This window comes from Phaseolus vulgaris, chromosome 3 (genome assembly GCF_000499845.2).
Source record: "Phaseolus vulgaris cultivar G19833 chromosome 3, P. vulgaris v2.0, whole genome shotgun sequence".
Taxonomy (NCBI): domain Eukaryota; kingdom Viridiplantae; phylum Streptophyta; class Magnoliopsida; order Fabales; family Fabaceae; genus Phaseolus; species Phaseolus vulgaris.
Genome location: NC_023757.2, coordinates 7,948,793 through 8,020,881, shown reverse-complemented (window position 1 = coordinate 8,020,881; position 72,089 = coordinate 7,948,793). Strand labels below are relative to the sequence as shown.

The 72,089-nt window shown below is 32.4% G+C and overlaps 6 protein-coding genes and 2 non-coding genes across 11 annotated transcripts; 4 read left to right on the top strand and 4 right to left on the bottom strand.

Annotated features, from left to right (window-relative positions):
* The first annotated feature begins 13,515 nt into the window (after nt 1-13,515).
* LOC137806532 (transcription factor bHLH30-like) lies at nt 13,516-17,432 on the top strand. Its single transcript, XM_068606721.1, has 2 exons — nt 13,516-14,630; nt 16,722-17,432. The coding sequence occupies exons 1-2, from the start codon at nt 14,304-14,306 to the stop codon at nt 17,205-17,207; spliced, it is 813 nt and encodes a 270-aa protein (XP_068462822.1). The 5' UTR covers nt 13,516-14,303; the 3' UTR covers nt 17,208-17,432.
* An 8,833-nt stretch (nt 17,433-26,265) lies between these two features.
* On the top strand, nt 26,266-29,788 carry LOC137806531 (U-box domain-containing protein 7-like). Its single transcript, XM_068606720.1, has 2 exons — nt 26,266-26,563; nt 27,118-29,788. The coding sequence occupies exons 1-2, from the start codon at nt 26,283-26,285 to the stop codon at nt 27,962-27,964; spliced, it is 1,128 nt and encodes a 375-aa protein (XP_068462821.1). The 5' UTR covers nt 26,266-26,282; the 3' UTR covers nt 27,965-29,788.
* A 1,723-nt stretch (nt 29,789-31,511) lies between these two features.
* Nucleotides 31,512-33,747, bottom strand: LOC137806530 (UBP1-associated protein 2C-like). 4 transcript variants are annotated; one of them, XM_068606716.1, is made up of 2 exons: nt 32,419-33,747; nt 31,512-31,849 (listed from the first exon to the last, which is right to left on the bottom strand). In XM_068606716.1, exon 1 carries the CDS (start codon nt 33,578-33,580, stop codon nt 32,420-32,422), a length of 1,161 nt encoding a protein of 386 aa, XP_068462817.1. In that variant the 5' UTR covers nt 33,581-33,747; the 3' UTR covers nt 31,512-31,849; nt 32,419. The 4 variants fall into 4 exon arrangements, with proteins under 4 accessions (XP_068462817.1, XP_068462819.1, XP_068462818.1 ...); XM_068606718.1 differs by having other exon boundaries at nt 31,512-31,775; nt 32,419-33,717; XM_068606717.1 differs by having other exon boundaries at nt 31,512-31,836; nt 32,419-33,690.
* Nucleotides 33,748-43,644: 9,897 nt separating this feature from the next.
* LOC137805797 (small ribosomal subunit protein eS30z/eS30y/eS30x-like) lies at nt 43,645-43,879 on the bottom strand. Its single transcript, XM_068605718.1, is given in 2 exon segments — nt 43,645-43,694; nt 43,697-43,879. Coding segments are annotated over 2 exon segments (177 nt in total). The 5' UTR covers nt 43,824-43,879.
* Nucleotides 43,880-44,569: 690 nt separating this feature from the next.
* Nucleotides 44,570-45,782, top strand: LOC137839048 (uncharacterized). Its single transcript, XM_068648176.1, has 5 exons — nt 44,570-44,672; nt 44,756-44,779; nt 45,047-45,182; nt 45,303-45,576; nt 45,666-45,782. Exons 1-5 carry the CDS (start codon nt 44,570-44,572, stop codon nt 45,780-45,782), a joined length of 654 nt encoding a protein of 217 aa, XP_068504277.1.
* Nucleotides 45,783-48,108: 2,326 nt separating this feature from the next.
* TRNAA-UGC (transfer RNA alanine (anticodon UGC)) lies at nt 48,109-48,181 on the bottom strand. Its single transcript has one exon. It is a non-coding gene; the product is annotated as a tRNA-Ala (tRNA).
* A 3,950-nt stretch (nt 48,182-52,131) lies between these two features.
* On the bottom strand, nt 52,132-52,204 carry TRNAA-UGC (transfer RNA alanine (anticodon UGC)). The gene has a single exon. It is a non-coding gene; the product is annotated as a tRNA-Ala (tRNA).
* Nucleotides 52,205-66,461: 14,257 nt separating this feature from the next.
* Nucleotides 66,462-69,715, top strand: LOC137839047 (uncharacterized). The gene is made up of 3 exons (XM_068648175.1): nt 66,462-67,052; nt 67,349-67,856; nt 68,997-69,715. Exons 1-3 carry the CDS (start codon nt 66,462-66,464, stop codon nt 69,713-69,715), a joined length of 1,818 nt encoding a protein of 605 aa, XP_068504276.1.
* Nucleotides 69,716-72,089: the final 2,374 nt, after the last annotated feature.

Below are 72,089 nucleotides of genomic sequence, written 5' to 3'. Positions count from 1 at the left end.
AATAGAGGCTTCAAGCTTCCTAAAGACCCCTAGCGATGCCTTGCTCGGTGGTGACGAAATTAGCTACATGCTTTCCAGAATCCTAAGGATAATGGATCTCTGTGGACAGAATCACTTTCCACCAGGGTGCCCACACATTCGTGTGTGATGGGGTGTAGGAACAACATGAGTATAACAACAGTGTGGGCAGAGAGGAGGTGCAAAAGAGAAAAAGAAGAAGAAGACATACATTAGAGGCGAAGACATGGTGGTGCAGTGAGAAAGAGTATTCAGTCTTTTTTGTTGTTGAGAAGAAGGTGCATGTAGTAAGCCTGGGGTGCAAGAGATAAAAGCTAGAAAACAAATACAAGGTTCAATAAAAAGCCCAATACGAATGATTACAAAACACATAGAATGCTCAATAAAGATCCAAAACCAAAAACTACAAAATGATACAAATTTTTTATCTTAGTTTCAAGTTTCTTCCATGATTTTTTTATGATGTTTCATCCATGATGTCATCACGTAGCATTTTCAACTCTTGTAAATCTTAAAAAAGCAAACCTTTGTCCTTTCGATATGAGTCTCCTTAATATAAACATTTCTTAAACACCTCTAAAATAAGATACATAAGTTTTTGAAGATATAAAGAACTTCAAATTCTTATTTTTTTTAATGGAATTTGAAATTTTCTATTTTTAAGTAACCTAATTAATTTCATAAAAAAAATTAATTTTAAAGTATTTCAAATTCTCCGTAAAGATAAATTACTTTCTAAATTCTCGGTCCAACTATGAAAATTAAATTAGAATTTCATTAAATAAACACTTCTTATCGATTTTATTTGTTTTTGAGGAACTCTCTTTGGAGATAAGATTCTTGCTTTGTTCTCTCTCCTCCAAAGGGTTTTGGTGTGGCTAGGGTTTGTGTGAGTGGTCGTTCAGTCTCCAGTTTGGTGTTGGACGGTGGCGGCGCAACAACTCTTGATGTCTACATCCAAGGTGTATTATTTCCTTCAATTTCTTCTTGGAAATTTGATTGCACACAAACAAAGTTGCCACCTTTTTCAAGTAGTCAGTTCTAATTTGTGGTAAAGTCAAGATTTTTATAAAGAAACGTGTGTGGGTCCTGCTGGCGGTGGTGTCAAGGCATTGCACACAACAAAAGTTGCCACCTATTTTGCCTGCTCTGGTGCGCAGCGGTGGTGCGACCAGTGGGATAGTGGATACTGGGGTGGGCTGGTCGGCGACTGAGTGGGCTGGTCGGCAGCTTGTTAGCCTTTGAGAATGGTGGAAGGCTCTACGGGTTTCATCATCCCATGGGCTTGTTTGATGGATCAAGAAGTGTTTCCTAATAAGAAAGTGTCTGCTATGTCAGGCCAAAGGAAGACTTTTGTTTAGGCTTTGAGAAATACATGTGACATTCCCTTATCCCAACTATCTACTCCTTGTATTAAGGGAGACATGGTAGTTGTACAGGTTGATGAGGAAGATTACTTGGCTTGTCTTAAGGATTTCAATACCCATCTACATGGTCAGATTATTCTATCTAAGGGGGATAAACCTCTCACACACCTTGATTTAACTAAAAAGTTGCAGCTTGTGTGGAAGGCTATTGGACCATGGAAAACAATCCCTCTTGCGAAGGGTTTTTATGAGTTTGAGTTCTCTTCTTTAGAATACATGCGGTGGGCTCTCGTGATGGGTTCATTGCAGTTATCTCTTGGTTTATTGAGATTGTTTGCTTGGACAAAAAACTTTGTTCCAACTATGAAGAGTACTAAAACCCAGCCCGGGTTAGAATCTACCATTTTCCTTTGGAATATTGGAAACTAAGGGCGATATTTTCCATGACCATATTTTTTTGTACTCTTTTGTCTTTAGATGATCATACCATGAGAAAGAATAGGAGTTTATTGGCTAGAGTGTTGGTGGATATTGAGTTGTTGTCCCCTCTTCCCGATCAACTCTTGGTTGAACATTCATACTTTGCTTTTGTAGTCGATGTGGAATATGAATGGCTCTATCCATTTTGCTCTTATTGTAAGATGATTGGGCATGAGCTTGCTCAGTGCCGCATGATTCATGATCTGGGTCGTGTTCTTGGACCTCACCATAAGCCTTCTTAGAAGACAACTCCTGATGAACGTGAACAGGGGAAGGTCGCGGTTTCTAAACAACATAAAGAGTATCGGAAGAAAGATCCACAACCGAAGGTCGTGGAAGGCCCTATTGGTAATTGATAACTGATGCTCCTGGCGGGGCTAATGCAGGGTCACTCTTGGTCACCTTGCTTTTGATAAAACAGATGAAGGGGAGGATGATTTTGTAGATATGCCTCCTCTCGAAGATGCCTATGATCACCCAAGCAAGGGTTGTTCACTCCCACTTCTGATACATTTAGGGTTTCAGAACCGAGTATAGTAAGTAATTCACCGGTTGTTATGCAAGTCATGGGCTTAAATTCACAACTTATTGTAGATTCATATTCTTATTAATGGTCATCACGTGGAGGTCACTGCTACTATGGTTGTACCATCTCTGTTGCGTCATACCTCTCCTCGGAAGACTAAATCACTTGGGGACGCTAAAACACTAGTTACGACTCCTATTGATGGTCATCATGTGAAGGTCCCTGCTATTGTGGTTGTACCATCTCCATCGTGTCATACCTCTTCTCATAAGGCTAAATTACTTAGGGATGCTAAATCACTACTCCTAGATAATGATACGTTAGTCCTGCAAAATCACTTTTCCTCTCTTGGTGGTTTGGAAACTACAGATGCGGGAGGTGATCCTCATGCTGGTACACCAATTATTCCAACTACTATTGTTGAATTTAATTATGAACATATAACTATTGAAAATCAGGTTGTCTTCAATTTTTGGACCGATCCTGATGAGATGGAGGAGCATGCTAGTGATACTGGGGAGGAAATTTTTGCAAAACCAGGGAGAACGCCTAAGGGGACTAGTAAATTAAAAAAAAAACTACTAAGGCAAGTCTCTCTAAAACGTCACAATGAAGGTCTCTTCATTTTTCTGGAATGTTAGAGGACTGGGAAACCATAAAACTGTGGAGATGTTGATTACTTTACTTAAACTACATAAACCCCTTCGTGTTTTTCTTACTGAACCTATGATGCCATACACTGATGCTTTTGATGTCCTTTTCAAATTTGTTAATATGGATTTCGTGGCTATGTTTCCTATTGTTAATAAAGTTGTTAAGCTTTGGTGTTTGTCGGTTCCAAATCTTGTCCAAAATTTCTTGGTCAATGATCAATTTATTTCTGTAACTTGCCTTATGCATGATAAATGCTTTAACTTTGCAGGTGTTTATGGTGCTAACACATACTTGGTTAGACGGTTTTTGTGGAGGGATCTTAGTTTCTTCATAGGGCCTTGGTGTATTCTGGGAGATTTTAATGTTGTGCTCGGTGGATGACTGCAAAGGGGTGATGACTCCTAATCAGGTTTTTTGTAATGAATTCCTTGATGAGATTAATACTAATGATCTTTCTTGTATGTCTTTTACTAGAATTTGTTATACGTGGTGTAATGGAAGGAGATGGTTGCATAGAATTCATATAAGACTAGATAGGGCTTTATGTAATGGAGTGTGTCTAGATGAATAGGATTCTTGTACTTATCAGGTTCTTGTTAAAAATTGTTCTGACCATTCCCTTATTCTCGTCTTGCTACTAATTCTTTAAAGAAGGTTAGCAATTTTCGTTTCTTTTCTACGTGGCTTCAAGACATTTCATGTATGAAACTTATTCATGATTCTTGGGCTAATAAGGTTATTGGTTGTCCTATGTTTATTTTGCAACATATGTTAAAAAGGTTGAAAATTTAGTTTTGAGACTGGAATAAAAATTCTTTTGGTAATGTTCACAATGCAGTTCTTCTTAAGCAGGGTCTCCTCCTTGATATTCAACAAACCATAGAGACTGCTAGTTTGTCTGATATTAATGGGCTTCTTTATGAAGAAAAGATTGCTAAGGAGGAGCTTGATCATGCTCTTCACTGTCAATATTTGTTTTGGAAAGAAAAGGCCAAGATGCTTTGGTTTAAAGATGGGATAGAAATACTGTTTTTTCCATACTATGGTCAAGAGGATAAATAATTCTAGTGAGATTCATCGTCTACGAATTGATAATGAGGTTATTCAGATCCTAAACTCATTGAGGATCATATTTTGGACTTTTATAAAAATCTTTATGCTGAGTCTATTTCTAATGTCTAGGATACAAACAATATGGAAGATTTAATTGGTACTTATTTTCCTGAGTTGGTTTCCTCTGAGGAGAATATGATGTTGATTAAATGTCCTGATTTTTTTGAATATAAAAAATGTTGTTTTTAATAATAATGGTAATAGTGCTCCTGGTGCTAATGGTTTTGGTGGTGTTTTCTATCATTCTTGCTGGGAAATTATTGGGGTAGATGTTTGCAAAGCTGTTCAACAGTTTTTTAAACAAGACTGGGTTCTCCCTGGAATGAACAGTAATGTGGTATCTCTTATTCCTAAGATTCAGGGTGTTGAATCTATTAAAGATTACAGGCCAATTGTTGTTGCTAATTCCAAATTTAAGATTATTTCCAAGATACTAACGAATAGACTTGCACTTGTGGCTGCTAGAATCGTTTCTCCTAATCAAATATGGGTTTGTGCAGGATAGACAAATTCATAATTGTATTGGTATTGCTTCTGAAGCTATTAACATGCTTTCTAAAAAGGTTAGAGGAGATAATGTGGCTTACAAAGTTGATATTCATAAAGCTTTTAACACTCTGAGTTGGAAGTTCTTATTATTAGTTTTGACATGCTTTGGTTTTCAACCCTCGTTTGTCAGTTGGATTAGTACAATTCTTCGTTGTCTTGTAGAGGAAGTTCTTAGTAGAGGTATCTCTAAGTTTGTGAATGATATGGTTAGTCCTCAAGGTTATCTCACTCAATCTCATATTTTATATGTTAATGGCATATTTGTTTTGTGTAGGGCGGATAATAAGTCTCTTAGAAATTTTAGTATTTTTCTTAAAACATTTGGTGATTTTTCGGGTTAATATGTTAATAACTAATAGTAGTTTTTTTACCATGGATAATTCTACAAGATTTTTCGCCAAAATTCAACGTATTCTTTTTTGTAGTCATGGTTGTTTGCCTTTTACTTATTTAGGAGTGTTTATCTTTGTTAGAGCTCCAAAGTGTCAATTTCGTCAATCTTTGGCTGATAAAGTCAAATTAAAGTTGGCATCTTGGAAAGTGATACAACCCAAATAGCCAAGCAGATGACCAAGGACACAAGAGACACTTTACACTTTGATCAGTCATCTCAACATCCAAGATAAGGCCCCACCAAATATCGGAAGGACCTCAGCAGAATAAGAACTGGCATAGACCAGAACATCAAATGTTCTTTCTTCTGGTCTTCTTACAAGAAAAAAAATGTTTGTAAATAAATTGGGCTCACTTTGGGGGTTCCAAATATAAGAATAAACTAGAGTAGAGTGTGCTTAGTAATTTGAATAGGGTGTGCTTAGTAATTTGAGTAGGGTGTGTTTAGTAATTTGTGTAGGATGCGCTTAGTAATTTAGCTTGTGCCAAGCCCACCTTTCATGACAAGTGCTTCTAGGTTTATGGTTTTTTTGACCTACCTTATAGAAGGTTTCACACAAATGACACCCCTACCCCTTTATCTTGTTCTCCAAGACACTCTCTCCTATAAATAGAGTGTCTTGCCTCATGTATTGGACACATTGAATTTGAATATAGTAAAGAAACTCTGCAGGAGTGTTTTTGTTAGACTTGAGAGTTCTCATAGTGGGTCCTTTCTTAACTGTGTGAGCACTTCAAGTGGCGACTCTTTCACCACTCATCTTGGAGTACATCCTTCTCCAAATGGCGTGACTTCCCTTTTTCTTCCATAACTTTCTTCATCCCTTCCTATTTTTATCTTTCTTTTTGTGCCATCCATTCCATTCCTCTTTATGATACCATGCATGTCTTTTAATTTTGGTTATCATTTGTCTTTCTTCATCTTATGTTCCTTCCATTTCCACAATTTACTTTCATCATCATAATCACCATATTGTGTTTTTCTCTTTGCCCTCTAGAAGTGAACCTTCACACTTACTTAACCACTTGGTTAAGTTCGTGTTCAATGGGGATCTTCTTTGGGTTCTCACCTTAAATTGTTAATCTAAAAAAACATAAATAAAAGAGGAACCTCTAAAATGTGCCTATCTAAAATCAACTCACATCAGAAAGATAAATCTCTTAGCATGATGGGTCAGATTTAGTTGGTTAATACGGTGATTACTGGATTTCTAGCTTATAGATTTAATATGTATAAATGGTTTGTTTCACTTCTCAAGCAAGTTGAGCAGTGGTTTCAAAATTTTATTTGGACTGGTGATATTCTGAAAAAAAACATAGCTACCGTTAATTAGGCGACGATTTGTTCACCTCTTGAGAATGGAGGTTTGAAGATTATTAACCTTCATCATGAAAATAATGTGTATCTTCTTAAGCTTGCTTGAAACTTTGCTTATAACAACAAACCTTGGTCTTTTCCCCTAAAAGCAGAGTTCTTAACTCAAAATATGAGTTTAGAATGGTTTACAGATCCTCATCTCTTTGGCCTGGAATTAAGCAATTTTATTCTACTATACTTGATAATACTTCTTGGACTGCTCATACATGTACTTTTATTAATTTATGGAATGATAAATGATGTTCTACTACTTCTTTAGCAAATATTGCAGTGTTATATGATTGTGCTAGCATTTCAGATACAGTCTCTCAATTTTGGACAGGTTGTGATTGAAATCTTCCCTTGTCTATACAACAGATGCCTCATTTTTTTAATCATATCATGGTTAGGGAGGAACAAGATATTCCTAATTGGATTCTAGATGAGTTTGGTTGTTTCACTCTTAATCGGCTAGGACTTTTTTCTTGGAACCAGGAGTTCCCTGTGGTTGGGTTAAATTCATTTGGTTTTCATATATTCTGTCTTCCAAAACTCTAGTACTCTGAAAAGTTTTTCATGGGTGGCTTCCTACAGATCAACATATTTAGAATAAAGGTTTGCCTATATGTTCTATGTGTATGCTTTGTGAAAAGCACGAGGAATCTATTCAACATTTAATTTTTGAATGTTATAATGCTTTGCATATTTGAAGTTAGGTTCGACAAATTTTTCTTACTTCTCATTTCTCTAATAAGGATGATCTTCTTTCTTTTATTAAGAGTGATGGTAGTCCTTTGGTTAAATTTATTAAGCTTATTGTTATAACTTTTTCTATTTAGATGATATGGCGTATGAGGAATTATGCTAGATTTCAGGATAAGATTGATGTTTTTAGGGCTATTTCGGTAATTAAAGATTTAACTTGTCTATTGGGAAATTCATCTAAAGCTTCAATGAAGTTTACTGTTATAACTTTTTCTATTTGGATGATATGGCGTATGAGGAATTATGCTAGATTTCGGGATAAGATTGATGTTTTTAGGGCTATTTTGGTAATTAAAGATTTAACTTGTCTACTGGGAAATTCGTCTAAAGCTTCAATGAAGCTTACTGTTATAACTTTATTTGGATGATATGGCGTATGAGGAATTATGTTAGATTTTGGGATAAGATTGATGTTTCTATGGCTATTTCGGTAATTAAAGATTTAACTTGTCTATTGGGAAATTCGTCTAAAGCTTCAATCAAGCTTATTCTTATAACCTTTTCTATTTGGATGATATGGCGTATGAGGAATTATGTTAGATTTCGAGATAAGATTGATGTTTCTAGAGCTATTTCGGTAATTAAAGATTTAACTTGTCTAGTGGGAAATTCGTCTAAAGCTTCAATGAAGAATGATATGTTCGATTTCAACATGATTAAGTTTTTTCGTATTAATACTCATTGATAAAGTTCTTCGTCCTCTTCATATTAGATGAGAGTTCCCTTCACCAGGCTGGGTTAAAATTAACATTGATGAGGCTGCTAGGGGATATCCTGATCTTGCTAGTTATGGAGGTATTTTTCGTGGGAGTATGAAGGGGTTTATTGGTGCTTTCTCTGCATTTTTTGAAGTTCAAATTGTTATGGTTGCTGAGTTTTATGGAGTTAAAAAAGGCTATGGAGGAAGCTCAAAAGATGGGGCTTACTAATGTATGGCTTGAATGCGGTTATGTCTTGGTTTGTGTTGCATTTATTGTTAGGACTAATATTCCGTTGATGCTTCGTAATCGATGAAATACTTTTCTTAATTACTGTGGAAAAATCAAGTTTATGGTTACTCATATTTTTCGTGAAGGAAATGCATGTGTTGATAAGTTGACTAATTTATGATTTATTCATAGAGAATCATTTCATTAGTATAATAATAATAAGTTTTCATCTAGTCTATTATTAGAATTATTTATGAATAGGTATAGTCTATCTATGTATTGTTTTTGTTAACATATGAGTTTTGGTCTAGTTCCCCCATTTTTTTGTATTTTTATTTTTTTAATAATATTTTTTTCATGTGATGGCAGATGATTGTTACTTGAGGTGTCAGTGTAGCTGAGATACCGAGTTGCAAGTTATGCCTATCATAAAAGCTTTTATAAAATTTATAAAAAAAAAATACTCCTTACCTTTTCCATCCTTATACTTACTTACTCCTCTTAATTGTTTAGAAAACATTACGCCAACATCCTTTATCCATTCCCCCTTGAGTTTTGTTTTTTAATATTAGAGAGTTTTCCTCTTATTGAGTGTCAAAAAAATCGGGGAATGTTTGTATCATATCATAAAAAAATCTTAAGAATGATTGTAATTTATTCTCATCTTAATATATAACAGTTAAAGAATGTCATAAACTTGGGGGAAATTACAAGTTATACTCAACAGCTACTCATTTTTTTTTAAAGTCACATCAAAATATTGTTGGCCTAAAATTAAAAATATAATCAAAGCCACTTTCTAAAATATGTATAAACATTGTTCTAAATTTATATTTCATATTAAACTGAGACAACGCATGCAAGAGCCTTATCCTCAAGAACTTTTCCACAATTCGAATTGCGTGAAAGCAACAAAATTGCTATGATCACACACATAGGGAAGGAGCAAAATTGTCAAGTTTGCACTGTAAGATGTCAATGGGGACCAAGTTTCATATGCATGAGTCTCAAATATATAATAACCACTTTGAAAGCCTTAGATACAGATGATTTATAAACAATGAAATCAAAGTATAATTAGGCAATGATGATAATCTTATTATTTTTTGGATTACTACTAAAAATATAAGATGAATATATTTCCATATGATAAACATATATACCTAAATAAGGTTCAGAATTCTCATATTTCTTTTCTTCTTTAAGAAAACATGTATCTTAAATGTGACACGAGTGCCGAGATGAATAAAAAATACTACCATATTGCAAAAACAAAATTTATGTGATCATTGCTAATAATGAATTCTACAATAGTTTTTATATTAAAATTCTAATTTTGTTTTGTTTACTCTTATATTTTCATTAAGAATTTTTGTTTCGGTATGTCCAATATAGTCTTACATTACTTAGAAGTCGAGGTCAAAAACAGTTTATATACTCCTTCATCCCTTAATTCATTGAGACACTTTTTAATGACAAAATCGTAATAGAGCTTCGACTCGGTTGTGTCTATTGACCATAGCAATGTCATCTCAAATCTGAACACTTTCTATTGTTATTCTCAATTAAAGTGAAATTGATGTAACTATAAAAATACAAAATTTATTCAATTCTTTTATACCTTCTTTTTACAAATTCACATATTTATTGGGTAACTCCCACTAAAAAAAAATCATTAAATAATTTTTTTTTATTTTTTATTTTTAAAATTGATTTTTATTTAATAATTTTCTATTTGAATTTATTTAGAAATACCCTTTCCTTAATTCAAAAGTTATATTTTGAAAATTTTATTCCAAAAATTATTATAGGTGATTAAAGAATGTGGGGGCTAAGAAGTTGATATTTTGAATTAATTAGTTGAAGTGAAGTAATGGGTTAGTTAGGTACACTTTAGCCCAATAATAATGTCAAATAGAAGGAATTTTGGTGGGGTGTCCATATCAATTTGTGGTGTAATGTAATGAGGTTTAAGTAAATTTTATGTGGAGAAAATGTTGTAATTCCCAACCCACACTACAATGACCTTATTATTAGTTAATAGAAGTTGTTTTCAAATACTTATGTTTTATTATTACTTTACACAACTTACTATCCACCTTACTTCAACATATTCAACATTAGATATATTACTTTATAGGTCACAGAAAACAACATATAAAAAAGTCAAAATGCCCCCAAAATTAATTTATTTAAACATCTCCCATTTAACGACCAACCTCTTCATTCAAATAAAGGACACTTTGCTACCTCAACAAATAAAAAACATCCTTTACTTTTGGGACGGCTCAAGAGTGCAAATTTGGAACGCTCAACTAATTATAACACATTAATAGTTAATTTAAGTTAGTAATTTTGTGTAAAAGAAAGTTAGTCAATAAATTAATAATATTATATTTATTTATAATTATACTTTCTTTTTTCAAAATTACTCTTAAATAGTTAATGTGTCGAGAAACAAAATATAATAATGATATTTTATTTTTCAAAACTAAAATATTCAATTCTCCAGTTTCCTTACGAAATATATGAATACAAATTCGTAACATTTATATTTATAAACCAAAATAATTTAGCAAAAACTATTTAAAATCAAGCACAATTAGAAATTGTTAATGGCAAATTCTCCCCCACCTCCGTACCTTTCTCTTCCATTTCCATATCAAGTGAAAAGTCAATTTTAAATAACCTTACATTTTTAAATAACCTCGGTTGCTCTTCCGCATCCCATATGTAAGAAGGTTGTCAAGAAGATTCGTTATAGTTGACGTTCCTCAATGTGAATATAATTTGTTTTTAGTTTTGTACTCCATTTTTGCATTTCGTTACTTTTTATATGGGTTTTGTGGTTTTCAAAACAATGAAAAAGAAAATAAGCGAACAAAAACATAACCATTATAAGTGAAATACTACAAAACTTACCTTAACCACCAACGTTCATCATCAGTCATCACTATAAATGAACTCTATTTTTCCACTTCGTTAATTTTTTATGGGTTTTGTGGTTTTCAAAACAAATAAAAAGAAAATAAGAGAACAAAAACACAACCACTATAAATGAAACACCACAAAACTTATCTTAATCACCAACGATCACCACCAGTCATCACTATAAATGTACTCCATTTTTCCACTTCGTTAGTTTTTTTTATGGATTTTGTGGTTTTCAAAACAATGAAAAAGAAAATAAGCGAACAAAAACGCAACAACTATAAATGAAACACCATAAAACTTACATTAACCACCAACGTTCACCACCAGTCATCACAAACAATGATCACCACTTGAAAATGAAAAAAAAATCATATTCTTCAACATATTCAAAAAGATATTCTACCACTAGGAAGGTATAGATGTGAGAGAGAATTTGTCTTTACAAGTTGTTGTTAAGTATAATTCTAAGAGATTAATTACTTAAGTATTTGATTAAGTTGCATGCATATTTCTAAGCTCATAACATGATACTTAAAAGGAAGATGAAAATCCACTAGCATATTAGAGAGATGATGACGAATAAAATTATGATTATTATGAAATAATGAATGTCAAATGCATAGCTATGAAATTGAATCTATAGAATAATAAAGGAAGTGAAGGATACATGCAATAATAAATTTTACAAAGTAAGAACATCATGGAATGTACATATAATTAAATCGAAACATTAATTACACTATGAACATGAGAAAGTCATCAAAGATAAGATTAGGTACTTGTCGGAACCCTTGTTCTCCTAGTTCTTTAATCTCTTTCCCTCCATTTTTAATTAAAGTATTATAAGAATCTCCATGTAATGTTAAGCATGATGATATGGGTTGCTTCGTCCTCATCACCCTCCTACTCCTTTTTTTTTTTTTTTAATTTTCAAATAACTACCATTGAAGGTATATATAACAACTGTACTATCACTACACCAAACCAGATGCATTGTATTGTATGTGAAAACAAAAAATATTCTACTATGTAACACTTTTAATTCTCATATATTTCACATTATTCACATGCTTTATTAAATCATTTTATCAAATTTTATATCAACATATTTTTTTAATATAATCAAGGTGGAAGAAATTTTTAATATAGCAGTTATTCTTTTTTAAAATGTAATAAACATGACTAAAAAATTATTAAATAAAAATTAATTTTAAAAATAAGAATAATTAATTATTATATTGGTTAAATTAAATGTTATTTTATAGATTAAAAAATATTTTTATTTAAAGTAATTTTTATCATTAATAAAAATTTATAAACTAATTTTTATATTAATTTATAATTAAATATTAATTACTTTAGATTTTAATATTAATAGATAAAATATTGGTGGCTAATTAAATATTAATTTAGAAACTAATTTTTTTTAAATTATTTTTTATTTAATGTTTTATTATAGATATTAGTTTGATTTGATTTCTTCCTACTATTGTTGATATTCATGATTATAAATGCATCTTAGTTATATATAGTTGACTATTTCTTTAATTTTATGATTTAACTATATATATCATGTAAAATTAATGTACTATAGAAAATGTTGGATTCACTGCATCTTATCTTCTACTGGTGGTTGGGTCTGGCTTTAAAAAATTGTTCCAATCAATATTTGAAGTTGGATAGTAACAAATAATCTCAATTCGTTTCACAAACACTCGTATTTTTCACCGGATTCAATTCTAGGTGGTGACCTTAATTCAACATTAAAAAATAATATTTACTTTTCAAACATTTCAACTTATGCGTGAAATAACATATTATGAATAGTCTGATAATGGTTTAATAGTGGATGACATAATAAATCCAACAAATATTTGTTAGGATAAACTTTGAAAGACTCTGATATCAATTACAAAATAAAATTTAAACATAACTCAAGCTCATAAAATCGATTTACACTCACTTATATACAATAAAATATTTTAATATCTAGTGAGATCTCAAACATCATTTTAAAAAATAAGGGATAAGTTGCAGATTTGATATTTTATTTTACTTTTATCACAGTTTAGTCTTTATTCTCTTCAAAAATTAATTAGTTTTTTATGTTTTTAAATTGGGGCGTTTTTGGTAATCCATTTACTTTTATTGAAATTGTTTTACTAAAAATAAGAGTAAAAAAATGTTATAGTATAGTGGACCTCTAATAATGGGTTTATGACGAAGCTGCGAGGAAGCTACACGACTTCAACCATCCAATCACAATGTTCTCTTATCTCTCTCCCGCCACCAAAAAAAGAAAATATAATTAATTATTTTGAATCAGCAACCAATAAGTTTACTTATTATTGTTCTTGTTATTATTATTATAAAATATCAATGTTTGAGAAGGATAATTTAAGCCTTGCACGCATCTAAATCCGAAAAAGAAAAGAAATAAATAAATAAATATTAAATCGAATGGGTTGGTTTCCACTACTCTGAATGAATAATTCAGTAGTAACAGTGTGAGCACAGGAGTATAGGTATTAAACATTGACCAAAATAATGAACATAATATAAATATTTAGTCAACATTACACATCACATCTTTGTTTTGGTTCAAACTATGCATATATGAATAAGCTCAAGAATCAAGATCATTGTTCAGTGGTGATCCTCTTGTCTTCTGAATTCTATCTGCACTTTTAAGACACCAAGCGTAGCATTACCTTTGTCCCTTGTCAGTACTCTCACTGAAATCCAAGTCAGAGTCAAGTCTCACTTCCCAAAGTTCTTCACCCTTTTGGCCCTTTCCCATTTGGAAATGGTTCAGCTCAACACCACCAAGATGAAAACCTGGATCTTTTCACACTGATCTTACCCCTTTAACCCTGCCAACCCTTTTCCTTTGCCTAATGGAAGTTATGTCCAACACCATCACCAGACAAACCAAAGTAGCACCTTCTCAAGGCACCATTCACTTCCAAAAGCTTTCTTTTTGGTTCGCCCCTCGAACTCGTCCACCTGGTTAACTTCCTTCTTTTCTTTCTCTTGTACCTCCTCTACACTCAAAAGGGTTTTAACAAAACGGCTCATGATCACAGTTTTGGTCCAAAAGTCAAGCTTTTTGGAGTTTTCCTGATCATAATTTTGCTAACTTCTGCAATTCTAGCTGCATAGGTTGTATTTCTCTTTAATTTCCTACACTGTGACTGCAATTTAAAACCTTTATTATTATGGTTTACTCCTTCTATGACAAAAGCTCTTCTTCTGGTTCTGGCTCTGATACTTCGGGCTTGTTCAATCCCACTTTGCGAAGCCTTGGAGCTTCCAATGGTGATGTTGTGAAGGGTGGCTTGTCATCATCGCATTCTTTGGTTTATGAGAGTGAGAAGGGAGAGCTGGTGAAGTATTCTTCGGCTGCAAGGGTGGGGAAGAATGAGATTTGTGAGGCCAAAGCTTTGGCTGCTTTGAAGAATCATAGTGAAGCAGAGAGGAGAAGGAGGGAGAGAATAAACGGTCATCTTACAACACTACGTGGCCTTGTACCATCCACTGAAAAGGTATGTTTTTCTTCCTTCCTTTTCCTTCTATTGGAGATTTGTTCTTTTATTGTGCATGGCTTATTACAGCACTCAATTATTTTTGCTCTTTAGTTTCATGATTTCACTTTGATTGTATAATTGGACACCAACGGATTCAGAAATTCATATATATATATATAAATTTGTGGGGACAATACTATACTCCATTTTTTGTGCTAAATGTGGGGCAATATTTCACTTCATTTCAAATTTAGGAGGAGATTTGTTATTACACATTTATATTATATTATGAGGAGAAAAAAAGTTTTCTGGGGTAGCTATCCCAACTCTGGGAACCTTAGTTCATCTAAATATGACTTTTTTTATAATTGCCTTACTTGAACGATTATGAACAAAATGGATTTACTCATATAGCACTTCTAAATTTTGCTATCTAGACAGTTCTTACATAAGAACAGTGAAAATGTTTCAGTAAAACGCATATTCTGTTGGTGATATGAATAAGGAATAATAGATTTGAGAGAAGGTTGAAAACTAGGTGAAAAGCCATATGTAGACTTCGTGTTACACTGAATCAGTTTAAGTTGAAGAAGAATGGAAATGCAAACTGTTCTACCAAGGAGAGATGAGATGAGAATAGAAAATTTAAGAAAAACATAAAACATATATTAAGTTATCAATAAGCTACTTGACAAAAAAAATACTGACTTTTGACACATTAGTACAGTTTTATACTCAAAGTTCCATTATGGTAGTTTTATTTTCAGTTATGTCATAAATTCATAATGCTTGTGGCTGTGCATATACGTTTCCCTTTCACATGTTAATTTTGAAAAAAAGAATAGAGCTCGGAGTCTGCTGTATATAAACACCACAAGTTGAGATTTGAAGAACATCATTGTAATTATTGTAATTAAATTAAGGGCTTTTGATTGCATCATTGTTGTCCGTATGTGGTCAACTAGGTACATATATAGGAGTTGTTCCTTGCTAGAGTCAACTACCAAGATGCATCACTTGATTATGTAATGTGGAGTTATTTATTATATATGATATGCATCCTAACTTATTATAATTAGTGTTATAATATGTATTTTTTTTTATGATTTCATATTCTATACTTTTAAACTGAAAACGCTTCACTTATTATTCAATAAGTTATGTATACATGCAAACCAGATGTTTCCTCTTGTGCATCATGTCATTAGGTGAGTATTAATGTCCGTGGATTGTGCTGGGTGCCCAAATATAGTTTCTGCTATTAATACTACTTTATTTGTTAAAAGTTACTGGTTTAGTTGGATTGCTCTAAGAAATATTTTTATAAGAAAGCAAAGGAAGGAGGCAATGTTTTTGTCTGGGATTTATCTTTAACAAGTCATATGAACCAAATTATAAAACATTAAGCACTGTAGAATGTCAATTTTGACTAGGTATTTTAATTTGATGGTCCTTATCAGAGGAAAAATAAATAAAGGAGCATAAATGTCATCTCTATAATCAGATTGATATGATATTCGAATCAAGTATTATCGTAGAAGTGCTAGCTGTTCTTATGGGAATCATACGACAGAGTCAGTATATTTAAATATTATGTGATAAGTTTGTGGTTTGCATGTTTTGTCTTGTTTTGTTGAACAGACATATTCTTTTTGTTGGCTAAGTGATAATGGTGATGTAGGACATGGAAGGAAAACCATCAATGTTTTTAGGCATTGGTTAACCGGAACTAGTGACTAGTTAGACACTTAGTTTAATCAATTACCATAATTAGTATAATTAGTGGATTTGGCCTCTTTTGTAATGAAGTTATCATACTTATTCAAGCCACCATCACCAAAGGATCAATCAACTTGAGTTATCACTTATCACTCTATAATTGGCTTATGCTGAAGTCATGTTGATAGGTACTGAGAGGTGATAATGGAAACAATAATGCAGTAATTAATCCATATAAGTGTCCTTGTCATAAAAAAATAGTACAGTTTTTCTTTTGGTGTGTGACTACAAAAATTATTCTTTTATTTCTGATTATCCTTTCTTCTGTTTAGTAAAACATTTGTTAAAATCTGCTGATTTTTATTTTGTGGGTCAATTGTTATTCCTTAGATGGATAAAGCCACTTTACTGGCTGAAGTGATCAGCCAAGTGAAGGAGTTGAAGAAAACTGCAGTAGAAGCAAGCAAGGGTTTTCTAATCCCAATGGATGCTGATGAAGTGAAAGTTGAACCATGTGACGGATCCAAGTCTTACAGTGCAACTATTTGCTGTGATTTCCGACCTGAAATAATATCTGACCTAAGACAAACACTTGATTCCCTTCCACTGCATCTAGAGAAGGCAGAAATTTCAACTTTGGCAGGAAGAATGAAGAATGTATTCGTCTTTACATGTTGCAAAGGGAACATTAATATTGATACTGAAGAATGCCAAGCTCTTGCAAGAACTGTTCACCAGGCACTATCTTCTGTACTGGATAAGGCTTCTGCTTCACTTGAGTTCTCACCCAGAACATCACATGCTAACAAGAGGAGAAGACTATGCTTTATTGAAACATCCACTTCCTCATGCAACCATGGATCTTGTTTGTGTTGATGTCAACAATTTGATGTGTTTATGTTTCTTCATTTCAAGTGTTACAAAGTGTGCCATTAGTATTTCTTATTTTTTTGAGAAATACTAGCATCACACTTGCTTGTATGTTGTTTAACATATTTTCTATTATTGGGTGAATCTCATTATAAACGAGATTCATTAAATAAGATGTGTGATATCATCATGAAAATCGCGTTTATCCAATAATAGAAATTGTGTTATAAAGTGTGCTAGAGAATGTATTATTAACATCTTTCTGTTGTTCAAAGCTGGATTTGTATTTTAGTATGCAGGCAAATTATACTATGTTTTGATTACCCCTTCCAAAAGTACAAAATCATTCTAAAAAACATGTTCAGAAGGATTATCCGAACATGACAATCATTCTACCAAATTTAAAAAAGGGCTTGTGTGGAAGCTGTTATTGTGAATGTATGAGGAACAATTGAAGATATGTCTTATTTATGGCAGACACGAAGTCAGCACTGAATCATTCAATATTAACGGTTGAGTGAGTAACTGTTGACTTTGAGTGTGGCGTTTCTCATGATATGCTCTTCTTCTTTTTAACCTCTTCTTGTTTACTTTTAGGTCTATATTCTCTTTGTTTTATCATTTTTTTTCAAATTTTCTCTTTAAATTTCTAATTTCATCTCTTAAATTTAATTCTTCATTGGGATTCCTAATGTTTCCATACACATTAGAATGTGTAGAATGAGAACAGTCACTCATTTTTTATAAAAAGATTGTCTCAAAGTTTTGAAAGGGTTTAATAAAAAATGAAGTGACAAAAACTTTCCACAAAAGATTTTCAAGTGTATGTATGCACATACGTTTATTGAACAAAGTGAAAATCAACTAGATGTGTTGAGACGAGTTTTAGTTTTTGTCACGGATCAAGACTTTTAATGGAAAGCTTTAAAGGAAAGAAAAATAAACTTAACAAGTAAATAATAGCTAGACGTATTCTAGTGTGAAAGTTCAATTAATACTTGTAAGCTCCTTGAATCACTTCAACAAATCTAAAATTGTTATATTATAATGTTTGCTTTGGGAGATGACATTGTAATCAAGATATTTTTCCAATACACCCAATAAAAGAAGGAAAAAACTCAAAATCAAGAAAATTACAAGAAAATTTCATGAAAAAACAATTACACAACAAGAACAAGTAGTCACGGATTTAGCTATAAATTTTAGCAGTTAGTGATGGAATATTCCATCACAAAATTTCCTTCAATTCTTTAATGGCTTTTCTATGTAAATTTCGATCCATCTCTCAATTTGCACTCTTTTATAATTCCTTCCTTTGTCTCTTAAGGTCACCATAAGAGTAGCTTAATTTATTCCCCAACAACATCTAAAATGTTATCTTGAAAAGAGGTGAGTTCTCAAGCAACAATGTTAATCATTTTCATTTCACACAAGAATAAGAAGAGAAAAAATAAGAAAAACTTAATTAGAGATGGACTAATTTTGAATGAAAATAAATAATGACAAAACATAAAGAATTTCAAAGAAAGAGATAAGCAGATATTGAGAAAAATTTTGTAGTAAACACACAAAAGGAGTCATATGAGTAGGTTTAGATTTTGAGTACAAAAGTAAAATAAAATGTAAGTTGAATCAAGAACATGTAAGAACATAAGTGGCAATTTCCACTGCAAGAAATTATTGATTTACGAATGAAAAATACCGACGGATTTGTGTTTTGTTAAATTACATGATTTACCCCAATGTCTAATAGAGATGTGAAGTTCTTAAGCCATTTTTGGAAAATTCTTTGGGTCATGCTTGGAACTACAATTCTATTTTCTACATGTCATCCTCAAATTGAAAGACAAACTCATATAGTAAATTGGTCTCTATCCATATTGTTGAGGCCACTTTTATGAGGCAACCAAAAGTCTTGAGATGAGTATCTTCTTTAAGTTGAATTTTCTTATAATCAAGTAGTCCACAAGAAAACTATTTTTTCTCCTTTTTAGGTTGTGTATTGGTTTAACCTTGTCACGCCTCTTGATTTACTACCACTTCCTAAAACTGTTTCTTTGATTCACAAATAAGGATTTTCTAGAACAGAATTTGTCAAAAAAGTTTCATAAGGTAAAATACCATATTGAAAAACGAACTTAGAAATATGTTGAACATAGCAACAAAGGGAGAAAGAAATAAATATTTGATATATGAGATTAGGTTTGGCAGCATTTGAGAAAAGGAAGTCCAAACCTAGTCCTAGAGGAGATGGTCCATTCCAAGTCCTCCAAAGAATTAATGACTGCATATAAGTTCGACCTCCCCGCTAATTTTAGAGTCAATACCACCTTTGATGGTTGTTAGTTTTAAACATCGACAAGTGTACCGAGTCAACTGTAGTAAAACTGATAAGAGATTTTCGTATCCACAAGGACTAGTAGTAAATGTAACAAATTTATCTTTCACAATAATGGGTGCAAGTATTCCTGATAAGTTGTGTAACTAATAGTAATTCAAACAAAAATCTAAACTAATAAGGTTAAAACTTGGTGTAGAAAGAAGTTGTTCTTAAATTTATGAAAGTGTTGGGATTGAATAAACTTTGTAAATTTCTTATACTCGGATAGTTATAAATAGCATGAATTTCAAGCTAAGTACTTTATAAGGTTAAACCAAGTTAATTCCTTAATCATGGTTATCTAGAAATCAACCATAAGTACTAAACATTAAGATATTTCGATGATTTGATTTAGTTTAAAAGATGAAAATATTTATCAATATCATTAAACTTCTAAGATCAATAATAGTTATTCCTCACATATCAAGCTTTAAGTGCAAAATCAAATTAAGGAACTTATGTTAATGTTAATAAGATAATTCAAGATTGAATAGCTAACAACTAAGGAAATATGGCTTTGGATATTGTGTTTCAACTCTGGCCTTTTATTAAATCCTCATTTCCTTTGAACCAAACCTCTTTATTTATAGTGTTGAATGTTTAGCTTAAATTACATCTAGTATGCTCCACACATGGTACACTTACTCAACAAATATGGTTTTTTATGATTAGTTAATTACATGCGCTTAGCTCACCTCCAGCCCATCCTAGTCAATTGACTTTCCTTGCTTCAAAGCTTCTATTCTCTTTGCGCTTCATGGCCTTTTGTTTAGCAACTCATTCTTAAGCTTGAGCTCTTTTCCAGCACAAAACCGCTCAATAGTTATTCCAGGCACTTAGATTTGAGGACTTAAATTTACATGCTCTCTGCCATCAATTCGCTCAGCGCTCTATGCTTATGCTTAACATATAGTTTTAATTTTCACAGTTATGCCTTTGTTGCTCTTTTTCCTTTAATTCCTACAAGATTTCAATAATTTTAACATAAGATCAGTAAATGCAATAGAGTGATCATTCTAAGTGGGAATAAGTAATTTTTAAGACCAAATCTTCTCTATTTTGCCCATTTTAGGCGCCTAAACTAATGTAATATCTAAGACTATTTGGCTCCTATCAAAGTGGTGTTGAGTGTGAGGGAGAATTAGATCTAAGGATAAATCCTTTTTAAAAGGAATGCTCGAATGGAGGACCATCTAGGAGAAACCATATTGGACCTTTAACTAGGGTCATAGCGAGAAAACTAGAGGAGGGAGAATGAGCTCAGAAGGCTCTCCTTTTGTGGAGAGTAATATATTAGACTTTATTTTCCATTTCATTAGCCTTGTAAGAATGTATAAAAGTAAAAAAAAATAGAGCATAAAAATGTATAACAATTAGGATTTTCCGCGTGTAAATAAAATAAGTTCACAATTGTGCTTAGTTTGGATCTAATTATGGGTTGACTAATAGAGTAGAAAAATGTATAAGAATTAGGATTTTTGTTGTGTAAAAAAAATAAGTGCACTTGACTAAGGAGTGAAAAACCCTAATTTAGGAGTCAATGTGCAGTCCTTTCCATTAGGGAAGTCAAAATCCTAATTAAAGAGGCAAAAAGGGAAGCAACCATGACTCAACACCAAACCACAGGGTCATGCAAACACCAAAAGTGAAGCCTTATAAACACACAAAAGGAGCTTGAATTTGGCAATATTGAACTTCGAAGCATGTAGAGGCACCAAAATTAATGCATCTTCATTCTTAAAATTGTGTCCCACATCTCTTAGATCATGGTGTGTGTAGAGCCTCTCTATTTATAAATAAAAGGCCTACCCCGATATTTACTTTGATTGTTGAATGAGAATTGAATTTCATTTTGCATATATATCTTCTTGTTCTTTCAAAGTCTTAAAAATAAAAGTATTCTTCTTCTAAATTTTCATACCAAGAGAACTTCCTTGCAAGAGTACCTCTCGAGTTTCTAACCGACTTCGAAACATGGATAAAAATAATACGATGAATCATGTATGTAATATACATGAGCAAACATTTCCAAAATGTTATGTGAATTTTTCTCATAAAATTTGAAGAAATTATCTTGCCTAACTATTTCATTTTTTTAATTTAGTGTAAATTTTCTTATGGATAAATTTTTTAATATGATAATGAATTTTGGGAATTTAAAATCTTTAGGATATTTTCTACCTATTTTTTAAATTATATGTAAGAAATGTGTTATGATGTTTTTCATGTAAAGATTTCTTACCTTCCGTCTTTGCCTTTAACAAATGTTATATATTAATAACGAGGAATGAGAATTATAGTATAAATATTATTAGGAAGTTTGCATATAGTTTGGTAGGAGGTGAGAGAATCACATTCATATATGAAATTAAGATTAATGTTATTAGTTATTTTTTTATGTTAGATGCTAATTTTTAATGAGGTATGCTTAATAATATGTATAACTCTTCTAAAAAAAAGTCATGTAAAACAATTATGTATTAGAGATGTGATTTAAGAACTTTAATATCTTGTTAATAATGTATCTATTATAATTTGTGATTTATAATTATATATATATACTAAAAAAATTATTAAATAAAAATAAATTTTTGACAAAAAAATAATTAGTTACTATATTAACTAAATTAAATACTATTTTAGAGACTAAAATTATTATTGATATCTAAAGTAGTTTTTATTATTAATAAAATTTATAAACAAGTTTCTAAACTAACTAAAATCTTAATAATATTACTTAAATACCAATCTAGAAACTAGTTTATAAATTTTATTAATAATAAAAATTATTTTAGATACTAATAATTTTTTTAGTCTCTACAATAGTATCTAATTTAGTCAATATAAAAAATTTAGTTTCTATAATAGTATCTAATTTAGTCAATATAGTAACTAATTATTTTGTCTTTAAAATTAATTTTTAATTTATTTACTTGTACTAGTGTAGGAGGGAGAAATTATATATTTTATAGAATATTTATACTTTGAAGTTATGTAATATATATACACTAAAAACAGTTATTAAATAAAAATTAATTTTTGAAAAAAAATAATTAGTTAGTTGATTAAATTATATAGACTAAAATATTATTATATCTAAAATAGTTTCTATTATTAATAAAAAAATTATAAACTAATTTTTAAATTGGTATTTCATTAACTATAAGTCGTAACTATCAATTAATTAAATTAAATTAAATTAAATATATATATATATATATATATATATATATATATATATATATATACGTTACAAGTATAATTACTTCTGTTTGGTTCATCGACTTTTTTTTATACAATTTCAACCTCTTAATTTTTATTAAATATTTAAGTTTTAAGTTTTAAACGTTGTCGCTGCCTTTAACGTTGACTAATTAAATTTGTTTTGTAGCTACAGTCATTATTATTTCACTTAAAGTAAGTTTTTTTTCTGTATAAAGACTACTTTTTTCCTATTAAACATTTTGAAAGATAAATTATTTAAAAATTATTAAATAAAAAATAATTTTAAGATTAAAACTAATTAATTATTATATTAATTAAATTATATATTATTTTATACACTTAAAAAATATTTATATTTAAAATAATTTTTATTATTAATAAAAACTTATAGAATAGTTTTTATAAAAAATAATTTATAATTTTTTACTAATAATAATTAATTTATAAATTTTTACTAATAATAATCGATTTATAAATTTTTATTAACAATAAAAATTACATATTCATAATTTTATAGTTTATAAAATAATATTTAAATAGTCATACTAATTCTTATATAGAAAATGTTTATAAAATAAAAGTTAAATATAATTACAGATAATTAAAAATTAATTTGATAACATAAAAAACCATTCTTTTAGTTTCATAATCAAATGATTTTAAAATAAAAAATAATAGTTATGGGTAGTTAAAAATTAAGAGAGAAAAGATTATGGACCAAAAATAGGGTAAATTTCCTATCTAGCACCATTTACACTTTTATTTCCCCCCTCTAGCACCCTTTTGTTTTATTTTCCTATTTAGCACCCTTTTATTTTTATTTTCCTATCTAACACTCTTTTATTTTTTATTTCCCTATCTAGCACCATTTCAAAAATAAATTAAAAAATAATAAATAATTTTTTTTTATAATTTTAATTTTGAATGCTTTAAAAAAATAAATATTTTTAATGTTTAAAATAGTTAGAAATATAATTAATGAATAAAGAAATGAGTTTTTCAAAAAAAAAAAAAAAAAAAATTAAAATGTTTAGTTTAAAAATTATTTTTTTAAGAATGAATAAAATAAAAAATTAAACTCTACAACAACATAAAAGTTGAATCTATAAACATAAATTAGTATTTATTTTTATAATTATTGATTATGTAATCATGTTAATTTCAAGTAAAAAATACATGACATAATTATAAAAAAAACAAGTTAAATAAGGACTGATATGGACATAAAAAAGAACAACATGATCGAACAAAAAAATGTTCATATTGTCAAGTATCAGAACACACATAAAGAATATATCCCAACATTACTTGATTATGCACTTCTCGTCATTAATTATGTTTCATTTCGCACAAACTATTTAATGTATCATTGAAGAAAATATTAAATGAATGATCATCTTTCATTTATTTTCATTTTTATGATCAACATATACTTATATCTTATTTGGATTTTTTTTATATCTTTTATCTTTATCTTAATTTGTTTTGCCTTTATTTTATATCTTTTATGTTTTTAGTTATTATTTTTTTTCTGCCATTCTTTTTTTTATTGTTGTTGTTTTTATTTTCTAGACTTTTTTTTTTCATTTTTTGCTTCTCATTTTTAAGCATTAAGTGTAACATTTGCATTAGTGTTTTTTTTAGGATTTTGCATTTAGGATAGACACTTCAATATTATTTGTGTGTCCACTATTAATTAATACTAATTGACTTTGATTTTTTTGTAATTATGTCATGTATTTTTTACTTGAAATTAACATGATTACATCATCAATAATAATAAAAATAAATACTAATTTATGTTTATAGATTCAACTTTTATGTTGTTGTAGGGTTTAATTTTTTATTTTCTTCGTTCTTAAAAAAAATAATTTTAAACTAAACATTTTAATTTTTTATTTTAATTTTATTTTAAAAAACTCATTTCTTTATTCATTAATTATATTTCTAACTATTTTAAACATTAAAAATATTTATTTTTAATGTATTCAAAATTAAAATTATAAAAAAAATAATAATTATTTATTTATTTATTTATTTTTGAAATGGTGCTAGATAGGGAAATAAAAAATAAAAAGGTGCTAGATAGGGAAATAAAAACAAAAAGGTGCTAGATAGGAAAATAAAAACAAAAGGGTGCTAGTTAGGGAAATAAAAGTGTAAAATGGTGCTAGATAGGGAATTTACCCCCAAAAATATGGATTTTGTAAAAAGTATGAACAAGAATTGTAAAAAGAATTCAGAGACTAAAATTGTAAATGATCTAAAATGTGGGAATTGAAATTAAAAAACTTATTGATCAAAATTACTTATAAACTAAACCTTAGAAATATTTGTATAAAGATTAAATGGCACTTTTAATTATAAGATCTAAAATGTATAAACGGGTAATTATTTTTTCTTAATAATGTCGGAATCTACCAGTTAAGTTAAGTAGCCAAGATTTAAAATTTACTTGATTGAATTAAGTTATATGATTACACTTCTAAAAAAAATTAAATACTTAAATAAAGACTAAATTAAAAAAAATAAAAATTAATCACTATATTAATTAAATTAAATATTATTTTATAGACTAAAAAATATTTATTAATAATAAAAATTACTTTAATACTAATAATTTTTTATCTTTAAAATAATATCAAATTTAGTTAATGTATTGATTAATTATTTTTATATTTAAAAATAATCTCTATTTAACTATTTTTATATAAAAAAAAATAGTCTCTCCCATCTTATTACTTTGTTTGTGTTCAACATTCTTCCAACGTTTATCGTATTTATGATAATTTTCAGTGTGGAGCATCTTTATCTCTTGAATAATTTTTGTTTTTCACTTACAAATTGTATAAATAATTGTGAATCCTTTTTCTACGTAATTGCTATTTAAGTCTCCTCTCCCACTTCATTACCTTCTCAAGGTAAGAGGATTTTGACACCATATTATTAACATTTATTTTATCAGCAACACAATTTTAACTTAATAATACATTTTTTTAAAATACACATTCTATGATTTATTAAAAAATGCAAATTTTGATACACCTCACTTATGATTTAATAATACTATAATAAAATATGTCAAAGGTTATATAGGTAATTCTCATAATCGGACATAACGAAACCATCTAACAAAAATGATTTAATTTGGTATATGGAGGTAAAAGAGATACAAAAAAAATGGTATTTATTAAAAATTTAAATATTTTTTGGCGTGAAATAATAATACTTTGTTCCTTTAATTAATTGCTGTGTGTGTATATTAAAGATAATAAATACAGCGTATTAAATATTTAGAATGCTTAAAAGGAATCATTAAATAGTTTGAGTTTCAATTAATAATCATTAAATATTTCTCTCTTTCATAAGTGTGACACAAACAAACAAAACTACGATAACAAACAATTTAAGCCTTGACAAATATGCCTTATTACTATTACTATAATTATTCTCATCAAAGAAGAAGAAGGTTGAATATGAAGGAGATGGAGAAGAGGAAAAGTGAGAAGGAGGGGTGTGAGAAGAATGTGATGGTGTTACAGAAAAGTGTGAAGAAGCTACATTTTGGAAGGTGGGAAGAGAAAGAAGTTGCAGCAAAGGAGATTGAAAGGTTGGCTAAAGAAGATGAGAAGGTGAGAGAGTTGACAAGTGAGCTTGGGGTGGTCAGGGTGCTGGTTTCTATGGCGCTTTCCCCCGTCGCCACCCGCCGCCTCGTCGGACTCAAAGCATTGATCCAGCTATCCCATGGAAATCACAAGTAAGCTTCAAAAACTCCATTAAAATGGTAACAAGGTTCTTTTTCATATTCTGGGAACATATCATATGATTAAAATACTCATTCTTTACCTTCTTCCTACTTCTTTCTGCTATGTATGTGTATGTGTATCCTTCATGCACCTCAATAATACCAAACTGTTTTAAGCTTAATGAGCAATGACTTTGGGTAACTGTGCTTGTAGAAATTATTATTATTATTATTATTATTACCTGTAGTTTTCATTTTATATTCACGAAGTGACATGTAACAGACGAGGTTATAATACAGATTATAAATAGATTAACACAAAAGATAGTTGAAATGACAAGGTATATGAATAAACAGATAGATGATATATTAAAAAACTAAGGGTGTATGTATTACTTTCTTTAATATTGGTGTTGTAACATAAAATGATAGATAAAAGAACAGTTTTTGAAGTTTATGTACTTAATGCTACTTAATGCTAAACCGTAATTCAGCTACAGTTAGTTTCTTTTGCAGATAGGATCTCAGGAATTTTGTACGTTTGTTCTTTTTTCTTTTTTTTTCAGGAATAAGGCTTTGATAGTGGAGGCAGGAATGTTGTGCAAACTGCCTAAGAAAAATGACCTTGATGATGAATCAATAAGTGAATTTGCAGAGTTGCTCTCTTCATTGTCATCTCTAGGAAACATCCAATTTCCTCATTCTAAATTGGGCTTTCTCCAATTTCTCGTAGACATTCTGAAGTCATGCCCAAGCTTTGATACAAAACAGTCGTGTTTGGTAGCCATGTCCAACATCTCAACTGTGTTAGAGCATGCGGGGCCTTTGATTTCTAACGGGGTTGTACCTATTCTCTTGGAACTGTCCTCAGAAAAAGGAAGTTCAGAGAAAGTACTTACCATCCTTGGGAACTTGGTGGTGACTTTAATGGGAAAGAAAGCATTGGAGAACAGCTCAATGGTGCCAAAATGCTTGATTGAGACCTTATCTTGGGAAGATGAACCCAAATGCCAAGAGTTGTCAGCTAAAATTTTGATTATTCTAGCTCATAAAAACTCAACACAGAGAAATAAAATGGTACAGTCAGGCATTATTCCTGTACTCCTTGAAGTAGCTTTATTAGGGAGTTCTTTAGCTCAGGAAAGAGCACGGAAATTGTTGCAATGGTTTAGGGATGGACGGCAAATAAAGATGGGGCCCCATTCAGGCTCACAATCTACAAGAATTGCAACTGAATCACTTAAAAATCAAAGAGATAGAGAAGAAGGGAAGAGAATGATGAAGAGTTTAGTGCAAGAAAGTCTGCATAGGAATATGGAAATAATAACTAGAAGAGCTAATATAGTTGAGGATTCTTCTAATGGGCTCAAGTCCTTGGTTACTAGCACAAGATCCAAGAGTTTGCCAAACTGAGGATCATTCTACATAAATTTTCTTAGAGACTTTATTTATCTGTCGTTTAAGCGAACGCAATTTTATATGGAAAACTCATCCTCGTGAAAGAAATTGCATGTCTTCTGTTACAACATCTCTATATCTTGACCCTTTGATATGAAGATTTTTCATTTTCCGAGAAAAATGTAAATGCTTAACATTACGTACACTAACTCAACTATTTTACACAAGTATTACCACAAATTAAAAAAAATAATAATCTGTCTTTTACCAGAGCCAAAACTATTTATAAGAGACTAGTAAATAACTTATTTATACTTATCTTTCATCATACAATTATTATAAAAATATTTAAATAAACATAAAAAAAACTTTACATATTAGTGCTATTTCTAACTTATTTCGACAAATAACTTAAGCCCATCATTGCAGTCAAATAAATTTGTACAAATAATACATTTACTTGTAACAAAATAATTATACATTTACATAAAAGAACCTTTAAACGAAATCTAGTTAAAATTTAGAACATAGTTGTAGAACGTGTAAAGGACCAGTGACGTATAAGGGGTACAACGCGAAAATTCTATGATTTGCAACTACAAACATATTTAGCAAAAAATAAGGCATAATATTTCGAATATTTTCCATTCTTAATACCCAAACTCCTCCAAAAGAGGTTCTATCTACCAGGCATAATTATTTAATACAACTCACCTGTTGCAAACCAATCAATTTTTTCTCCTTAAACCCAGTAAATATTCTAACTCATAGTCCAATACATCATATTTAAAAATACACCAAAACATAAAACACAAAACAGTATGATATATTACGTAGTGTTATGCATACGTCAAACGCTAACCAGGTTTATTCCATAGAGGAATGGTATCAAATCTTTTAGCCCCATTCACTCACTCCACTCACACATCATTATAAGTTTATAACGCAAAAAGAAAAAACCTCGAGATTTTGGGCAACAGATCCCTAACACCTGTTGAACATCGATATTGAGCTGGTATCACGTTACTGAATTATTCTAATTACAACGTACACAGTCAAAAATGTAATCTTGCCTTCTACCAGAAGCGGCATGCAAAAGTTGTCCACATATTTTCATTTTCACAACTGATCGAGTAGATTCTAAACTGGATACACTGTCTACATACAAAGTGGATATGGTTTTATATAGACACATTACATTTATTACGCATGAAAAGAAGATATTTTGTTTCATCTACAATACAGATTACCTAACTAATAACAAATTATCCCATCTATTGGAAACAAGGGAGCAGGAATTAATAATTGAATGGTATGTGCATGTGTAACCTCGAAAAATAAATCAAGTAATTGTCCCATACATTTAATGCTGTGACGAATGTTTCACTACAAAATTATTACAAAATAATTGTCAATTTCAGCTATGATTAAATAAGCAAAAGAAAAAACTATACACTGATAAAGCAGTCTTACACTGTTTTCCAATCACAAACCCCCATATATGATAGGTTTTAAAGTAACTACGCTAATAATTATACCAAAAGTGATTTTTGATTGGTCAAGAGAGTTGTATGGTCATTAAAACCCTTGGAAAAATATCTAGGCTCCTTCAATGAACATTTGGAAACCAAAATGGCATTCAAAAGTCCTAACCTCAGAAGGACTACAGCAAGGCGGTGTTGGCCGAACTACTTCAAATCGAAAACGACCAGGAGAATCCCCTCGAGAATCATTAGAAAGAGCAGCACATATGGACATTCACAAGTTTTGATACACAAGCCATCAAAATTAGAAAACATAGTAGAAACATTCAGAAAGAAAGAGACATATAATAACTTATCTGGCCCAAAAACATGATCACGACAGGTCAAAATGAACACCAAACTATAGCAAAGCAAGTTGCTTATTATTCCCATGAGAAACACTTGCAAGACGAGGCAAGAACATTTTAAAGTAATAAAATTGCATTAACAAGTAGCCTCGTTTAACAAAGAAAGTAAGTAATAAAACAGAAGTAACAAGATCCTAATTGAAACTTCACCTAAGATTCAACAGCAGCAAAATGAAAAAACAGGTTCACAACCAACACAATTATTCTGTAATGCTCTTCAATTTCTACTATAAAGCCATATATACCTTAAATGCAGTCACCGCAAGCCCATTTTAGTAGAAGCTTCTAGGGAATACCTTGATTGCAGCCTCAAAGGTGGTGTTTAGTGTCAAATCAGAGTTTAGACAATTCTCACCTTTCAAACTAGTTTAACGAGCTTGTGAGATTGAATTAGGTCTTAAGTCCAAATTCTAAGATTTCATACTTTTTTTAACACTATAAAAAAACACAAGTGACCAAGGATGATGTTTAGAATCAAATCGACTAGAGATAAGGCTTACATAGAGCTAGTAAAGCTAGGACAATCCTCACCTTACAAAAAGGTTTTGAGGGTTTATTAGGCTCTAACCTAAAATCCTAAGAAGGTATAGAAGTCTGTCCTATATCCATACTTGGGCCAAAGGATTGCCACACTCCAAGCTAATTTGGATGTCAGAGGATGTGCCGGAAAGCTACCTTAGCTGCAGTAATCCTTAGTTCTCACTAGTTGCAACCTCTTTAAGGATTGCCTAAATTGTAGTCAAGGGTGATGATGCTTTAGGTTCACATTAGCTAAAGATAAGACAGAAATTGAGTTCAAAGCTTGGGCAATAGTTATCAAAAAACTGACTGTGAGGCTCAGTTGAGACCTAAACCAAAATTCTAAAATCTGCATACCTTAAATAAAAGATACAAACAAATAAAACACAAGTAAATCACCAATTAATCCTCAAATTCTGAAATAATAGTAATAAAACTGTTCAAGTGATCCCTAAAAGGTTTCTTAATATTTAAGGGACTACTTCGTTTTATTTAAAATACTTCTAGGATTACTTAAAGTAGTTTGTTTTATTTTTTCAGAGTAGGTTGGCTCGGTGGGATGAGCTTAAAAGTCATCATCATAAATTTAACATTAAAATTAAAGGCTTTAACCTTTTATACATGAAAAAACATCGCATTCCAATTGCCACATCAAGTTTAAGCTCTGATTTCACAACAAACAAGGTGATCAATCTCACAGTTGGCATTTTTCAAATTTACTAGTTTAGGGAAAATCAATAGCAGATCTCATCTTTAACACAGTTTGAATGAAGGCTTGTGAAAAGTGGTTTGGTCATTAAGATTTGAAACTGAATTTAGTATAAAAAACAAGTGAAAGGATATTTCAAAAATATACTCATATATACCCGTGCAATTTTGAAACGTGTTCACAAACGTCCATTTCAGGGCAAACAAACTGTGAATCTCATCAAGACAATTCAAATAAGCCTCTAAAAGACTTGAGGGAACAAATTTACTCATTAAACTTTGATGATAAATTTAGTACAAAACCATGAAGGAAGGATATTTCAAACATTATCCAAAAGTATCATGAACGCCAACATACAAAGCAAAGTACTTGCAAATATCAGAAATTAAAAGAAAGAAATTGAAGTCACCGTGACAAACAGAGTAAATATATGCAAAAAAATATAGACCACAATAAGGAACAATTTCAAAATTTAATGTAACCACCTTGGCATTTAGTCAATAACTTAGGAAAATAATCTAGGCAAAAACTAGGAATAAAAAATTCTACAAAATTTCCACATAAGTACTACATTCAAGTACTACGCCAAGTCATGTAAGCTTCAACTAACACCCATCATAAATGGAACCATAACACATAGATGCAGAGGTAGTGAAGCAGCAACAAATTACAGCAGTCCATGTAACCAAAACCAAAGATTTCATTGTCTGCATGCACGAAAGCAGCACAACCATTTAAAGCATTAGCGTCCAAGAAGCCATCACAAACCTGAATGAAACACCTATCCAAAACTCAAACCAATCATTAACATTTAATAGCAAAACGAACTAACAAATCCCAAAAGCGAAAACCATCACTCGAATGATAATTACAATCAACAATTAAATGAACTTCAACATAGACTGGCCATAAAGAAAAGTATGTTGTCCACAAAAGAAATTAAACACAGTTCATAGCAACAATCAATTTTGCAAAACACATCGTAAGATAAAAAGAGTCATTCAGAAACACATGTAAAAACCTGCATTTGTATTTTAAAAACCATTACTCCATTTCTTTTAAAAACAACCTCAGAGGACTGCTAGCAACACACTCTATCATCATTTACGGTCTGTAGAAAACTACTGAATTACACATTAAACTCGATAAATAAGTTCCAGGACTAATTTTTTCTTTATAATTTCCAAGTCAATATCAAAGACTGTGTTCAAGAGTGTATTGCTTGCATTTTTCTCAACAATCCAGTGCAAGTTCAGCTAAAATAACAACACAGTTATATATTATATATCCAATGAACAAAAGTATGGACTAATCAGCAGTATACTAAGCTTTGTTAACGAAAAAAATTACCTCAATAATAGGGTGGCACGCCTTGGTACATTCCTCCAGGAGGAGGTCTCGGCAATGGCACTTGCTGCTGCGGTGGAAGCGTGGAAGAAGCAGGGTAGCCATACTGGGAGCCTTCAGGGAATCCCCCACCAGAATTGGGAGGCAATCTAGTACCATAGTCACCGGAAACCGGCCCACCCATCTGCGAATTACCATATCCACCACCAATTCCATGGCCATACCCACCACCACCAGAAACCTGAACCGGATTGTTATACTGTGGCACCGGCTGCTGCATTCCGTAGCCATTCCCACCATATCCACCATAATGAGGTACCATCATAGGACCTTGTTGCATCTGTTGCTGCGGATGTTGCTGCTGCTGCGTGTGTTGATGCTGTTGATGATCCCCTCCAAAGGGTTTCGTCTTTTTGCTATCAACAGCCAATTTGCAAATCACTTGGTGCCCATCAATGGTCTTAACAGGTTCCTGCAACGAAGCCCTCGCACCTTCCTCTGTCTTATAAACGAAGAAAGCGAAACCCCTCGATTTGCCGCTGGATTTGTCAAACCCTAGAGGCCCTTCCTCGACCTCTCCGAACTTGAGGAACTCGCTCAATAGTTTATCCGATGAGATCTCGAACGGAACGTTCCCGACGAAAACCTTCCTCGCGGACACGTCCCCGGAGCCACCGGGCCCACCAGCCGCGGCGAGTTGCGTGACCGTCATGCGGCCGTCGATCTTCTTGCTGGGGTCCTTCAGCGCGAGGATAGCACCGTCCACGTGGCGGAACACCACGAAGCCATAGCCCTTGGAGCGTCCCGTGGCCTTGTCGAAGATCACGATGGCCTCGTCGAGTTCGCCGAACGCCGAGAACACGCTCCGCAGGGTCTCGCTAGTGGTTTCGCCGGCGAGTCCACGTACGAATAGCTTTCGGAGGGTGGAGTCGCGGTCCGCGACCGCGCGCACGGCATCGAGGACGTCGGAGTGGCGGAGCGACGCTGATTGGAGGAGGTCGAGGAGCTGTTCCTGGGAAAACGGACGCAAGATCTTGCGGATGTCTTCCGCGGCGAGGGGGGCGGTTGTGGGGACGGTGGCGGTGGGGAATGCTTGTGAGGGTGGTGACGACAGAGAATCAGCATCCCCGTTCTCTTCGGTCTTGCGCTTCTTCGAGAAGTCCATGGTGTGAAGAAGATTTGGGAATTAGGGTTTCAAAGAGATAGGTTCTAAGTGAAGTTACAAAACCAAATTAAGTGTTTCTCCCCACACAGACTCACTGGAATCTGCTTCCTGTTGCTCTATTTATACGACTGAACCTTGTCTGCGTTGCGGGCGGTAGAAACTGGTTTGTACACGTATGCTGTGCGTGCAAACGTGTTTATTTTTATTTTTATTTTTATTTTGTTATATATTAGAAAAACTCTTTTCCTATAAAGTTTTATAAAAATAATTAATTATTGCATTATTATTAGTATTTATTGAGTTACTTTTAATTTTGTATGTAGTTCAGATTAAGAAAATATCTAACATTGCAACTTAGTAACTAGTATTTCATTACATGATGCTACGTATGGATTACGACGACAGAAAAAATTTAAAAAAATATATATAATAGTAGTAGTTTAAATTGAGAAATAAAAAAATTAATTATTTAGAAAAAATATAATTATCATTATATAATAATGTATTTTTGTCCAGAAAACGCAAAGTTGATTTATATAATAAAATTTATATAATTATATCCTTTTATATCATCCTATATTTACCAACTAATTTTTCTGCTAGTCTTATCAAACACTTAAACCAATAAACTCAAAACTTATAAGTTTAAAACAACTTATCAATTAGCTAAAAGCTATCTTGTTAGTTAGAAGGTAACTTATCTGCAACTGGTTAGTTTTATCAAACAGGCACAAGTACTTCAAAATATATTTTTTTAAGATTTTAGCTTTCAACTAGTTTATAGCCTGTAGCTTATTTAACCTTTTTTTTTGTTTTTTTTATATTTTAGTACACTTTCTTATTATTCTCAATTTAATGTTATTTATTATTACTTTTTTCGATTTTACAGAGATACTTATTTTAGTATTTGTTAGTTTACTTTTTAATTTTTTATAGTTCAAATTAAAAAAATATTTAAACTTACAATTTGAAGTAATTAATGTTTTATTACAGGATATATTACTGAAAAGAAAAATTAAATTAATACTCAGTATGATCAAATCATTCAAATAATTAGCTACCAACTATTTTTGTAAAAAGAAACTCATAGCGATGAGCTTATCAGCTTGTACTTGAATTATCACTTATAAACTAACTTATCAACGACCATCTAGTTTATAAATTACTTTTACTCATAACCTAAAATTTACTTCAATTATAATCTAGCTTATATGTGTATTGATTTAGAATTTAGTATTATGAAGTGAACTTTAATTTTAACTAAATCTCATAAAATCAGCTTATTAAATATTTAACTTGTCTAGTGGGAAATTTGTCTAAAGTTTCAATGAAGAATGATATGTTGGATTTCAACATGATTAAGTTTTTAGGTATTAATACTTGTACTGATAAAGTTATTCGTTCTCTTCCTTTTAGATGGGAGTTCCCTTCACCAAGTTGGGTTAAAATTAACATTGATGAGATTGCTAGGGATATCCTGGTCTTGCTACTTGTGTAGGTATTTTTCGTGGGAGTATGGAGGAGTTCATTGGTGTTTTCTCTGCGTTTGAAGTTCAGACTACTATGGTTGTTGAGTTTTATGGAGTTATATATGCTATAGAGGAAGCTCAAAAGCATGGTTGTTTTGGTCTGAAAAGGAATCAAATTACCTTGTCACATGTTACACTATAATTGCTTGTCTAAAAGTTGCAACTATGAGCAATCATGTTATGCTAAATGAAGAAGATTTTGTTTTGATGTACTACATACAAAACAGAATCAAGGTAAACTTGATTTGTGATAATAAGGATGATATGATGAAATCTAAACGCTTGACAAATGATAGATTTTTCTAGATTGTTCTGATATCAAAATTTCTAAAACATTTTGGTGTGGATCTTGATGGAGAGTCTTTGAGGTGATTAAAGGATACTTTAATATATTGAAATGTTCTTATCTGAAGTTTTGGTTGTAGCAGCGAATATTTTAATAGATTACTTTGTCAAATCAATTTATTAAAATTACTTAAAAATCATGAGTAGTTCTAATGGCTTTGTTTGATTATGTTAAAATGAGTTTTTAACGCATTAAAACTTTTTTGTGCTTTAAGAAGAATGTTAGACTATTTTACCAGGTTAAAAGTTTGATTTAATTCACACTTTTCACTAGAAAGTGAAATCAACATATTAAAATGTAGTTTTAATCCATTGAAACTAACATGGTATATTCTATATATATCTCTTTCTTTTCACCTCATTTGACATAATTTTTTTTTAAATCTAAGTTTCAAATCTTTTTCAATACTAAGAAAGAGCTTGCATTAAGCCAAAAACATTTTCTTGGAGCTTACTTCTGATGTTTGATAATTCTTGGTTTTTCAGTACTTTTCTAGACTAATTGTATTTCCTTGAGGTTTCTTTTGTTCTCATTTTTTGTTTTTAGATTCTATTTTTATTTTCTTCAAAATACTAGAGATTCTAAAAAAAGTCATAAAAATTGCACTTTACAACTTATATTTTTCTTGAACCGTCTAATAAGTGCTTTGATCATTTGAAGGAATAATTTTCAAACTGATTTTGACCTTGGAAGCTTGAATGAAGGTGTTGGTGTAATAAAGATTGGAAACCAGTACTTAAAAGCAAAAATATGAAGAAAATCGGAATTAGACGGTCAACAAGTCTTGGTAAACATGCACTAGATGGTCAGTGTTGCACTAAAAAGAAATAATTTAAAATAGTTAGTTTAGTTAGTTTCAATCAATTTTATGGGTCTGATTCAAGGCTCACCCAATTGTTTAAACTTGAAACTGTATAAATAGAAGAATATACAAATATTAGTCAAAGTGAATAGATAGTTAGCAATTAGTCATAGCTTAGCGCAACTTAGAACATAGTTAAACAATGAAATAGTTTACTCTAGTTTTCTGTTTTTCGTTTTCTATTTTTGACGTTTCCATTTCTATAAAGAGTTCTTCCTTTTCTTTTACATTTTTCTCCATCGATTCTTCTTTCCCTTACTTTTTATGTTATGTAATTGTGTTTGAAGTTGAATTTAGTTTTGGAAATGGGTAACATCGAAAAGAAAATCATGTTAGAGGATCCTCTATGTTAGGGTTTTCTTCTTCAAAATATTTTTGGAACTCTATTTTTTATTGAAAATAGTTTTTTTAAGAACATATGAATCGTCTGGTTGTGTTTTTTTTTTCAGTAACAAGGATTCTAGATTTGGGTCTCTTGCAAATTGGAGATGAAGATTACTAAATATGATTTACTTTATCTATTTTTTGTTTTAATTTTGAATTTTGCTTTCCTCATTTTCAATTCGTTTTAATTCCTGCTTGTTTAAGTTTTTTTCACTTTACAATTTTAGTTTACAAGTTCTTTTCAATTAAATTATAGTTTAATTCATTGTCATTTGCATTTTCCACGATGCCCTGTCTTACGTTGCAACAATTTACATTTTTTGCAATTTAATTTCCTCGCAATTTACAATTTAGCCATTTACTTTTCTCGCAATTTAAAATTTTGTCATTTATGTTTTACGCTTTCTTTTCTTTTCCTTTTTCATTGTTTCTTCATATACTCATTAGACAGTCTAATAAGTGACTGCTTACTAAATGATTTAATAGTTATGTAAAGAATTATTTTGTGTAATTCATTTTACTTTTCATACAACAATCGTTAGACAATCTAGCAAACAATTGCTTACTAGACGATCTAATAGTTGAAATTTAGTGTTTCTATTTCATTTATTTTTATTTATAGTTTACATTGCACTTTATTTTCATATATTTAATATTTTATCGTTTACATTTTTTAAGTGTTTCTAGACGGTCCATTAGACAATAGCTATAGACTGTCTAGTCTTCGCTTTGTTTTACTTTTCAATTTCAATTTACATTAAAATTTTAATTCCTTTCTGCCCCCAATTTTAATTTGTACAGTAAGAATATGAGCAATGGAAATATAACACAAGAGATGCGTCTGTGGGGATTCAACCTTGGTTGATCCTATACCACATTAAACTTTTAGCAACCAGTTTATCATTCATATCAGTAATGTCTTTCAAAGGTTCAAGAGATGCATAACAAACTGAAAAAACTCACAAAGATCTATTGCAGAAATATGTTCCCCCCCTAAAACAAGTGCAATCCCAACAGATTCAACCAAATCAAATGCAACAACAGATATAAAACAATGCTTTGGAAAATATAGTGAAACAAAACAATATGCAGATCTAGCTATGTAATCAATAATTCCAATTGTTTCAACAAGAGACTAGATAATTTCAACAACACATATCTACCATAATGAATGATTTGAAGACTTAGGTATGGCAAATAATATCTATAGTAAATTAAATGAAGCAACAAAATTCTAGAGTTATACCTTTTCAACCATTGATGTATCTGAGGAATAATGTAAGTGTTATAACTATTAGAAGATGCAAGGAATTAACTAAGAACACAAAGAAGATCTTGACTAATGAGATAGTATTTTTTGATCAAATGATCTCGCTAGAGCAACCAATGCAAAAAGTCTATTTACCCTTTCCTTCAAAAGCCGCAATAACACGAAAGAATCTAAGGTGATAAAGAATTATGGGAAATGTTCGGTATAAATTAATATACCATTGTTGGATGCCATAAAATAGATTCCTGAATATGCAATTTTTTTTAAAGAACTCTTCCCATATAAAAGGAATTAGAAAAAGGTAAATGTTTATACGATGTTATCTTTATCTGAATCTAGAATACCTTAGAAATGTGAAGATGCAGTTACTTTCACTATGCCATGCACTATTGGAGAATTAACCATTGCAAATGCTTTATTAGATCTTGGAGTGTCTATAAATGTATTGCCATCAACAGTTTATAAAGTACTTAAACTGGGATATTTAAAACCCACCAATGTGACAATACAACTTGCAAATAAAAGCATTACTTAACCTTTGAGTGTGCTTGAAGATATCTTGGTGAAGGTTAACCAGATGATTTTGTAGTCAATTTTTACATTTTGGATATGCAAGAAGAAAGCTCCACATAGAGGTGAACATTAATTTTGGGAAGACTGTTATTAATGACTATGAAGATGAAGATCTATTTTTATAAAGGCACGTTATCTTTAGAATTTGGAGATGATTTTCAAGGTACTTTTGGCTTTGGAAAGGGAGGGGGTTACATGAAGATTGAACTCAATTCGAAAACCTAAAAAGAACAAAGCAAGCACACCATCTAATAAGTTAAAGATAGAGAAAAAGAGAAATAAACACAATATTTTATACTGGCTCACCCAACAACAAGGGTCATGTCCAGTCCCTTCAAGGAACCCGCTCAAGAACTTTTCACTAAGTATTATCCACCTCTTCAGGTACATAAGTATTCTTATACCTCTTAAAGTCACCAAATATTCTTTACTTCTCTAGGCACACCAAGTATTCTCTACCTCTCTAGGTACACCAAGTATTCTCTACCTTTCAATGCACACACAAGTATTCTTACACCTCTTCAGGTAACCAAGTATTTTTCTACTTCTCTAGGAAACCAATACTAATTTCCCATGAGATCAAAACCTCTTAACAATGAGAAAACTCTCTACAGAGAGAATAATGAAATCTTTAAGGCTATACTTTACAGTGTGAAGAATTTGCAATGGTTCTGTTCACTACCCAAACTCACAATGAGAAAACTCTCTACATAGAGAACAATGAAAGCTTTAAGGGTATACTTCACAGTGTGAAGAATTTACAATGGTTTCCTTCACTACCCAAACTCACAATTCGCTCTTCAATAGCAGATGGAAAATTGTATAACATTATTCTAACACACAAATGAATATCACTTGATGATGATGTTACTTTTTGGTTATATGTACATACATTGTTGTGATATTCATCTTCAAGGTTTTTATATAGTCTTCAGAAAATGCTCATTAAAGCTTCTGCGTTCTTCATTCTCCATTATAACCATTAAACACTCAATATAATTTTTTTTTTCTTTAATTGATATTGGTGCATCTTTAACGTGTGAGACATTTTGATTTTTTTTTATTTCTCAAATATAAACGTTGTAACTTTAATCATCTTAACTTTAATATCTTGATCAATTTTCATGTTGATGATATTCATTTTTAATGTTTTAGGTTCACCTTTCTTAATCTATACCTATATATAAAGGGAATTTCCCATTATAACTGTTTTTTGGTTTACACAATTTTTGTCTGATTGTACCCTTATTTAATATATCTCATTTATTAGTACAATGGAGTATTTTGTCATTTCATATGAATTACTTAAAAATAAAATAAAATATTTTTTTAATTTTTATAATTAATATTGATGTACAGTTTTTATACGCAAACTAACTCCTCCACTTTTCCCTTAATTCCTTATTTTAAGGTAACAACAGGAAGAAAGAAAAAGCACACTCTCACCCATTTCCACATCAAATCTCACATATCAAATAAAATAACCTCCACTTTCAATCACTCTCTTCACTCCATTAAAGTAACTATATTATTTGATAAAGCCATTATTCTTTTGTATCTACCATCAAGTCAATCCTAACCTCAACGTGAACATCATCACACTCAAAACTGTCAATGGAAGAAGAGAAAAAGCTTGAAGAAGAAGAGAAACTTAAACTAAAGAAACAGAAAAAAAGAGATTGTTTAATTAATTCATCATTTTTCTTTTACATGTTAATTTTTGTTTTTCAATTTCGACTCATCCAAAATTAGTTTTGTATGTATGTTGAGTAAAATGAGCCTGTGTTTCTGCTAGTTATCATGATGTGAATATGGTTAACTACACCTATATTTTGCAAAATATCATTTCACAATCCTAATTAATACTCACTATTTTTTTGTTACATTACATTACTTGACTTCTACATATTATTTAAACATTAAATTATATATATATATATATGATTTAGGGTGTAGGATTTAACTAAGGTAGTGTTTGCTTCAGGGGTGGACTGTAGTCGACGACGGATGTCCCAATGCCACTCCCGTTTGGTTCCATAGTTGCATGCGGGTGAGGGAGGAGATGGTGAGAAAGTAGAGGGGGTAGTGGTTCTTGTGAGGAATGAAGAGAAAGGAGAGAGTAGTGAAGGGAAAGCTACGTAACAGATGATTAGTTACCAATCTACCCTTCGTTTTTTTTTTTCATTTCTTCTTCACGTGGGTGCCTTCATGCAACGAAAAAATTATTGTTTGAGTTGTATATAAAACCAGTGCTTAGAAACTTCAGAATTCAGTGAAAGAAACTCAAAGTAGAGTGCGCTTGGAGAGGTTCCTGAGGCATCACAATAGTATGGGGGTGACTTTCGCAGTGGTTGTTTGAGGTAAGCATTGGCTTGGTTTTTATTTTGATATAATCGATTATGAGTGTAAAAGGACGGAGTGAATAATCGATTAAGGTGTAAAATATAGTGGATAATCGATTGTTTTTTGTTGCATAATCGATTATCTGGTAGTGTTTTTGGAGCATAATCGATTATGTTAGATGTGTAAAAATTAGGGTAATCGATTATGTGTTAGGATAGTCAATTATGTTGGTTTTTTAGGTGTATAAATAATCAATTATGTGTCTGAAATGCTTGGGTAATCGATTATCATTTTTTTATAACGCATTTAGTTATGTTAAAGTATTTTCCAGAATTTTAATTTTTATGTTGCTTAATTTTTTTTTTCAGGCACAACTTTGTAGTCTCTTCTTGTGCTGGTGTTCTTAATCTTAGTTGAATTGATCTTCCTTTGCTGGTGTTCAGTTTTTTTTTTTATTTGTATTTTTTGTTTGTGGTTTAGATTTAAATTATTTTTTGATGATTATGGTTTTGTAATTAAATTTGTTTAGGGTTTATAGTAGTGATTTATGTTAATAAGTTAGTAAATTAATTTTGTTTGTTAAGTTGTTTATGTAATTTATTATTGTATTTTTGAAGATTTTAATTTTATGGAGATTTTTTTTTAATTTTAAATAATATGTGTATATAACTAACATAATTTAAAGAAACATAACATAATTTAAAGAAACATAAATAATATTAAATTAACTGACAAAATTCATTTAAATTAATAAAATGGAAAATTATAAAATTATATTTAAATATACAAAATTATTTATTTATTTCTTTGAATTTTAAATTAGTTTTTCTTTTATTTATAACTAAAAATTTAATTTCTTTTAATTAAATATAATGTGCACAAAATTAATTATCATTATTTCTTTTTCTTTATATATTAGGGTAAATTTGTAATCTTACAATTTACACAATTAAAAATAATTCAAAATATTCTTACTACCATCACATCACTCATATATTTCAATAAACTTTTCTCACACATCCACTCTAACATACCTCAATTCAAACACCCTCAACTTTCTTCCCACTTTCTTCACAAATCTTCACACTTCCACTGACCCACACCCCCAACTTTCTACTTCCCCCACACCCTCTAATCCAAACAAAGCCTAACCCCCCTGTTTTCTTCTATGGATGTACTATTCACATGTAAAGAACTGAGGGGATATCAGCTATTTGGATCTAGGGTTATGTGGGGAAGTGAAGAAGAGGATATATCTGTGAATAATTAATATCCTGTCCCCTCAAAATGAAGAGATGTAGAGGGAAAGCCATGTCAACATCCCTTATTTCTAAATTTACCCTCATTTGAATGTATCACAGTGCTCCATTTGAATGTATTATTATTTAAAAAATTATTGTGCAATGTTTAATATATATATATATATATATAATATTTAAAATGAAGAAACAAATCATCATAAATTTTAAGGAAGTTTTAAGTTTGTTTATTATTTTATAAAATATAAATTATGTAAATAATGATAAATCAGTGTAAAAAAATATAGTTAAATAAAATCTTTCATTTATATATTAGTTACTAGAGTAAATCAAGTAATACCTATTTTTCAAGTTCTAATCAGATATTTTATTAAATGTGGTTGGATTTAGTTTTGTTTAAAGAAAAGAATATACTATATCTAATTAACACTGAAAATATTACTTGGGTTGGATCATGGGCATCACCAAAAGGTTATACTAAACATTTTTCATTTAATTTTATACTAAATATTTAATTTATTTAATATAAAAATTCCCTAAAAACAACCCATCACTTATCCAAATTTTATATCTCTGTATCTTATATTATTTTATATTCAAACTTGAATGTTGATGGAGTTTTGGAGAAATACATTTGATGTTTCCAACTCACCTGTTCCTGTGACATTTGGTGGACGAATGTAAGTGTAGGGGAGTTTCAAAAAATCCTAAAATGAAGACTTTTTATGGTTCCATGTTTGAATATTTAAAATTATATAAATAATGTTGTTTGAATTCAGTCAATCAAATATATTAAAATAAGTAATAACTGTTTACGGGTAATTTAAAATTTCTCGTATTTTTTTTTGTCTCAAAAGAGTGCAGTGATAATTAAACACTTAAAATAATTTTATTATAACTTAAATTATTCATTAGAAACTGGAAAGATATTTGATATATTAAAATATGTATTTATGTATTATGTTATGTTTTATTTGGTTTAATGGGCACAATACTTTTTAGATGACCCATGCATGCAACAGCATATTCTCTAAAAAGGCATACAAGGTCCGTGAATTTTTCTTGAACAGGGTCCATGGTGATAAAATATTAATTTTTATGTATCAAGTTATGCTTCATTTGGTTTCAGGGGCATAGTGTTTTTTATATAACCCATGCACGCAGAGCTTTTTATATAACCCATGCAAGGTTTGAGAAGTTTTTCTTGACCAAGAGCTTGGTCCATGGTGATGTACACGACACTGGGGTAAATATCACAACTGTCATATGTGCCATATTTATATAAAAAAAAGGAAGGTTGGATACTTTTCTATGAACTATTGCATGTGAGGTTTGTTTATAAACATTCTTCTCAACAAAATTCTTCCTTCTAAAGTCCAAGTTCTTGTGCCTCCATCCTAGTTTTTTTTTAACTATCAAACTTTCAGTCATTAATCAAATAAAAATAAAACAAGTGATACATTTTGCAAACTACGAAAACTCGTCATCCACACGCCCCTCACTTCTCCGGCGAGTTTGGTCAATGCTTCTTATCGAATCCCACCACGGTCGGTTATTGTATTGCATTCGCTTGTGAGCTTGTCCTCGTGGATTCTTCTTCTTGTCTTGCTTGGCCACCTTAGGAGTTTGTCCTCTCACTTTGCCCGGACGCGCAAGAGATCCGAGAACCTTACCCATTTTGATGAATTGATGCTTCTCTCTCTGATACGTTCAGCTGCAGCGGCTACCAGTAAAATCCCCCTCCATCCTAGTTCATATATACTTTGTGTTTTATTTTGTTTTGGCACTGGAGTTTTTTTGCTTGTTTTATTTTTTGTTTTTTTGTTCTATTAAATTCATAAAAAAAATGCATGTTGTGCTTGTGCATTAGTGGTTTTAATATGCATTGGTGCTTTCTTTCTAAGTTGTGTGTTTTACTATTGCAGTGTTATTAATAACAGGTGGGATTTAGGGACTCTTGTTGAGTGCAGAGAATTAAATTACAACCTCTCATAATATTAGAGGCTTCCTAATCTTCTTCTTTCATGTTAGTCCGTAATTTTTTTTAGCTTTCAAATTTGTTGGATTTGTTTAATCATGTACAAATAAAAGTTAAATTTGTGTTGTTTAACATGTATGGATGTAATATGATTAAATCTTTAATTTAATTTGTAATATTAAGGATGGCAGTGTTGTGCAACCCCAAATCTTACACAACAACCGATTTTATCCGTATTTTAAGGTTCATTTATGACAAATTTCATTTATATTTATTGTAAATTTTCTCTTAATTGTTTTCTTAAATATCAATTTTTCATTAGGATCGTTTAGGTGCCATAGATGGCACTCATGTACGCGTGAAGGTCCCACGTGGTGATGCACCGTGCTTTCGAGGAAGAAAAGATTGGCCAACTCAAAACGTTTTCGCAACGTGTAATTTTGACATGAAATTCACATACGTTCTAGTCGGGTGGGAAGGAACAACCTCGGATTCAACAATAATAAATGATGCATTGATACGAGAGGATCCTCTTATTGTTCCGGAAGGTCAGTTGAAGGTATTTGGGTCTGCATAACAATTTTTGTTGAAGATGTTTCAGGACTAATTATGGTTTGCACAATGTTTGTAGGGAAATACTATCTTGGCGATGCAGGTTTTATGTTAAAAGGAAAAATATTAACACCTTATCGGGGGGTTAGATACCATTTGAAAGAGTACTCTCGAAGAGGTCCACAAAATGCTCGAGAGTTGTTTAATCATCGGCATTCGTCGTTGCGAAATATAATTGAAAGAACTTTCGGTGTTTTGAAAAAGCGTTTCCCAATTATAACTAGTGGGATCGAGCCACATTACTCTTTGGACATTATGAGAAATATAGTTTGTGCTTGTTGTATTATCCATAAATTTCTTTGTGTGGTAGACAATGATGATTCTTTCATTGAAGAAGTTGATCGTGAATTGCTAGAACAAGATTTACAAGTTTCAGTTGCTCAACCTCGTGAGGATGATTATAGGATAGGTTCACATATTAGAGACAATATAGAAAATGAAATGTGGCAACATTATGTAAACAATTAATTTTATGCTATAAATTGTATTTTGAATTTTTCTTACTCTATTTGGCCCTAACTTTGATTACAATTTTTAAATGGGTTGTGGTAAAAATGTTGTTGTAGTTTCATCAGGCAACTTGAGAGAGTGGAAGAGGCACGACGAGGTTCAAGAGTTGATGGTAGTTGGACCACACAGGGCTATAACAACATTGTTATGGCATTACACGAGGTTGGAATGCATACCATAACAAAAAATCATGTCAAAAATCGTCAAAAAAGTTTGAAGAACAGGTGGAGGGAGGTGCACGATTTATTTTCTAGTCTTAATGGTTTTGCATGGAACCAAAGCAGTAAAACATTTGAGGCAGAGGACAAAGTCTGGGATAGCTTGATCCATGTACCATAATTAATAATGTTGACAACATTTCTTTAAACCCTAAACAAAGGACTATTACTAATATTTTATTGACATTTTATTGGTTACAGGCAAAGCCTTCTGCCGATAAATGGCGTGTCAATTCCATCCACAATTATGACCTTATGGAGGAGTTGTGGTTGAATGAAAGAGCCACCGGAAATGGGGGAGGACACCTCGACAGGTAACCATGGCCCAACTGAAAATATACGTGTCAATCTAAGTGATAATAACATGAATTACACAGCAGAACCGCCGAGGTTTGATGCTCCCGATGCTCTTGATGAGGATCTTCCTCGTTCACCTGGATCACATGCCGAATCAACTAATAGTCCAAGCAATACTCAATCTACGCCCTCTCAGGCAATGGGTGAGGCCTCCTCATCAAATGAATCAAAGAGAAAAGCACCCATGGTGGATGTCATTCAAAATCAATTTTCCATGTTAAACAATAACCTTGCGGTTTTAGGGTCCTACATGAAGCATGGTAATGAAGTGGCCACTGATTTGGTTGAGATTGCTCGTATACAGGCGACCGCAACACAAGATGTAGTTGCAGACATCAGACGATGCACCGACTATTATGGTGAGCATGTACACCATCAACGCCGCATAACGTCCTACCAATACTTCGAGTCTAATATTTGGTCTTTGTTGGTTGACATGAACATTAGTGATGAAAATCTCCTGGACCAATGCTACAACTTCTTGTGTGAAAACCCAACTAAGGTCAAGCAACTATTTGGATTACCTGCCCAACGAAGAATGACAAAGTTTAATATGATGACTCGACGTAATTGAATAATGTTTAAGTTGTATTTTAAGGTTGCATTTCATTTTAGTTTGGTTGTGTTGTTTATTTGAGTCTTTAAATCATTGTGTTGTTGATCGAACTCTGTTGTTTTGATTGTGTTGTTTATCGAACTCGATTGTTTATCATTGTGTTGTTTATTAAAGTCTTTAAGCCATTGTGTTATTTATCGAATTATTTAAATGATTCACAATTTTCTTCTATTTACTTGTATTTAAATTTTATTAATTTAGTCTCTACGCTAGCTCATAATAGGTTATAACTTTATAATTTATGACATCCTCATCCACCGAGAGGTTGAAAACCCATAAGGATAAAGCTCCAACACATAATTTTCATTTTTTTTAATATATTTTTCACGTATTTTTACATAATTTATTAATAAAAACTACACTTCATTATAAATATTAGTTATTAAATAAATTTAACTAACACAAATATTTAATAAAATAAAATAATAATAATTAACTATTAAACTATATCGAATTATACAACTAATACGTTTTTATCCTTATTTTTTATGAAATCCTTTTCTATGGTTAATTAAGTTATATTTTTGTTGGTGTAGTATTTTTTAGATTGTTTTATTGTGAGATTTTTAATATTAAAAAATATTAATTTTCTATTTATATAAGATGTGATTTATTTTCTAATTTTATAGTATATGTTTAATATTTAAAGAAATTATTTGAAATTCTTTTTTATTTAATTTGTTGTTATGTTTATATTAATATATTTCTATGTATAGTTATTATGTTTATGTTTTGATTATAATTTTTTATAAAAAAAAATTCTATTGTTAATTACGTCATATCTTTGTTTAGGGTTTATGTTTAGGGTTTTTCTATTTTTCATGGTTTTTAATATTAAAAACAATATTTTTTATATATATAAGATTTGATTTATTTTTTAATTTTATAACACATGTTTAATATTTTAAAGAAATTACTTGATGTTTTGTTTTTATTTAATTTGTCGAATATATTTTTTTTCTAATTATAATTTTTAAATCTACAAAATATGTGAAAGTTGTTCATTTTTAAACAAAAACAACTCATTTTATTATTATTTTTTTTAATAGGCAAGAGTAAATCTGTAAAGTAACATTTCACATTTTAAAAAAAAATTAAAATTCTCTCACAACCATCACATCACTCTCAAACTCTCATAAACTTTTATCACACATCTATCCTAACATACCCAAATCCAAACACCTTCATGTTCTTCGCACTTTCCTCACACATCCTCACACAGCGACTTCCTCAAATCTCCACACATCTCCTCCTAATCCAAAGAGAGTCGGTCTTCTCAATTTTTAATTCTAGAATACGTTTTGCTAATATGTTTTTCAGATGCAGGGACTAGCTTTTTTTTCCTTGTCGCGAAATTTACTTACAATAAAAATGGTATTTTCACCTTACGTTAATTTCTATTTTTGTGTCTACTTGGCTTAATTTTCCCTCAATCAAGGTCTGACTTTTTTGCTTTTTTTTTTGATAAAAAACCAAGGCCGTGCTGAGAAATTTTAGAAGCTAAGGCATTACAAAACCGTTTAATTTTTTTTTAAAAAAATTATTTATATTTTTTTATTTGTCATTTTGTACTAAAATAATAAAGTGTAAAAAAAAATAATAAGAAGACTATATTGCGAGATGTAAGATGTTTGTGATTGTAGTTTGAAAAAACCTAAATTAAAACAGGAATGGAGATGCAGGGGATCGAACCCTGTACCTCTCGCATGCAAAGCGAGCGCTCTACCATTTGAGCTACATCCCCTTTTGAAAATTTAGAACAAGCTATAATCTGATAATATTAATCCATTTGAAATATTTAGTTTTGTCAAAAAGGAATCAAATGTAGTTTTAAAACAAGAATGGTACCTAAGGTAATGTCTTTGAACCTCTTTTCTCATGGGTGACAAAAGTTTTCCTTTTAAAAGCTCTAGAGTTTTATCAACTCTAATTTGGCCCATGATTTCTCCTTCATGAAGAATTTTTCTCTTATGTGTAAAGATAGTCTCGTTGTTACAACCATTGTTTATGAGAATTTGTACACTTGGCAATGGTTGTCTCAATAAGACATGACAAGTTTCTTTAGGCACTACCTCACATAAAAATTTGTTTTTGTAGGTGCTTATAGATAACTTGACATTCACTTGGTGATATCCTAGCACATATGAGAAATAATCTACTTCATCTTTATTTATGCAAGCCTCTTTCAAGGATTCTTCTTTTGTGACTATGCTTGTAAGTGTTCCTTTACAAAAGGTAAGGCTAGGTTGTTCAACAAGAGGCATATTTTCAACTTTTCCTTCTTGTTGAATGACCTTGTGAAAAGGAACACTCTTCTCCCACGCCTTTTGCTTTTCAAGGGTTTTCTCTTGATTTTCTATTTTTAATATGCTTGTAAGGGGTGTTATAAGATATTCCTCATTCTTTTTAGATTCACACCACCCCTCACTTGGCTTTTCTTTTTCTGTTTCTTTAGCTTCCCTTTCGTCTTCCTCTCTTTTCTTTTGTATCTTTCTTTCCTTCTTTACTTTATGGGAAGCAATCAATTTTTCTACCCTCATTTCCCAATCTAAGCAAGCTTCTACATTTTCTTTTCCATGGAAATGGGATGGGTCTACCCTAACCTCTCTTGGGCTTTCTTGTTCTCTTCTATCTCTTCTATGTCTTCTAGGGGGTGCTTGATAATAATCTTTTATTCTAAGGCTTCCCTCCCCAAAAGAATCATGATCTTTAGAGATAGATGCATGAGAAGGTAATTTTTTTGAAATGTGAGACTTCTCATCCTTTGCTTTAGTCAATTCATTAGTTTGGGTCTCATTCTCCAATTGTTTAGATGAAATTGATTGAATATCCTTGGAAAGTTGTTTTAAAAGAGATTTCAAGGATTTCACATCACTTTTAAGAGATTTTGAGGAGTGAGAAGACATGACTAAAGCTTTGTGTATAGAAATGTATTACTTTAAGAAAGATGAGGAAAGTTAATGAAGGTAGTTTTCCAGGTAAGAGAGGTGAGTCACAATGGACTACTTAAATACCAAGTCTTTGCCTTAGCCAAAAACTATCCCTCAAGATCTTCACACAAATCTTTCTCTTGGTAAATCACTTAAAACACAATGAGGATGTAGAAATCAAATTTTTAATGCAAGAAACAATGCAAGCTATCTAACAACCCAAGCAAAAATTATCAAAGCTTAAACAAGACAAAAGCAAAGCAAAACAAGCGTAGCTAACTAAGGCAATTGATGTAATTAAAACAATTAACAAAAGCTAAGCTAGATAGTTTTAAGCTAGTCGGCCCTAGGTGAGGCTTCTTGGACACTTGGAGCCCTTGAAGACACACTCACAGTCTAATTGCGTAATTAACAAGTAATTAACAAGAGTTAAGTTGCAAAGAAATTAGATGGAACTCCCTTTGTTGATTTTCTATTTGCACTTCCTTTGTTGTCTCTTCCTTGTTGGGCCTTCCAATGTGTGCGGTGTATTTAGTATGTGTTTGTTGCTGCCCTTGCCTTTGTTCCTCTTGGAATTAGGTAATTAAAATCTTCAATCCAGCACCTATCAAGCAAAGCTAGACTCCTCTCAAGTCAATTCCCACTCAACAAGTACCAATTGATATTTAATCCACCACAAAGCTTAGAGGTCAAAGAAAGAAAGCAAGAAACAAATTAATTTGAAAAACAGTACCACACAAATGGAATTAAATGTGCCAACTAGAAAGAGTTCAAATGAAATTAGACAAGCAAATAAAAAGGGTACTCAAAGAAAGGATGACACACAAAAAGGAACCTATGGAATAGCACTAGATTTGATTTTAAAAAAAAAAAACAGCACCACTGAAACAAAATGTTGTGGTCCAGAATGCGTGATTTTCACAGATTTATGCTGAGTTGGCCTTTTAATATTTGCTTCTGAAAATTGATATTCAAACAAATCAAGATCTCAACAAATTTTTGGCGTTGGTTTCACTCCAAACGTATGCACCATTTAATTTTAATAATTTTTCTAAAATCAGTGCTCAGAACCGCCACTTGTAGCGTCAGGATTGCACACTTTTTTTGTAATATTTATCTTTTTTTTTCTTTTTCTTTTTTTCAACTGATTCTTTTTTTGTCCTTTTGCTAACACCTCAATCTAGTAAAATCTAGAGGCTCAGAATTTTCTTATGTTGTATTTAATTTTCATAAGCAAAATCAGCCAAAACAGAATGGTGGAAAACAGAGGATTCTGAAAATCTGGAAACAAAAAACAGAATGATATACCAACAAAAACACAATGGAATTAGTGTAAAGAATTTGTGTGGATCTAACACACAAATATGAACTCAAACTAAAAATAAAAATCACCAAAGGATCAAAACACAGCAGATTTCAGATCAAGCATTCAAACCAAAAACAAGAAACAAAATAAACCAAGAAAAGTACTACTAGAATTTGTTGACAAATATGGAAACACAAGATTTAGACAAAACTTATGGATTCATAAAATGAAAAGACTCAAAACATCATATGACCCAAATGAAATTTCAAGCAAGACTAAAATACCTAAAAATAAAAACAGCAACACAAAGATATCAAGAATCCTACACAAAATTGAAAATAGATGTTCATGCACAATTTTGAACAAACCCACCGATTGAAATGAATAAGCAAGCATTCAAATCATATTAAAACACAAAAACAGCAAGACAACTTGGAATAAAGATGAACAACTAGGAAATAAGAAGAACTCAAAAAAAAATTGCAAAGAGATACTCATCTTTGAAGAACCATAACTCATGATACCAAATGATGACATTCCTATGAGCTCTTCTTTGATTTTGATGATGATGGTTGCGGAAGCTTAGTGGAGGAGAGTGGAACAAGGCCTTCCTAGGAAGTATGGGTGCCTTGAAGGTGCATGAGGAGTAGTGAGGGTTGGAGTGGTTCGGCCATCTCCATTTGAGAGTGAAGGTTGAAGACTAAATACCTAATTCTAGAGAGAATTTGGCAAGGGAGCAATTTGAATGACACTTGGGCAGCATTTCATTACTCAAAATAGTCTTCAAAATACAAGGTGTTGGCTCCTCCTTTTATAGGCTAAGGAGGACCATAATGCAACCCTAATGCTAAACAAAAATGAAATGCAAATTACATCACATGGCACATGGCCGGCCTAGTGGAGAATCCTTCTAGAACGTGACCAAATCTTTAGCAAATCTAGGTCAAGTCTCATGGAATCAAGTTTATGCTATTTACACTACACTAATACTAAGCTACCCTTAATGGGCCTTCATGTAGCATATACAAATCTTCATGGATTCGCTTGGCCTATGGACCTAGCAATTGGTCCTAGACGCTCCTCCCCTTTGGCCTAGACGCTCCTCCCCTTTGGCCTAGACGCTCCTCCCTTAGCCCTAGATGCTCTTGGTTTGGCTTTGGATGCTCATGTCTTGGCTCTTGTCTTTCTTGTGAGGTTGTGCTTGGCCCTCTTCCATCACAAGGTCTGACTTTTTTGCTTTTTTTCTTGATAAAAAACCAAGGCCGTGTTGAGAAATTTTAGAAGCTAAGGCATTACAAAACCCTTTAATTTTTTTTTAAATATGATTTATATTTTTTTATTTGACATTTTGTACTAAAATAATAAAGTGTTAAAAAATAAAAATAAGAAGAAGACTATATTGGGAGATGTAAGATATTTGTGATTATAGTTTGAAAAAACCTAAATTAAAACAAAAAATGGAGATGCAGGGGATCGAACCCTGTACCTCTCGCATGCAAAGCGAGCGCTCTACCATTTGAGCTACATCCCCTTTTAAAAATTCAGAACAAGCTATACTAAACTAATATTAATAAATTTATATTATTTAGTTTTGTCAAAAAGGAATCAGAGCTTGTTGGATAAGATTTTTCTAATTACAAAATAGATGAAGTTCATTTTAGCATAATTTTATAATTTATTGTTTTTTAATTAGACGAGTATCAATATCAAAATATTAAAAAGATATGTATACTGTAATAATCTTACCAAGAAATAGGGGCTGGATTTGTTCAACTCATTTTTTTAGAATCAATATTTTTTTTTAATTAAATTCTTTTATGTACATGATTCCTCGATGTCTAGATATAACTCAATTATAAATATTTGATATTTAATACATAAATTCAAAATTCAATAAAATTTTCAATAACTAGTTATATGAAAATTTTAATTTAAAACATCCACCAACACACTTATCTTTTAGTGATCTATTTAAATAGTTACTCATTTCTTAAATTTATTTTACTTATAACTTATACTTTAATTATAATTCAATTTACCTTACTATTTTTACCTTCTTTATATCATATATATATATATATGTAATGTATGTATTCCATGTTAAATTAATTAATTATTTGTGAATTATTATTAAATTAATAATTAAAATATTATTTTTATTATTGGACTATTTGAAATAGAATTATCATTATATAACTATCTTGTCATATGTACACAAATATTTGAAGTAAACACAAAACTCTACAGAGAAACTAAAATTAATTCATATATCTCAATGTCAATTTAATTTAAGTATGTATTTATTATCACTTATTTCATAATTGCATTAGATTCACATGCTTATTTTGCATCTATGAATATTGTTTTATATTGTTTTCCACCCATGCTAAGACAACACAATAGTACAAAATGATGAAAAAAATACTCTTTATTAAATGCGGTTTTGAGCTCAAACGCATTCGTAAAAACGCGGTAGCATTTTTTAAATTAATTTGATTTACAAATACGACTATTTGTATAGCCGCAGTTGTAAATCAAAGCGTTTTATTTACAAATGCGGCTATTTGAATATCCGCACTTGTAAATCATTTTTTATCCTAAAATTTGAATTGCACCACACCACTTTCATATTTTCTTTTCTACTTTGCCTTTCGTTTTTACCGTTTTTGCGCTCGCGTACGCTTGCAGTTCATCTCTTCCTCTACATCTTCATTAATTTGTGTCATTGTGAGTTTCTTGAATCACTTTCTTCCTCTGCATCTTCACTACGTATAAATTTTTTTCGTTTTTCTTATATTTGTTTTTTCTCCTTGCATTGTGGTCGAACTGTTCCATTGACATTCTCATCTCCATCGCTGCTCCGCCACCGCTTCCGCTGCCGCCGTCGTTGTTGGCGCTCTCCTACCACTCTTTACCACCAATGTTGGTTCACATACAAGGTTAGTGTTCTGTTTTAAATTTTTTGAATTTTTCTTTAATATTTTGAATTTATTTTCTTATGTATTATAATTTGTATATTATTTATAAATAATTCGTACATTGTGGGTTACATTTGAACATATTTATTATTTTTTTATTTACTGAAGCATATACAAGTGCGACTAAATGAAATAGCCGCACTTGTAAATGATATTTATAAATGCGGCTACATAGCCGCATTTATATATTCAAAATAGCCGCAGTCATTGTGTTTTTGCACCAGTGACATCTTTAAATATAATTTATAATTATTTATTATAAATCCTACTTTGACTTTTTAGAGAATTAAATATGAAGATTCGATAGTTTTTTTAAATCAATATAAAATCCATAAAGAAAATATCTTTTGAATTTAAAATTTATTAATTTAAAAAAAGCTATTATCTTAATTATGTGAAATATTATAGTAGTGAAGTTTATACTAAGATTCGAATCATTTTCTTCCATTTTAAACTAAGTTTATTGTGAAATCAAATAATAAAAAAAATCAAATATATCTCTCTCTATATATATATATATATATATATATAAGACAAACTATTTCTTTGTCTTACAATCTTATGAAGAATCTAATTCCTCCCATCATACTCATTTCAAATTATTTTTATCCGACCAAATCCTACTATCTTGTCATGTTGGTTTCCTCTGAATATGATTTATCTTTCTAGTTTGTTTCTCAATTCTTGAAACATAGACTTTTCTCTCATCATGTGACATGAGCATCCACTATCTTGGTACCAAGGTTGGACTCTTATTTTTGCCATTGAGTATATATATAAGAGGGATTATTAATTTTTAGGTATCTATACAAATTTGCATCATTTTTTGTTATTATATCTTGGGAGCCCCTCTTTAGGATTTCCATTTGATGAAACATTATAATCAAATTTACTAGAAGATGTTGTATGTATATCTATATGAGTTTGAGGCTTGCTTTCCCTTGATATCCTATCCCTATTTTATCAGTGGGTCTATTTTACTTTCTTACTAGAAGATATACAAATTTCACACCTATAGAAAATTGGGATAGAACCTTTTTTAGATAAGCATTTTCACATAGTAGACCACTTATGGTCTTGTTGTCTTCCTTTGTTTAAGGTTTATTTCCATCACTTTCAATTTTCAGAAGCATTGCTGATGTAGTCTTATGTTGAATTCATGCATCTCTTTGTAATTTTTGATATGTTACAGTTTAATGGATGCATTGTGTGGGTTAAATGGATGAAGAAAAATGAATGGAAAAATGATAATGGTTGGTGAGGTAGAGACTTAAAAGCTATATTGCAAATCACTTCTTCAAGGAAGTAGTTAAAATGCATGGACTTCGTACTAGTATAGTTTATGATAAGGATTATAAATTTTCTTTCTTCATGGTGAAGGATTCTCTACGCTCAGCCCATTTGGATTCACTAAAATCTTTGTACAATAGATATCTTTAATTATTTTGGCCTCAATCCAGTCAACGCATGGCAGAGCACTCAACATTTTAAGTGTTTTCTTGAGGTTTGTTCTCTGGACTCAATCCGCTAGGTCATTCTCTATGCACTGGGCGGATTGTCCTTTCTTGCTTGTTTTTTTTTTTTGTTTTTTTTTTCCTTTTTCAAGTGTGAGTGATGGTGATGGAAGAGGCCCAAGCTTGGGCCCTAGTTCAAGCCCAACAACTAGGTCCATGGCAAAGAGGATTCAAGAAGATTGGGATTCTACTACTGATGGCAAAGAAATGTTTCTTTATATGTTCAAAGAGGACCACAAGAAGTAAAGCCCAAGCCATGAGAGCTAGTTTCTTTATTTGTAATTTCAGTAGCATAGGGTTCATTTAGCATAATGGGGGGTGTGCTTATCATTGTAGCTTGAGTAAAGCCTTTTAGGGTAAGAAGTTAACCTAACTTCTAGAACTTTGCTCTTAGGGTGCGACATTGACTTTAGTCAAAACCCTAGCAGCCGCTCTTTTGTGTATTCCCCTTCCTACCCTTGCTCCTTGTTCTCCAAGGCACCTGAACCTATATAATGGGGTGCTTGGCTCATGTTTTAATAAGATCAATTTTATGAGTAAATTGCTGCCAAATATTGCAAGCTTCTACTCCCTTGTCTAGTCTCTCTAGGTTAGACACTTTGATCTTCACCTCCACCTTTCTCCAAGTGATATGGCCCAACCAATCACTCTCCATACCTTTCATGCACCTACAAGGAACCCATAGCTCTATATGAGCCCTCCTTGATCCATCACATCCATTGCTTCCACCACCCTTTTCAAATCTCCAAGAAGAACAACCCATCTTTTGGTATCAACCCATCATTTGGTATCCAGAGCTTTGGTTCTTCAAGAGATAAGTGTTCTCTTAATTTTATTTTTTTTGAGTTTTCTTCAAATCCGTGTTGTTCATCTTGCCTTGATTGTCTTGCTGTTTTTTTTTGTCATTTTAATTGTGTTGCTGTTTTAAAATTGGTTCAAATTGTTCTTGAGCTTCTAAACCGTTTTTAGGTTCCATTGATTATTTTGTGTTGGCTGTTTTGTTTTTAATTTTATTTGAGTCTTATTGATGTTTTAATCGGTACAAAGTGTTTGTGGTTGAGTCTTTTTTTTATTTTTGAATCCATACAAGTTTTGTCAAAGTCATGTTCATCCTACAATGTCATAAATTCCTAGTGGTGCCTTTTATTGTTGATTTGGTTGCTTGATTTTGATTTTGAGTGCAGCTTATATTTCTATTTTTGAAGCTTTGGTGCCTTTTATATTTTCATATTTGAGTTCATACTTGTATGTTAGTTCCATACAAGTTCTTTTCCTATAATTTCCATTGTGTTTTTGAAGTTTCCTTGTTGTTTTCTAATTCCAGTTTAGGATTTCTATGTTTTCACTCTTACTGTGCTGGCTGGAATCTTTCCCAGAAATTAATTCTGTGGGTGCAAAATTCTAAAATTTTGGATTTGAGTATTTTTATCTGTTGAGAAAAAGTGAAAAAAAAAGTACATCAAAATTCAAAATACAAAAAAAATGAAAAATGAAATACGAACAGAGTGCAAAAATTCTGACTCTGGAAAAACGGTGATGCGGCAGTGATCTTGAAAAAAATATTAAAATTATTTGGCTCACTGTTTTGGTAAAATTCCAACGCATATTTTGAGCTAAGACATTGAAGTTTCTGTGGTTAAAATTTCAAGCTCAATTTTGAAGTATTCTGTCCAGCATAAATTTGGGAAGTTGTGAAAAATTTACACACAAAAAATTCTGTAGTGCTGTTTTGGTTTTATTCATCTATTCTAGTTCCATTCACTAGGATTCTACTTTGTGTGCAACCTTTTCTTGTGTGCCTTAATTTTTTGCTTCTCAATTTTATTGAATACTCTTAAGTCTTGTCAAATATCAACTCCATTTGCAGTAGTCCTTGATTTTAAAATTTGAGTTTTGTTGCTTTAAAACTTGTTTGACCTCTCTTTGGTGGAATTTACCTAAAAAGTGTTTTGGTGAGTAGTGGAGCTAAAATTTTGTTTTGGTGAAAGCTATATCACTAAAAGGGAGTTGGAGTAAAGACTCAAGGTTGAATAACCTAAGGAGACAAAGCAGGGACCTCACTTGAAAAATACACAAATATGCACAAAGGAGCTACAAGTGAAGGAGTGCAAAGAATAGGACTTTAATTTTTGTGCATAAAATAAAAATAAAAATTGTTGACCTAATTTCATTTTATTTCTTTGAGTTGTAATTTGCAATAAATTTGATTAATTAGTGGATTAATACGTTTTAGTCGGTGAGTTTGTCTTCAAGGTTCCAAAGTGCTAAGAAGCCTCACCTTAGGATTCGACTAGTTTTAAAGCTTTCTAGATAGCAATATTCTCGTGTGTTTTATTGCTTTACATTGTTTTCTTGCATAAAACTTTGTTTTCATCTTTCATTGTGCTCTAAGTGAATTACTTAGAGAAGGGTTTGTGAAAGTATTGTGGATTAGAATCCGGCTAGGAAAGGCTTGGTACTTAAGTGATCCAAGGGGTCCACCTCCCTTTCCTGGGAATCTACCTACGGTACTCCACCTATCTTTCTTTTGGTAAATTGCTTCAAACACATAACTTTCAACATGTCTTCTCATTCTTCTTGTCCAAGTGAAAGTGAAAGAAAGTATATAAAATCTCTTTTAAAACAATTAGCCAAAGACTTTCAATCACTATCACATAGACAATTGCAACATGAGGCCCAAATCATAGAAGATAAAAAAGAAAGGGATGCTCATCTTGCTATGTTAGAAGAGGAGTTGAAAATTGTGAAAGAAAAGGATGAATATATTAGAAACTTAAAAAAATCACATGCATCGAGTGAGTCACATGCTGAGGGGAGTCTGAGAATTAATGATTATTATCAAACTCCACCTAGAAGAACTAGAAGGGAACACCCAAAGGAGACTAGGGTAGACTTGCCTCATTTTTATGGGAAAGAAAATGTTGAAACCTATCTAGATTGGGAGATGAAGGTAGAACAACTTTTTGCTTGCCACCATGTTAGTGAAGAGAGGAAAGTACCCCTAGCCACCTTAAGCTTCCAAGGGAATGCTATGTATTGGTGGACAACACTAGAGAGAGATAGGCGCCTCCACAAGGACCCTCCCATAGAATATTGGAATGACCTTAGGGGAGCCTTGAGACATTGCCATATTCCTTCATACTATAATAGAGAGTTAATGGACAAGCTCCAAAGACTCCAACAAAAGAACATGAGTGTAGAGGAGTACAGGCAAAAGATGGAGCTTTACATGATGAGAGCCTCTATTAGGGAGGAAGAAACCACCACCATAGCTAGGTTCCTCAGTGGTCTCAATCTTGAGATAAGGGATAAAGTGGAACTCTTGCCCTATAGGGACTTGAATGACTTGATCCAACTTTGTATAAAAGTTGAGCAACAAAATTTGAGAAAAGGATCAAGTCGCAAGGAGAGTTCTTACTCTAACTCTTATCCCAAGAAAGAGTATAGAAGAGAAAGGGAGGATAATATTTCAAAAGATAAACCGAAAGAAACTCCCAAACGTGTAGGAAAAGATGTGTCTACCTCACAACCCCGCAGTAGAGATATCCAGTGCTTTAAGTGTCTTGGTAGAGGTCATATAGCATCCCAATGCCCAAATAGGAGAACCATGTTTGATGGAGATCAAGCTCAAGAGGACATGGAGGCCAATCAACAAGATCAAGACGAGGTGGAGGCACAAATAGAAGACGCCCATGGAGGTCAAAGTCCACCTCAAAGGATTACAAGAAGCATGTTCAAAGCTTTGGGAGCTAAAGGACATTTATTTTCTCTTTTTGTAATTTCTTTAGTTGAAGGTGCTTAGAGGAAAACATTAGAAACCTCTTTTGTTTTAGCATCTTGTAGGCTTTAGTTAGGAGCTTTAGGGGGGTGTATTAGTAGGTAGGTGTAGAAGTAGAATAGGAGGTGCCAAAGTAGAAGTAGAATAGGCGCCGGTTCTAGAATGATTTGGGAGGGAATTTTTGAATTGTTTTAGCTTGCTTTTTCAGCACCTTAGGCTATAAATAGAGGTGCTCTCTTTGTAAAATTCAGATTGGAATTAATCTAAGAAAACTCTACTCAAATTTTGAGTGACCTTTGGAGAGCTTTTGGAGCCTTCTTCTCTATTCTTATCTTGATGGATCATTGGAGTCCTCAAGTGGCGGCATCACTCTCATCTAGGAGCATTCCACACTTCTAGTGGCGAGATCATCCAACATTCTTCCATCTTCATGAGCACTCTCTTCTCCTTCCTTTCTTCTTTTTCAATTGTTCATGTTGCCTTGTATTCTTGAGTTGTTTTGGTTCGGTTTTTCTATTTTCCAGCACCTATGTTCTGGTTTTGTTTCTAATTTCTATTTTGATCGGTTCATATGAATACTTGTTCAATTCTGTTCAGTCATTCCAGTTTTTACTCTCTTTGTTGATTCAATTTGACAATATTTGGTTCATCCAAATGAGTTTGGGATTTGGTACTAGTTTTTGGTGAGTTCTTGTCTTAGAACAATGATCCAACTCTAAGAAAAGTGCCTCTATAATGTCCAGCTCAAGGTGATTCCTAAGAATGTCAAGAATCATTCTCTATGTGGCTATTGGAATCACATCATGTGGTATCATGAGTCTTAGGTTCATTCTTGTTTAATTGTTGAGTTGTGTGCACTTTAGTTCAAGAGCTCTTTAATTTCTTGCAATTTAAGTTTCTGTTTTAGATTTTTGCTTGAGTTTTCTTGCTGTTTTTCTTTTACACCAAGTGTTTGTGAAAAGGTTTATGGCACTCATTCTTCTTATGAGTATGGTTGCTCTTTTGGAATGGCATTATCCTTCCTAGAGTTTACCTTAAGCTTCCTTTCACTTGTTGTTAAAATTTGTGATGTGTCTTTTAATTTTGTAATCATGTCAAGTTTTGTCTTAGTCATGTTATTCCATATATGTCATTACTTCTAGTAGTACTTTTATTGCTTTGATTGTTTCTTGCTTTGGTGTCATATAATTTTCTGAATTGATGTTGATCCTTTGTGCATTTTCTTTTTAGAATTGAGTTCATACTTGTATTCTAGACCTATACAAGTTCCAATACATCATTTTCTATTATGTCTTTGTTAGTTCATCATCCTGTTTTTTATTCCTATTAGGATTCCTCTGTTTCTGAAAAAAGTGCTTACTGTTTTTCCTTATTGCAATTGATTTACGTACTGGAAAATTCTGAAATTCTGGATTTGAGATATTCAAAGTGTTAGAAAAGAATAGAAAAAAGAATCATTCAAAAATTCGAAGTACAAAAAAAATGATAAATAAAATAAAAAAAGTGTACAATTCTGCCGAAAAGAATACGGTAATCTGGCAGCAAGTTTGAAAAATTTATTTCTCTCAATTGGCTTACTGTTTTTAATTGATTCCAGTGCCATTATTGAGTTAACATCTTGAAGTTTCTGTGGTTTAATTTTCATAATCCAGTTCGCTCTACATCATTCCAGTTAAATCAGTGAATATCAAGCACAGTTTGCCTTTTAAAAAAAAAAAATTTCCAGTAGCTAATTTTTTTGTTTTCTTCATCTACTCTAGAACTTTTCCTTAAGTATTCTTTTGTGTGCCTACTTTTCTCATTGAGTTCTTTATTTTCTTGATTGTCTTTCATTCTTACTCTTTGAGTTTTTCTTACATATAGTATTCCTTTTGCAATTACCTTTCCTTGCTTATACCTTTTCTTGTTTGTCTTTATTGTTTCTTTGGTTTTGTGGTGGTTTACTCTTGAGATTGGTGTGCTTGCTTTGACATATTTCATTTGAGGATTCCAAGGCCTCAAGATCAGATTGGTGCAAGAACATTATTTCTTTGAGAGTGATCTCTTTTTCAGCCTCATTTCACTTCGGCAGTTTCATTGTCAAAGCTCACTGTTTTTGCTAATTTTTAACTTGTTTGCTGTTTTTGTGTGTTTGCTGTTTTTAATTACAAATGGCTGGATTTTCAAGTGATGCATCCTACAAGCAGAATTCTCCTTCCAAAGCTTCAATTCTTGGTGAATTACATGAAGCTCAAAGAACAATTAGACGGTTGGAGGAGAAAATGCAAAAGATGGAGGTCCAACAAGCTAGACCATCTCCTTCTATTCATGATGGACATCATTCTCATAGACCATCTTCAAGAGCTTCTTCAAATGATGTTGGCCGTGAAGATGAGCATAGGAGAAGGAGACCTCCACCCCAAGTCCATGGACAAAGACATCATCACCAAGGGGAAAGAATTCACTACGGCAATGGCTTCTATCATGATGCAAAGTCCAAGCTTCCTTCGGTCAAGCTACCTTGTTTTAATGGTTCTAGTGATCCAAATGTATATTTAGATTGGGAGGCTAAGTGTGAAAAAAATTTTGAGATCCAAGATGAGCATAAGCTCAAGCTAGCCACCTTAGAGTTTAGTGATTATGCCATGAAATGGTGGCATGGAATTGTAAAGGACATTATCTATCACAAGGGTCCTCCCGTGGACTCTTGGAACTCTTTAAAGGATCATATGCACGCTAGGTTTGTGCCCCCACATTTTAGGAAAGACCTCATGTTGAGACTCCAACGGTTTCAACAAGGCACACTAAATGTGGATGAATATTATAAGGAGCTTGAGACGCTTGTGCTTAAAATTGAATTAGAAGAAAGTGAAGAAGCCATGGTTGCTAGGTTTGTGAGTGGTCTTAGGAAGGATATTCAAGACATTGTTGAGTTACAAGAGTATTCATCATTGGGCTCTTTAGTTCATCTTGCAATGAAGGTGGAAGCCCAACTTGCTAAGAAAAACTCTTTTAAAAATGCTTCCAATGATGGATACTACTCCAAGTCTTGGAGAAACAAAACTTCTTTTTCTAAACATCCTTCCAAAGATTCTTCTTTCAAACCCAAGGAATCTAAGCCATCTACTTCTAGACCTAAGTCTCCCACTAGAACATCTAACACTAAATGCTTTAAATGTATGGGTTATGGTCATATTGCTGCAAATTGTCCTTCCAAACGAAGTATGTACATGCATGAGGGCATTGTAGTTAGTGAGCATGATTCGGATTCTCCAAAGCATTCATTGCATTCTCATGCATCTAGTGAGGAAGAGAGCGAATGTCCACTTGAAGGGGACTTGTTAGTTGTGAGAAGACTTCTTGGACAAGTTTCACAACCTTTTGATGAAAGTCAAAGGGAAAATATTTTCCATACAAGATGTCTTATTCAAAACAACATTTGTTCTTTGATAGTGGATGGGGGGTAGTTGTGCAAATGTGGCTAGTACAAGAGTAGTAGATAAGCTTGGATTGCCTACTATCTCTCATACAAAGCCCTACAAATTACAATGGCTTAGTGAAGTAGGAGAAATATTTGTTAATAAACAAGTCCTCATCCATTTCTCCATTGGAAAATACAAAGATGAGGTATTATGTGATGTTGTGCCCATGGAAGCCACTCATGTTCTTTTGGGAAGGCCTTGGCAATTTGATAGAAAAGTTTTACATGATGGCTTTACCAACAAACTATCTTTTGAATTCCATGGTCACAAGGTTACTTTAAAATCTCTCTCTCCAAGAGAAGTCCATGAGGACCAAGTTATCATGAAGAGAAAGAGGGAGAGTGAAAAAGATCAAAAAGATAAAAAAGATAAGAGTTCTAAGCCTACACTCCTTGTGTCTAGGCGTGACATTGAAAGGGAAATAGTGGCTCATCATCCTCTTTTTTTAGCCATCCCTAGAACTCTTAGAGTAGAATCACTTGTTGATAGTCCTCATTGCTTGGAAAATTTGGTAGAAGAGTTCCAAGATGTGTTTCAAGATCCTCCAAATGGACTTCCACCTTTGAGAGGGATTGAGCACCAAATTGATTTGATACCGGGCTCTTCTTTACCAAACCATCCAGCATATAGGACCAATCCAAGTGAAACCAAGGAAATTCGCCAACAAGTTGAGGCTTTGATAGAGAAAGGGTGGGTGCAAGATAGCATGAGTCCTTATGCTATGCCTATCATCTTAGTGCCAAAAAAGGATGGCACATGGCGAATGTGTTCAGATTGTAGGGCCATAAATAAGATAACCATTAAGTATAGGCATCCCATACCTAGACTAGATGATTTGTTGGATGAATTACATGGTTCTAAAATCTTTTCAAAGATTGATCTTAAAAGCGGCTACAATCAAATCCGTATCAAACCGGGTGATGAATGGAAGACGGCTTTTAAGACCAACTTTGGTTTATATGAGTGGTTAGTTATGCCTTTTGGTTTAACTAATGCACCAAGTACCTTCATGCGCCTCATGCATCATGTTCTTAGACCTTTCATTGGTAAGTTTGTTGTGGTTTACTTTGATGACATTCTCATTTATAGCTTATCTTTGAATGACCATAGGTTGCATGTTAGGCAAGTTTTAGAAACCCTTAGGAAGGAACATTTGTATGCTAACCTTGCTAAATGTATGTTTGCTCTTGATCATATAGAATTCCTAGGGTTTGTGGTGAGTTGTAAAGGAGTCCATGTAGACAAAACAAAGGTGGTGGCCATTCAAAATTGGCCTACACCGAAATCTTTGAATGAGGTTTGAAGTTTTCATGGTCTTGCTTCTTTCTATAGAAGATTTGTCCCAAACTTTGGTACCATTGCCGCACCACTCAATGACATAGTGAAAAAGGATGTGGTCTTTCATTGGGGAGAAGCACAACAAATTGCTTTTGACACTTTGAAACAAAAATTGACTAATGCTCCCATCTTGGCCCTTCCTAATTTCACTAAGACTTTTGAGATTGAGTGTGATGCTTCAAGCATAGGTATTGGGGCTGTTCTCCTCCAAGAGGGCCACCCCATAGCCTATTTTAGTGAGAAATTGAAGGGAAGTCATCTCAACTATTCCACCTATGATAAGGAATTATATGCACTTGTTAGGGCTTTGTTTACTTGGCAACACTATCTTTTTCCCAAAGAGTTTGTGATACATAGTGATCATGAATCTCTTAAATATTTGAAAAGCCAAAACAAACTTAACAAGAGGCATGCTAAGTGGGTGGAATTCATTGAGCAATTTCCTTATGTGATCAAACACAAGCAAGGCAAAATAAATATTGTGGCGGATGCTCTTTCTAGAAGATACACCTTGCTAAATCTTTTAACCTCTCAATATCTTGGTTTTGATCACATTAAGGAACTTTATCATGATGACCTTGATTTTTCTCTCCTCTATCAAGAGTGTCTTAAGGGAGGACACAAAGATTTTTTTATTCAAGATGGCTTTCTTTTTAAAGGAAAACGTCTTTGTGTTCCCCAATGCTCTATTAGATTATCTCTTGTTAGAGAAGCTCATGAGGGGGGTTTAATGGGACATTTTGGGGTTGCTAAAACTTTGGATGTGTTGCATGAACATTTTTTTTTGGCCTCATATGCATAAACATGTTCATAGTTTGTGTGATAAATGCATAGCTTGCCGCAAAGCTAAGTCTAAAATGCATCCCCATGGTCTTTATACTCCTCTTCCTATCCCTTCAATGCCTTGGGTAGATATATCTATGGATTTCATCTTAGGCTTACCCAAGACATCAAAGGAAAGGACTCCATTTTTGTGGTAGTGGATCGTTTTTCAAAGATGGCTCACTTTATTCCTTGCCACAAAGTGGATGATGCATGCCACATTGCAAACCTCTTCTTCCAAGAAGTGGTTCGCTTGCATGGGATTCCTAGGTCTATAGTGTCCGATAGAGATCCTAAGTTCTTGAGTCACTTTTGGAAGACCTTGTGGGGCAAGCTTGGAACTAAGCTTTTATTTTCTACCACTTGCCACCCACAAACTGATGGTCAAACCGAGGTGGTGAATAGAACTTTGGGACAACTATTGAGATGCTTTATTTCGGGGAACCCTAGAGTGTGGGAGAATTTACTACCCCATGTTGAGTTTGCATATAACCGAGTAGTAAATTCTACCACCTCCCATTCTCCTTTTGAGGTGGTCTATGGGTTTAATCCCCTAACACCTCTTGATCTTCTTCCTATTCCCCTTTTTGGAGATGTCTTGTGCAAAGATGGGGATGAAAAGGCTTCTTTTGTGAAAACTTTGCATAAAGACATCAAGAAGAGAATTGAGAAGAAGGTTGGCAAGTATGCTGAACTTGCCAATAAAAGGAGAAAAGCTTTGTTGTTTGATGAGGGCGATTTGGTTTGGCTTCACTTGAGGAAGGATCGTTTTCCTACTCAAAGGAAGTCCAAACTAATGCCTCGAGGGGATGGACCTTTCCAAGTCCTCAAGAGGATTAATGACAATGCTTATGAGTTAGATATGCCTGATACATTCTTAGGTAGTCATACTTTTAATGTCAGCGATCTAACTCCTTTTTCTGTAGGTCTCCAAAATTCGTGGTCGAATTCTCTCCAACTCGGGGAGTATGATAGAGATCAAGCTCAAGAGGACATGGAGGCCAATCAACAAGATCAAGACGAGGTGGAGGCACAAATAGAAGACGCCCATGGAGGTCAAAGTCCACCTCAAAGGATTACAAGAAGCATGTTCAAAGCTTTGGGAGCTAGAGGACATTTATTTTCTCTTTTTGTAATTTCTTTAGTTGAAGGTGCTTAGAGGAAAACATTAGAAACCTCTTTTGTTTTAGCATCTTGTAGGCTTTAGTTAGGAGCTTTAGGGGGGTGTATTAGTAGGTAGGTGTAGAAGTAGAATAGGAGGTGCCAAAGTAGAAGTAGAATAGGCGCCGGTTCTAGAATGATTTGGGAGGGAATTTTTGAATTGTTTTAGCTTGCTTTTTCAGCACCTTAGGCTATAAATAGAGGTGCTCTCTTTGTAAAATTCAGATTGGAATTAATCTAAGAAAACTCTACTCAAATTTTGAGTGACCTTTGGAGAGCTTTTGGAGCCTTCTTCTCTAGTCTTATCTTGATGGATCATTGGAGTCCTCAAGTGGCGGCATCACTCTCATCTAGGAGCATTCCACACTTCTAGTGGCGAGATCATCCAACATTTTTCCATCTTCATGAGCACTCTCTTCTCCTTCCTTTCTTCTTTTTCAATTGTTCATGTTGCCTTGTATTCTTGAGTTGTTTTGGTTCGGTTTTTCTATTTTCCAGCACCTATGTTCTGTTTTTGTTTCTAATTTCTATTTTGATCGGTTCATATGAATACTTGTTCAATTCTGTTCGGTCATTCCAATTTTTACTCTCTTTGTTGATTCAATTTGACAATATTTGGTTCATCCAAATGAGTTTGGGATTTGGTACTAGTTTTTGGTGAGTTCTTGTCTTAGAACAATGATCCAACTCTAAGAAAAGTGCCTCTATAATGTTCAGCTCAAGGTGATTCCTAAGAATGTCAAGAATCATTCTCTATGTGGCTATTGGAATCACATCAATGATCTTAAGAGAGAGGGGTGAGTATAGCAGCCAAGATGACGAGTCTAGTGGGGAAGAAGAGAAAGAAGATAGTGAGGGGGCATATCCTTGTGAAGGAGAATTAATGATGATCAGAAGAACCCTCAACAATCACCCTAGTGTGAACCATGAAACACAAAGAGAGAACATCTTTCATACAAGATGTAAAGTTTTAGAAAACATTTGTTCTCTCATTGTGGATAGTGGTTCTTGTTGCAATTGTTGTAGCACTAGGATGGTTGAAAAACTTAATCTACAATTAGTATCTCATCCAAAACCTTACAAACTTCAATGGATCAATGAAGATGGGGAACTAACTGTAGACAAGCGAGTAAAAGTTAGTCTTTATGTGGGGAACTATAAAGATGAGATTTTTTGTGATGTAGTACCCATGGAAGACTGTCATATCTTATTGGGAAGACCATGGCAATTTGATAAGAAAGTTATGCATAATGGTCTTACCAACGAGATTACTTTTACTCATAAGGAAAAGAAATTTTTACTTTATCCTTTAAGACCCTCACAAGTGGTAAAGGACCAAGTACAAATGAAACTAAAAAGAGAAAATGAGAGAAAAAAAAGAAAATAGAAAAAGACCTTAGAGAGAAAGCTGAGGCGTGGGAGAAGAGTGTTCCTTCCCACAAGGTCATTCAGAAAGAAGAAAAATTTGAAAATAAGATTGAAAAGATACTTCTATCTGAACAACCTTCAGGCCTCCTTCTTTGTAAAGGAACACTTATATGCACTGCCATACTTTCTAAAGTTTGTGAGCTACCTTCTCAAGTCCAAAAACTTTTAAAAGAATTTGGTGATATATTGCCTAAGGAAGGACCCATTGGACTTCCACCTGTTAGAGGTATAGAACACCAAATAGATTTAGTTCCGGGAGCTAGTCTACCAAATAGACCAGCTTATAGAACTAATCCTAAGGAGACTAAGGAGATAGAGTCACAAGTTCAGGAATTGTTGGAGAAAGGATGGGTTCAAAAGAGTTTAAGTCCTTGTGCTGTACCTGTTTTGTTGGTGCCAAAGAAAGATGGCAAGTGGAGAATGTGTTGTGATTGTAGGGCCATCAATAATATCACCATCAAATACAGGCATCCAATTCCTAGACTTGATGATATGCTTGATGAATTGCATGGGTCCACTATATTTTCTAAAATTGATCTCAAAAGCGGATATCACCAAATAAGAATCAAAGAGGGTGATGAGTGGAAAACTGCTTTTAAGACCAAATTTGGATTATATGAGTGGTTAGTGATGCCTTTTGGACTCACTAATGCACCTAGCACTTTCATGAGGCTTATGAATCATGTCCTTATGGATTGCATAGGTATATACGTAGTAGTTTATTTTGATGATATATTAGTATATAGTCAAAGCCTAGAGTCCCACCTAAGTCACCTTAGGGAGGTTCTTTTAGTGCTTAGGAAAAATAGTTTGTTTGCTAATATAGATAAGTGCACTTTTTGTGTAGATAGTGTAGTGTTTTTAGGTTTTATAGTAAACAAAAATGGGGTACATGTTGACCCCGAGAAAATCAAAAGCCATCAAAGAGTGGCCAACCCCACAAAATGTAGCAGATGTTAGGAGCTTTCATGGTCTCTAGCAAGTTTCTATAGGAGATTTGTTCCTAACTTCTCAAGTCTAGCTTCACCACTCAATGAGTTAGTGAAGAAAGACACTCCATTTTGTTGGACGGAGAAGCATGAGCAAGCCTTTCAAAGGTTGAAAGTTCAACTCACTAATGCACCCATTCGAGCTTTACCAAACTTTTCAAAAACTTTTGAGCTAGAGTGTGATGCATCGGGAGTATGAATAGGTGTTGTGTTGTTGCAAGGTGGGCACCCAATTGCATATTTTAGTGAAAAACTTCATGGTGCCGCCCTCAACTATCCCACCTATGACAAAGAGCTTTATGCACTTGTGAGGGCCCTACAGACTTGGGAACATTATCTAGTCTCAAAAGAATTTGTCATACATAGTGATCACGAGTCTTTGAAATATTTGAAGGGTCAACACAAGTTGAACAAAAGACATGCAAAGTGGATGAAATTTCTTGAGCAATTTCCATATGTTATCAAATACAAGAAGGGCAATACAAATATTGTGGCAAATGCTCTATCAAGGAGACATGCCCTCTTTTCTAAACTTGGAGCCCAAATTCTTGGATTTGAAAACATACCTGAACTTTATAAAAAAGATCATGATTTTGCAACCACTTTTGCTGAGTGTCAACATAGAGCACAAGGAGGTTTTTATGTTTCTGAGGGGTACTTATTTAAAGAAGGAAAACTTTGCATACCCCAAGGAACACATAGAAAACTCCTTGTAAAAGAAGCACATGAAGGAGGACTCATGGGCCATTTTGGAGTTGATAAAACTCTTGAGCTTTTAAAAAGAAAATTCTTTTGGCCACACATGAGGAAAGATGTCCAAAGACATTGTCATAGATGCATTTCATGTTTAAAAGCTAAATCTAAGACAATGCCTCACGGACTCTACATTCCTTTACCTTTTGCAAGTGCTCCTTGGGAAGATATAAGCATGGATTTCATATTAGGACTTCCTAGGACACATAAAGGTTTTGATTCCATCTTTGTGGTAGTGGATAGGTTTAGCAAGATGGCTCATTTCATACATTGCCATAAAGTGGATGATGCTACCAACATCTCTAAGCTCTTCTTTAGAGAAGTGGTAAGACTACATGGTTTACCTAAGACCATAGTTTTGGATAGAGATCCTAAATTTGTAAGCCATTTCTGGAGAACTCTTTGGGAAAGGCTTGGAACTAAGTTGAATTTCTCAACTTCTTGTCACCCTCAAGCGGATGGACAAACTGAAGTTGTAAATAGATCTCTTTCCACTATGCTTAGGTCAATCATGAAAGGAAACCACAAATCTTGGGATGAGTACCTTCCTCCTATTGAGTTTGCATATAATAGAGTAGTTCATAAAACTACTAACATTTCTCCATTTGAGGCTGTGTATGGGTTCAATCCTCTTACTCCTTTGGATTTGTTACCTCTACCTAATCCACAAGATTTTGTGCATAAAGAAGGAGTAACAAAGGTTGAATTTGTAAAGAAAATGCATGAGAGGATTAAATACAAAATACAACAACAAACAGAGAAATACAGGAAACATAGCAATAAGGGGAAGAGAGAGGTGATTTTTGAGGAGGGAGATTAGGTTTGGCTTCACCTTAGAAAAGATAGATTCCCTAATCAGAGGAAGTCTAAACTTAGTCCCCGGGGTGATGGCCCCTTCCAAGTTCTCAAAAGAATCAATAATAATGCATATCAAATTGACCTGCCTAAAGAATATGGAGTACATACTACCTTCAATGTTATGGATCTAAGACCTTTTGCAGGTAGTGAAGATGAAGAGGCAGAAGCATGTGATTTGAGGACAAATCCTCTTTTAGAGGGAGGGGATGATGGAAGAGGCCCAAGCTTGGGCCCTAGTTCAAGCCCACTGGCAAAGAGGATTCAAGAAGATTGGGATTCTACTACTGATGGCAAAGAAATGTTTCTTTATATGTTCAAAGAGGACCACAAGAAGTAAAGCCCAAGCCATGAGAGCTAGTTTCTTTATTTGTAATTTCAGTAGCATAGGGTTCATTTAGCATAATGGGGGGGGTGTGCTTATCATTGTAGCTTGAGTAAAGCCTTTCAGGGTAAGAAGTTAACCTAGCTTCTAGAACTTTGCTCCTAGGGTGTGACATTGACTTTAGTCAAAACCCTAGCAGCCGCTCTTTTGTGTATTCCCCTTCCTACCCTTGCTCCTTGTTCTCCAAGGCACCTGAACCTATATAATGGGGTGCTTGGCTCATGTTTTAATAAGATCAATTTTATGAGTAAATTGCTGCCAAATATTGCAAGCTTCTACTCCCTTGTCTAGTCTCTCTAGGTTAGACACTTTGATCTTCACCTCCACCTTTCTCCAAGTGATATGGCCCAACCAATCACTCTCCATACCTTTCATGCACCTACAAGGAACCCATAGCTCTATATGAGCCCTCCTTGATCCATCACATCCATTGCTTCCGGCACCCTTTTCAAATATCCAAGAAGAACAACCCATCTTTTGGTATCAACCCATCAGATGGGGCAGATTTAAAATTATTTTCTCGACAAGCAAATTAAGTCAATTGTAGTACAATTGAAGATTGTCGTATCCATTGGGAATTAATGTTTATTGTAGTATAAATAACTTTCAAGATGAAGTGATTCAAAAACATAGATTGATTACATATATTTTATAAACAATTATACTAATTCTAGTATAATATTTAGTTCGAGAGGTGAAACTTTGACAAAAAAAACTCTAGTAAAGGATGGCGATATAACACAAATGTTGGGATTAAAGAACTTTGTGAATTCCTCTAATTATTGTTATTTATAAAGACTATGTTTGTTCAAATTCCATGTTCCTTATGGTCAAACCAAGTCGATTCCTCGCATTAGGTTATTTAGGACCATAAAATATCCCAATCAATTCCTTCAATTTTTATAGCTTAATTATTCATTAAGATGAAGAATTCACCATATTCGCAGTTTTGCGCTCTACGACCATTAAGATTTATGGCTGATTTTTTAGGGTTCACTTACATGAACTCGCCTTCCGGCCTCATTCATGCTCCAAGGACATCAATGGTCGTTCCTCACCATTGAGCATTAAGCATACTACCAAACCTAAGAAACTTGAATCTCAAATAAAAACAAGCATTCTTAAACAACAATAACTTAAGAAATATCACATTATTTTTCAATCCCAATAGGGTAAGTTTAGGAACTCATAATAAAGTCTTATAGTGAATGCTCAAGTATGAAAAGTTAAAGAACAACAAACATGGACCCTTAAATGTTGATTGCCAACTTAGGTTGTTGATCCTTTCCTCCATAGTTTTGTCTAGGCTTCAACCATGAGGCTTTCTCCTTTCAATTTATCTTTATACCTATTGATGCCTTTCGTCCCTTTCGATGGTTTTGAATGAAGCCCTGAGATCCCTAGTAATAGATTTTTAGGAGGGAGCCCTAAGCGATTCAACAGATTTGACTTTCGCTTAGCGCAGGTCAATCCGCCCAGCGGATTGACTTTCTTTATGCAAAAGTAATCTTTGGGCTTCTTAGGATTCTCAGATGCAGGGATTTGTCAGGGATTCGCTCCAAGATGATCCCAATGCTTTGCTTTCTTAGCCATGAAGTGTTCTTTGGCTTGGGCTTGGCTTCATGTTGGTTCAAGCATTCCCTATATTCCTAATTTTGGTTCATGTTGCCTTCAAACCCTTCTTGAGCAAAATTGAGCTTTCTTCATGATGAAGGATTCTCTGCGCTCAACCCATTTGGATTCGCTCAACTCTTTGTACTTTGGATATCTTTAATTCTTTTGGTCTCAATTCTTTTGGATATCTTTTGCGCTTTGCCATGCGCTTAACGTTTTAAGTCTTTCTTTTAGGCTTGTTCTTTTAACTCAATCTACTGGTCCATTCTTTATGCATTGAGCAAATTGTCCTTTTCTGCTCTTTCCTCTATTTGTTTTTTTTTTCTGCAAGATTCCTGCA

Excerpts from the sequence above, each read along its gene's own strand:
- LOC137806532 (XM_068606721.1), top strand. The coding sequence starts at position 14,304 with ATGGTTTACTCCTTCTATGACAAAAGCTCTTCTTCTGGTTCTGGCTCT. Across the intron at positions 14,631-16,721 it reads TTGTACCATCCACTGAAAAG|ATGGATAAAGCCACTTTACT; the intron begins GTATGTTTTTCT and ends GTTATTCCTTAG.
- LOC137839047 (XM_068648175.1), top strand. The coding sequence starts at position 66,462 with ATGTCAAGAATCATTCTCTATGTGGCTATTGGAATCACATCAATGATC. Across the intron at positions 67,053-67,348 it reads CTTTAAGACCCTCACAAGTG|GAAGGACCCATTGGACTTCC; the intron begins GTAAAGGACCAA and ends ATATTGCCTAAG. Across the intron at positions 67,857-68,996 it reads TGTCCTTATGGATTGCATAG|CTAAATCTAAGACAATGCCT; the intron begins GTATATACGTAG and ends CATGTTTAAAAG.
- LOC137806530 (XM_068606719.1), bottom strand. The coding sequence starts at position 33,580 with ATGGACTTCTCGAAGAAGCGCAAGACCGAAGAGAACGGGGATGCTGAT. Across the intron at positions 31,850-32,447 it reads AGACCTCCTCCTGGAGGAAT|GTGTTTCATTCAGGTTTGTG; the intron begins GTACCAAGGCGT and ends AGTTTTGGATAG.
- LOC137839048 (XM_068648176.1), top strand. The coding sequence starts at position 44,570 with ATGAAATTCACATACGTTCTAGTCGGGTGGGAAGGAACAACCTCGGAT. Across the intron at positions 44,673-44,755 it reads TCCTCTTATTGTTCCGGAAG|GGAAATACTATCTTGGCGAT; the intron begins GTCAGTTGAAGG and ends CAATGTTTGTAG. Across the intron at positions 45,183-45,302 it reads AATATAGAAAATGAAATGTG|TTTCATCAGGCAACTTGAGA; the intron begins GCAACATTATGT and ends ATGTTGTTGTAG.
- LOC137806531 (XM_068606720.1), top strand. The coding sequence starts at position 26,283 with ATGAAGGAGATGGAGAAGAGGAAAAGTGAGAAGGAGGGGTGTGAGAAG. Across the intron at positions 26,564-27,117 it reads CTATCCCATGGAAATCACAA|GAATAAGGCTTTGATAGTGG; the intron begins GTAAGCTTCAAA and ends TTTTTTTTTCAG.